The sequence below is a fragment of the Saccopteryx leptura genome, chromosome 8 (assembly GCF_036850995.1).
Source record: "Saccopteryx leptura isolate mSacLep1 chromosome 8, mSacLep1_pri_phased_curated, whole genome shotgun sequence".
Lineage (NCBI taxonomy): Eukaryota > Metazoa > Chordata > Mammalia > Chiroptera > Emballonuridae > Saccopteryx > Saccopteryx leptura.
The window spans coordinates 76944672-77016760 of NC_089510.1; positions in this window are offsets into that span (position 1 = coordinate 76944672).

Below are 72089 nucleotides of genomic sequence, written 5' to 3' on the forward strand. Positions count from 1 at the left end.
GAGGGATTGCTGGGTCATAAGGTAGTTCTATTTTCAGTTTTTTGAGGAACCACCATACTTTCTTCCATAATGGTTGTACTACTTTACATTCCCACCAACAGTGTATGAGGGTTCCTTTTTCTCCACAGCCTCTCCAACATTTGCTATTACCTGTCTTGTTGATAATAGCTAATCTAACAGGTGTGAGGTGGTATCTCATTGCAGTTTTGATTTGCATTGAGAAGAGAACCTCTTTGTGGAGACATCTGTTAGAGAGGGTTGGTTTAGAAAAAGAGAGTTGTAACTTTTGGAAACAGTATTATTATTTAGGAAAGATTCAGGTGACAATGCACCAAAATGCGACAATTAAAAGAGTGTGGGGCAGCTGTGTTAGGCTTGCTCCCAGGGTTACCAGCTGCAAGCACTTTGCCTGATTGGTGCATGGGAGCGTGGCAGCGCCACATGTGTATGGCCTACATAAGGCTATTACTGGTGCTTGCTCTCGAGTGAGATGAGAAATTGAAGATGCACGAATTGCCTGCCCGCCACTGTGAGGGACCATTTTGCTGTTTGTGTGCCAAAGACAAGGTTTTCCCCTGCCTGTATGCTTGTCCACCGTTGTGAGACTTTATTAAACAGAATGACCCAACCCTTTCTGGCTCCTCAGTTTTTCTCCCATCTGCCCAAATCCAATGTGAACCTGCCTGGCCTTGGCCACCAGCATTACATCTAGTGTAGTGGGCAGGGTTTGGGCCAGATTGCTATGGAGCCGCTGACACCCTTGAGGGGTGCAACAGAGGAGTGGCTATTCCCAGTGGCTCTCCTCTTGTGGACTGTCAGCTCAGTGATTTTTACAATTCTGTGAGAAGAAACCAAGAGCTCTGTGTGAGAAGCTGAGCGAGGTTGAAAGCTCTAGGATGAGCTGCATACTGAGCGCCAACAATGGCAGGAACTGGAGCGAGCACTGGAGAAGGAGGCCGACCAGATCCGAGAGTTGCAGTTTGCCCTGGAAGTTGAATCATTGTCAGCAATGGCTGTTGGAGAAACAACTGCAGATTCAATAGCTCAAGAGTCAGCTTCAAGCCAAGAGCCAGCAGCCGCAGGAGCCCAAGCAGGTGCGGAAGATGGAGCTGCATTCCTGCCCGCGGAGTGGCTCTTAGTGGGAACAGGAGTTTCTGACTCCTCCTCTTCTGAGAGGGAGACTTGGGCTACTACTGCCATCTGCAGACTCAGAGCCCAGCTGGTGGTTACCAAGAAGGAAAAGACCCAGTAGCCAAGAGTCCCTCAGGGGCAGCCACAGCCCCCTACCCAGGTAGTGGAGCACTCTGTGGTCTGACCCTACACCCAGGCAGAGCTGATGGAGTTAGGGGTGAAATTCAGGCAGAAACCCACTGAGCCCCTGGCAGCCTGCTTGGTGCAGCTGTGGGACCTAGGGGTGGATGGCATCATACTCTCTGAAACAGATGGACCATAAGGCTATGAGGGCTGCTGCCTGCCTCCCCCCCACACGTGCACTTACAAGGGAAACGGGCCTGTGAAAGTTACCTGAATACAGATGTTGGTAGATTTAATTGTGGCCGGGGAAGATAGGGAGAAATTAGATGGCATCTGCCAGGAAAATGGCTGGAATTCAGGTTACAGGATCCCCAAGACCCATTGTGCCAAAGAGCTTCTGCATTTTCTAAATCTGGCTGTTTTTTTAAATCTGGCATGATTTTTTTAAAAAGACAGTTGTCTTCATTGAGGATTTGCTTCTTTTTTTTATTTTTTTTTCAATATATTTTTCTTTTTTTTTTTTTTTTTTTAATAAATTTTTATTAATGGTAATGGGATGACATTAATAAATCAGGGTACATATATTCAAAGAAAACATGTCTAGGTTATTTTGTCATTAAATTATGTTGCAAACCCCTCGCCCAAAGTCAGACTGTCCTCCACCACCCTCTATCTAGTTCTCTGTGCCCCTCCCCCTCCCCCTAACTCTCTCCCTCCCTCCTTCCCATGTCCTCCCTCCCCCCACCCTTGGTAACCACCACACTCTTGTCCATGTCTCTTAGTCTCATTTTTATGTTCCACCAATGTATGGAACCATGCAGTTCCTGTTTTTTCTGATTTACTTATTTCACTCCTTATAATGTTATCAAGATCCCACCATTTTGCTGTAAATGATCTGATGTCATCATTTCTTATGGCTGAGTAGTATTCCATAGTGTATATGTGCCACATCTTCTTTATCCAGTCTTCTATTGAAGGGCTTTTTGGTTGTTTCCATGTCTTGGCCACTGTGAACAGTGCTGCAATGAACATGGGGCTACATGTGTCTTCACGTATCAATGTTTCTGAGGTTTTGGGGTATATACCCAGTAGAGGGATTGCTGGGTCATAAGGTAGTTCTATTTGCAGTTTTTTGAGGAACCACCATACTTTCCTCCATAATGGTTGTACTACTTTCCATTCCCACCAACAGTGAATGAGGGTTCCTTTTTCTCCACAGCCTCTCCAACATTTGCTATTACCCGTCTTGTTGATAATAGCTAATCTAACAGGAGTGAGGTGGTATCTCATTGTAGTTTTGATTTGCATTTCTCTAATAACTAATGAAGCTGAGAATCTTTTCATATATCTGTTGGCCATTTGTATCTCTTCCTGGGAGAAGTGTCTGTTCATGTCCTCTTCCCATTTTTTTATTGGATTGTTTGTTTGTTTGTTGTTGAGTTTTATGAGTTCTTTGTAAATTTTGGATATTAGGCCCTTATCTGAGCTGTTGTTTGAAAATATAATTTCCCATTTAGTTGGCTTTCTGTTTATTTTGATATCAGTTTCTCTTGCTGAGCAGAAACTTTTTATTCTGATGTAGTCCCATTCATTTATCTTTGCCTTCACTTCTCTTGCCATTGGAGTCAAGTTCATAAAATGTTCTTTAAAACCCAGGTCCATGATTTTAGTACCTATGTCTTCTTCTATGTATGTACTTTATTGTTTCAGGTCTTATATTTAGGTCTTTGATCCATTTTGAATTAATTTTAGTACACGGGGACAGGCTGTAGTCGAGTTTCATTCTTTTGCATGTGGCTTTCCAGTTTTCCCAACACCATTTGTTGAAGAGGCTTTCTTTTCTCCATTGTGTGTTGTTGGCCCCTTTATCAAAGATTATTTGACCATATATATGTGGTTTTATTTCTGGGCTTTCTATTCTGTTCCATTGGTCTGAGTGTCTATTTTTCTGCCAATACCATGCTGTTTTGATTATCGTGGCCCTATAATATAGTTTAAAGTCAGGTATTGTAATGCCCCCAGCTTCATTCTTTTTCCTTAGGATTATTTTGGCTATTCAGGGTTTTTTATAGTTCCATATAAATCTGATGATTTTTTGTTCCATTTCTTTAAAAAATCTCATAGGGATTTTGATGGGAATTGCATTAAATTTGTATATTGCTTTGGGTAATATGGCCATTTTGATTATATTTATTCTTCCTATCCAAGAACAAGGAATATTTTTCCATCTCATTGTATCTTTTTCGATTTCTCTTAACAATGCTTTGTAGTTTTTGTTATATAGGTCCTTTACATTCTTTGTTATGTTTATTCCTCGGTATTTTATTTTTTTTGTTGCAATCGTGAAGGGGATTATTTTTTTGAGTTCGTTTTCTAATATTTCATTGTTGGCATATAGAAAGGCTATGGACTTTTGTATGTTAATTTTGTATCCTGCGACCTTACTGTATTGGTTTATTGTTTCTAATAATCTTTTTGTGGAGTCCTTCGGGTTTTCGATGTATAGGATCATATCATCAGCAAAAAGTGATACCTTTACTTCTTCTTTTCCGATATGGATGCCTTTTATTTCTTTGTCTTGTCTGATTGCTCTGGCCAGAACTTCTAGCACTATGTTAAATAAGAGTGTAGAGAGTGGACAACCCTGTCTTGTTCCTGATTTAAGGTAGAAAGTCCTCAGTTTTATGCCGTTTAATAGGATGTTGGCTGATGGTTTATCATATATGGCCTTTATCATGTTGAGATATTTTCCTTCTATACCCATTTTGTTGAGAGTCTTAAACATAAAATTGTGTTGTATTTTATCAAAAGCCTTTTCTGCATCTATTGATAAGATCATGTGGTTTTTGTTCTTTGTTTTGTTGATATGGTGTATTACGTTAACCGTTTTGCGTATGTTGAACCATCCTTGAGATTCTGGGATGAATCCCACTTGATCATGATGTATTATTTTTTTAATATGTTGTTGTATTCGGTTTGCCAGTATTTTGTTTAGTATTTTAGCATCTGTATTCATTAGAGATATTGGTCTGTAGTTTTCTTTCTTTGTGCCATCCTTGCCAGGTTTTGGTATGAGGGTTATGTTGGCCTCATAAAATGTGTTTGGAAGTATTGCTTCTTCTTCAATTTTTTGGAAGACTTTGAGTAGAATAGGAACAAAGTCTTCTTTGAATGTTTGATAGAATTCACTAGTATAACCGTCTGGGCCTGGACTTTTATTTTTGGGGAGGTTTTTAATAGTTTTTTCTATTTCCTCCCTGCTGATTGGTCTGTTTAGGCTTTCTGCTTCTTCATGACTCAGTCTAGGAAGGTTGTATTGTTCTAGGAATTTATCCATTTCTTCTAGATTGTTGTATTTGGTGGCATATAATTTTTCATAGTATTCTACAATAGTTATTTGTATATCTATGATGTCTGTGGTGATCTCTCCTCTTTCATTTTGGATTTTATTTATTTGAGTCCTGTGCCTTTTTTCCTTGGTGAGTCTTGCCAAGGGTTTGTCAATTTTGTTGATCTTTTCAAAGAACCAGCTCCTTGTTTTATTGATTTTTTCTATAGTTTTTCTGTTCTCTATTTCATTTATTTCTGCTCTGATTTTTATTATCTCCTTTCTTCAGCTGGTTTTGGGTTGTCTTTGTTCTTCTTTTTCTAGTTCCTTAAGGTGGGAAGTTAAGTGGTTTACTTCGGCTCTCTCTTGTTTGTTCATATAGGCCTGAAGTGATATGAACTTTCCTCTTATTACTGCTTTTGCTGCATCCCAGAGATTCTGATATGTCGTATTTTCATTTTCATTTGTCTGTATATATCTTTTGATCTCTGCGCTTATTTCTTCTTTGACCCATTCATTTTTTAGAAGTATGTTGTTTAGTTTCCACATTTTTGTGGGTTTTTCCCCCTCTTTTTTGCAGTTGAATTCTAGTTTCAAGGCTTTATGATCAGAAAATATGCTTGGTACAATTTCAATTTTTCTAAATTTGCTGATATTGTCTTTGTGGCCCAACATATGGTCAATTCTTGAGAATGTTCCATGTACACTAGAGAAAAATGTATACTCTGTCGCTTTGGGATGAAGTGTCCTGTAGATGACTATCATATCCAGGTGTTCTAGTATTTCGTTTAAGGCCACTATGTCTTTGTTGATTCTCTGTTTGGATGACCGATCTAGAGCCATCAGCGGTGTATTGAGGTCTCCAAGTATGATTGTATTTTTGTTGGTTTTTGTTTTAAGGTCAATAAGTAGCTGTCTTATATATTTTGGTGCTCCTTGGTTTGGTGCATATATATTAAGGATTGTTATGTCTTCTTGATTCAGTGTCCCCTTAATCATTATGAAGTGACCATTTTTGTCTCTGAGTACTTTTTCTATCTTGTAGTCAGCATTATCAGATATGAGTATTGCTACACCTGCTTTTTTTGGGGTGTTGTTTGCTTGGAGTATTGTTTTCCAGCCTTTCACTTTGAATTTGTTTTTATCCTTGTTGCTTAGATGTGTTTCTTGTAGGCAGCATACAGTTGGATTTTCTTTTTTAATCCATTCTGCTACTCTGTGTCTTTTTATTGGTAAGTTTAATCCATTTACATTTAGTGTAATTATTGACACTTGTGGGTTCCCTACTGCCATTTTATAAATTGCTTTCTGTTAGTTTTATATCTAGTTTGATTCTTCTCTTTTGTTTTTCTATCATTTGTTTTTGTTTGTTTGTGTTCCATACTTCTTTCCTCTGTTGCTACCTTTTTTAAGTCAAGTGTTTTTGTGGTTTTTTCAAGGGTGGTTACCATTAAGTAATGAAAAGGGTACCTACCATATTCATTGTAGTACCCTATCTTATAAGTATTTCTGCACTTCATCGTCCTTTGCTACTGTTAATCTCCATCCTCTCCCCCCTTTTTTTCCTTTGTTGTCACAGTTTAAGTTTGGTTTTATTGTGTTCTTGGTGGAGCTGTTACTTGTGGTGTTGTTTTCTTTTGTTCTTTGAATCTGGTTGGAAAACCCCCTTTAGTATTTCCTGGAGTGAGGGCTTTCTGTTGATAAATTCTCTCATTTTTTCTGTATTTGTGAATGTTTTTCTATCTCCTTCATACTTGAAGGATAGCTTTGATGGGTATAGTATTCTTGGCTGAAAGTTCCTCTCTTTCAGGGCTTTAAATATTGGGGTCCACTCTCTTCTAGCTTGTAGAGTTTCTGCTGAGAAATCTGATGATAATCTAATAGGCCTTCCTTTATATGTTGTACTCTTCTTTTCCCTGGCTACCTTGAGAATTTTTTCTTTGTCATTGGTTTGTGTCATCTTTATTATGATGTGCCTTGGAGTGGGTTTGTTGGGGTTAAGAAAACTTGGTGTTCTGTTTGCTTCTTGAATTTGAGGCTTTAGTTCTTTCCACAGGCTTGGGAAATTCTCGTCTATTATTTGTTTGAGTATATTCTCCATTCCATTTTCTTTTTCTTCTCCCTCTGATATACCTATTATTCTTATGTTATTCTTTCTGATGGAGTCAGACAATTCCTGTAGGGCTTTCTCGTTTTTTATTATTTTTGAGTCTCTTTCTTCTTCTCTCAGTTGTGCCTCAAGTTGTTTGTCTTCTATTTCACTAATCCTATCTTCAATCTGGGCTGTTCTGTTAGCTAAGCTTGTTACCTCGTTTTTCAGCTCGTGAATTGAGTTTTTCATTTCTGTTTGATTTGTTTTTATAGTTTCAATTTCCTTGGTAATATATTCTTTGTGTTCATTGAGTTGTTTTCTGATCTCCCTATATTGCCTTTCTGTGTTTTCTTGTATATCTCTGAGTATTTTTAAGATTTCTATTTTAAATTCTCTGTCATTTAGCTCCAAGGCTTCCAATATGTTAAATCTTTTCTCCATAGATTTTTCCACATCTATTTGTGTTACTTCTCTTTCTTTTGTATCCATAATATTCGATTTCCTCTTTCTTATCGGCATCTGAGGGTGGTCTTGTTGATAGCACTAATTAGAATTAATAAAGAGTAAAAAGTAAAAATAAAAAAAATAAAAAAAAAAAAGGTAAAACACCCCACAAAAAAAAAAACAGTAATAATTTATTATTTCCCCCTTTTTTCTTTCTTCTCTTTCCCTCCTCTCCCCTCCTCAGGGAAATATCGTGCCTATAATGGAGGGCCTGATTTGGGGTGAAGAGTTCAAGGGGCAAAAAAAGGGAGTAGGGACCTACTAAATGCAAAAAAAAAAAAAAGAAAAGAAAAAAAAAAGAAAAAAAAAGGAAGAAAATCTTAGACAAGCATAAGATGATTTGCTTGTAAGTGATGGTCAACTAAGAGATATAATGAGAGGGATAAGAGGGAACCAGAAAAAAGAACCAAAAAAGAATAATAAAGAAGAAAAAAATAAAAATAATAAGTAAAAATCTGTTGTATTAAGTGGAGCGAAGACTAAATACAATGGAGACCTTGGGTTGGGAGGACCCAAAATGCCTCAAAAATAAACAAACAAGAAAAAAAATAAAAACAAAAGCAAAAAAGAAAAATAAAGCCAAAAAATGCCTTGAGTCCCAAATTAACTAATTTGTTTGTGATTGAGGATTAAATGGGAGGAAAGTAAAATGAGAAAAGAAAAAACGAATAGAAAGGAAAAAATAAGAAAAAGAGAAAAACGAAGGAAGAAGTAGAATAGGAAGAGAAAAAAAACAAAGCAAGACAAAAAAAAAACAAAAGAGGAGAGAGTGAGAGTTAAGTGTTTTGGAGTATAACCTTAAAGGAGGGTGAGGATGAAGAAGAGAAATAAAATGTAACACTCATGGGTAGTGTAGTTCAAGAAAAGGGAAGCATAAGATGGGCAGAGAATAGAAGGACCGAGGTGGAGGAAATAAAGGCAATAAGATAGAAGAAACAAACAACAACGACAAAAAAAGAATTAGTGGAACAAGTTGTAAAGTCTGTGGATTTTTCTTGATTTTGAGAGGTTAACTTCTTCCTTTATCTTTTCTCTCCCTCTTCCTGGTCGGTGACTCTGTACCCCAGGCTCTGCCCCTGTGTCACACTTAGGTAGGGATTTGCAGTTGATGGGATTCTATGGCAATGTCATATAATTGGCTTTAGTCTTGCTGGTAGTCAAGGCTTGTTGGCGTTTGCAGGGTCCAATGATGAGAGAGTTTGCTTTCCTGGATTCTCTCTCCTAGTCCCCCCTTTCTGAATTAGTAGCCTGGTGATCCAGCTATAAGGCTGCCACTGCTTCTGCCTGGGGAGTAAGAGGCTCAAAGAGCTGGGAAATCCCCACTCTATCCCCACTCAGTGCAAAGCTTTGGGAAAGGCTCTGGCAGTCAGGGCCTCCAGTGTAATCAGGCGGGGGTGGGAGTCAATTGTTGTCAAGGTGACTGTTCAGCGCCTATCATTCAGTTGGACCTCTCAACCCAGGCTTTCCACACTTTGTAGCCTGTTTTTGCTGGGAAGAAGAGGCACTAGTCTCTGCTTGCGACTAGTGTAGTATAGATCTTATTATCTGCCAAGTCCTTCTTGTTAGCGTTTATCCCTGAATATGGAGGCTCTATCAATCAGAAGTTGCCCCCGCCCCTTTAGTGAGAGGCACTAAAAAATATCACGCCTCTTGTCTTGGATCGCTGAACTGAGAGAGATCTTATCAATTAGAACCGAGGGTGCGCAGATTTCATGGGTTAAGCTAATTTCAGTGATTGGGTCGCAGCTGTGCTCCCGAAGGTATTTTAGGCTGCCTGCGCGCGCCCCTCCCCCAACGCTTGATTGTTAGCTTGAATGGCTGGGTGAGGTGCCCCGCCCATGGAGAGAATCTCCCAAGCCTCTCCCGCTCGCCCTGCCGCCGGCGGCTGGATCACACCAGGCGCAGGACAATGGGGCCCCCTGGGTGTGCGGGCCAGTAGGGCGCTCTGGACGCGTGGAATGCCCAGGGCACGCGCGCGAATGGGGCGCTCCGGGCACCGGTGGCTGGCGACTCTCACTCGTAGTGCGCGGGCCACTGGGAATGCAAGCGGTGCTCACTCTGCAACCGGACTGGGCGCGCGCCCCGCGGCTCGCGGCGGCTCGCGGCGGCTCGGCTCGCGGTGGCTCGGCTCGCGGCGGCTCGGCTCGCGGCAGCTCGCGGCTCCCGAGTGTGGGCCAACTCACCCCAGGCGCACCTCCTCGCGGCTTGAATGAACGTCCCTGCGGTAGCTTCCTCCACACCCTCATCTCTCAGATTGAAGTGATAACAGTCCTTTTGCTATCAGTTTGTGTGGAATTCCGGAATGCTCCGAGGATAGATTTTTCTGTTTCTAGTTGATAAATTTGTTGTGATTTAGGGGAGAGCTGTCGGACGCACTGCTCACGGCGCCATTTCCATGATGTCACTCCTACTTGATTTCTTTTATTAATGTTTTATAATTTTCCGATTATAAGTCTTTAGTCTCCTTGGTTAAATTTACTCCTAGGTACTTTATTTTTTTGGTTGTAAAAGTGAAGGGGATTGTTTGCTTAAGTTCTCTTTCTGACTGTTCATTGTTGGTATATAAAAATGCCTCTGGCCTGACCTGTGGTGGTGCAGGGGATAAAGCGTCGACCTGGAAATGCTGAGGTTGCCGGTTCGAAACCCTGGGCTTGCCTGGTCAAGGCACATATGGGAGTTGATGCTTCCAGCTCCTCCTCCCTTCTCACCCTCTCTCTTTCCTCTCTAAAAAAATGAATTAAAAAAAAAAGACACTGCCTTTCATCAGAAAGAGTGTCAAAAAAAAGTGCCTCTGATTTCTGAGTATTAATTTTATATCCTGCCACTTTGCTGAATTCATTTATCAGGTCCAGTAGTTTTTTTGACTGAGACTTTAGGGTTTTCTACATACAATATCATATCATCTGCAAATAATGATAGTTTTACTTCTTCTTTTCCAACTTGAATGCCTTTTATTTCTTCTTCTTGTCTGCTTGCTGTGGCTAAGACTTCCAGGACTATGTTGAATAAGAGTGGTTAAAGGGGGCACCCCTGCCTTGTTCCTGATTTTAAGGGGATTGCTTTTAATTTTTGCCCATTGAGTTTGATGTTGGCTGTAGTTTTGTCATAGATGGCTTTTATCATGTTGAGGTATGTTCCCTGCATTCCCACTTTGCTGAGAGTTTTGATCATAAATGTGTGCTGGATTTTATCAAATGCTTTTCCTGCATCTATTGAAATTATCATGTGGTTTTTCTCCTTTCTTCTGTTTATGTGATGAATCACATTGATTGATTTGTGAATATTGTACCAGCCTTGCTTCCCCAGAATGAATCCCACTTGATCATGGTGTATGATTTTTTTCATATATTGTTGGATCTGGTTTGCTAATATTTTGTTGAGGATTTTAGCATCTATATTCTTCAGGGATATTGGCCTATAATTTTCTGTCTTTGTGTTGTCTTTGCCTAGTTTTTGAATCAGAATTATGCTCACCTCATAAAAGAAGCTTGGAAGTCTTCCTTCCTCTTGAATTTTTTTGAAATAGCTTGAGAAGGATAGGAGTTAGTTTTTCTTTGAATATTTGGTAGAATTTGCCTGTGAAGCCATCAGGCCAAGGGCTTTTGTTTGTTGGGAGTTTTTTGAAAAGTGTTTCGATTTCATTTGTTGTAATCAGTTGTTTAGGTTTTCTGATTCTCCCAGTTTGATTTTTGAAAGATTATATCTTTCAAGGAATATGTCCATTTCACCTAGGTTGTCTAGCTTTTTGGCATACAATTCTTCATAGCAATTTCTTAAAATTCTTTGCATTTCTACTATGTCAGTTGTTACTTTTCCACTTTCATTTCTAATTTTATTTATTTGAGTCCACTCTCTTTTCTTCTTGGTGAGTCTGATTAAATGTTCATCAATCTTATTTAACTTTTCAAAGAACCAGCTCTTGTTTTCATTGATCCTCTGTATTGTTTTTTGAGCCTCTATGTCATCTATTTTTGCTTTGATATTTATTATTTCCTCCCTTCTACTTCCTCTAGACTTTACTTGTTGTTCCTTTTCTAACTCTTTTAGATTATGGGTTAAGTTGTTTATTTGAGCTTTTTCTAGCTTTTTAGGGTATGCCTGTAATGCTATGAAGTTCCCTCTCAGGACTGCTTTTGCTATGTCCCATAAATTTTTAGTTGTATGCTTATTTTCATTTGTTTCAAGAAATATTTTTTATTTCTTCCTTGATCTTATTGTTAACCCATTTGTTATTTAATAATATGCTATTTAGTTTCCAAGTGTTTGAGTATTTTTCAGTTTTTCTATTGTAGTTGATTTTTAGTTTCATGCCATTATGATTAGAGAAAGTGCTTGATATGATTTCAATCTTCTTAATTTTTTGAGACTCATTTTGTGTCTAACATGTGGTCTATCTTAGGGAATGTACCATGAGCACTTGAAAAGAATGTATATTCTGCTGCTTAGGGTGAAAGGTTCTGAAGATATCTATTAAATTCAGTTGATATAGTGTGTCCTTTAAGTTGGCTGTTTCTTTGTTAATTTTCTGTCTGGAGGATCAATCCAGTGATGTTAATGGGGTATTGAAATGCCCTACTACTATAGTGTTGCTATTGATCTCACCCTTTATGTCCATCAAAGTCTACTTTATATATTTAAGTGCTCCTATATTAGGTGCATAGATATTTGTAATGGTTATATCTTCCTGTGTAATTGCTCCTTTAATTATTTTGTAGTCACCTTCTTTATCCTTTAGTATAGCCTTTATTAAAGTCTATTTTGTCCGATATAAGTATTGCTACTCCAGCTTTTTTTTCTTTTCCATTTGCATGAAATATTTTTTTCAACCTTTTACTTTCAGTCTATGTGTATCTTTTGTTTGGAGGTGGTTGTCTTGTAGACAGTATATGTACAGGTCTTGTTTTCTTATCCACACAGCCACCCTATGTCTTTTGATTGGATTATTTAATCCATTTACATTTAGGTTATCATTGATGTGTAGTTTTTTCTTGCCATTTTATTCTTTAAATCTACATTCCTCTTTTACTAGATTTCTTTCCCCTTTTGTTCTGTTTACAGCAGGCCCCTCAACATTTCTTGCAGCATTGGTTTGGTTGTAATAAATTCCTTGTGTGTTTTTTTTCTGGGAAACTTTTTATTTCTCCTTTAATTTTAAATGATAGCCTTGCTGGATAAAGAAGTCTTGGTTGTAGGCTCTTGTTCTGCATTACTTTAATATTTTTTGCCATTCCCTTCTGGCCTCAAGTGTTTCTGTTGAGAAGTCAAATGCCATCCTTATGAGGGCTCCTTTGTCAGTGATTGATTGCTTTTCTCTAGCAGCTTTAGTATTCTTTATATATCTCTTAGCTTTGGTATTTTATAATTTTTTTAATTTTTTATTTATTCATTTTAGAGAGGAGAGGGAGAGAGAGAGAGAGAGAGAGAAGAGAGACAGAGAGAGAGAAAGGGGGAGGAGCTGGAAGCATCAACTCCCATATGTGCCTTGACCAGGCAGGCCCAGGGTTTCGAACTGGTGACCTCAGCATTTCCAGGTCGACGCTTTATCCACTGCACCACCACAGGTCAGGCTAGCTTTGGTATTTTAATTATGATGTGTCTTGGTGTAGGTCTCTTTGGATTGCTCTTTAGTGGGATTCTCTGTACTTCTTGAACTTGTGTGACTTTTTCCTGCATCAATTTAAGGAAGTTTGAAGCTATGATTTCTTCAATTAGGTTCTTTATCCCTTGTTCTTTCTCTTCTTTTTCAAGAACCCAAATGATGCAGATGTTATTTCTTTTCATGTTGTCACAGAGCTTTTTTAGAGTTTCCTGAGACTTTTTGAGCCTTCTTTTCTTTTTGCTGCTCAGCTTCCATGTTTTCCTTTATCTTATCTTCTTAATTGCTGATTCTATCCTCTGTTTCATTCAGCCTGCTTCTAATTCCTCCTAGTGTATTCTTCATTTCTGATATTGTATTTGTCATTTCTCACTGGTTCTTTTTTATGGTTTCAATGTCTTTTTTGATGCTTGTTATCTTTTTATTAGTTGTTCCTTATATCTATCCATTTTTGCTCTAAGATCTTTGAGCATCCTAACAATCATTATTTTAAACTCTAAATCTAGTAATTTGGTTATTTTCATCTCACTCAGTTCTTTATTTGGGAATTTCCCTTGTTGATTCATTTGGATTGCCTTTTTTTTGTCTTCCAATTTTGTCTGTGTATACACGCTTGCTTTGGGTGTGTTGTTTGTGTAGCTACCTGTGTCTAGGGTTGGTGTTGTCTTCCTTCAATTTTCAATTTTATTGTTTCTAGGTCTTCTTGGGTTGAAATCAGATGTTGTTTGTAATCTGCTGTGGGTTACTTATCTGCTATCACTGTTCTTTTTGCTATTCGTGTTGGCGTTTTCTATGTCTTAGCTGTGTCTGGTGTGAGGAGCCCTTCCTTAAGTTACCACTCTTACAAGGGTTGTTAGGTATTAATCTGATGATCTCCATATCTGGTCACTGGATATGCCTGCACTAGAACTCCCTGGATGGAGCCTGGCACAGATTAGTGGGGGTCATTGCTTATTACTGGCTGTTATCAACTGTTTTATAGCTATAGGCTATTCAAAGCTGTGACTTCCTCAGCTGGGCCCAGGTGCCATTGTAAATATCAGCTGCACTCTTAGGCTAGCTTTTATTTACTCTTGGCCTGGAGGAAGTTCCTTTGAAAGTTCAAGTTCCCCTGAGATTTGCTTTCTGCTGCTTTTTATTGCTGGCTACTTGGTGGACTCAGTACTGTAATTCAGTAGTTAGGAATGGTATTGGATGTGGCTTGCTTCTTAGGCTCAGATATCATTTTATCCAGACTTATTAGTTATTTTATTTTATTGTTTTCTTCTTTTTCAGCACACTGAAGGGTGTGGTCACAGGGGTCCAGTGGGTGTCGCCTCTGTGCTACCTGATGTGTGCTCTGTCTGCTGGGCTCCTTTGCCACTGTGGCCAGCTCTTGCATTTGGGCTTGGCACTGCCAGTGCCAGCCCACCCCTGTGGCTGCTGTGGCTTCTGTAATCCCTGGTGATCCCATGCACACCCATTCTAATTGCCTCTGCTGTCACCCAGGCCTCAGGCATTGTTGAGGGTGAGCTCACACCATGGACGGGATTACACAATAAGTCTGACCTTCACAGCAGCTGCAACTGCCTCCACCTCCACAGGAAGGTCTGCATGCAGCTGCTCTGACTCCTTTCACTCTTGTCTGGGCCCCCTCCACCTTCAAGGGTGGGCCCACACCACTGCAGGTATTGTGCATGAGTTCAAACTTCTGCAGCAGCTGCCACAGCCCCCTCTCCTGCATGCAGGTTCCCCATGCACCTGTTTGGACTACCTCCACAGTCATCCAGGCTTGTGCCTCAGGCAAGCTTGCATGTTCTTTCCGACCTCTGCAGCAGCTGCCATAGCTTCTGCCTTTACAAGTTGGCCTGCACATGCTCGCTCAGACCACCCTCGCTCCTGGGGCCGCACTCTGCCACCACCAGGTCATTCGCCCCCAGCAAGCACTCAGCCACATGGAGGGGTGGTGTAGCTCAGACCTTAGTACTCACTACCCATGTCCCTAACGTGCTGCCTGCCTCTAAGCACCTCTTTGTTCTGACTGGAGCAGGAAAGCCTCCAGTGGGTGAGGTAATTTCTTCCCTTTGCTGGTGTTGCTACTCCGAGGAAAATTGTTCACTTTAGATTGGGGAGTAATTCAGCCCAGGGATTATGATGTCCATCCCTCAAAGTGTCTCTCCCTGTTCCTCCTAGACCACTTTCTCCCCTGGCAACTCCAGTCCTGCCAGTGCTTCCTGTCCCCAGAACCCTGGGCAGGTGGCTGTGAGTAAGGTTCTCTGTGCGGTCCCTGTAATATGTAGCCAGGGTCCAAGAGTTCTGTCTCCTACTCTCAAACAGTATCTAGGCTCTTTTCCCAGCCAAATACAGTCAGTTCACTCCTTCCAGCTCCAAGGGCTTTAGGTTGGGACTTTGGCTCTGGAGCTGAGAACCAACAACTCACAAGGCAACCTTCCTTACCACAAGAGTCCGTCCAGGCCGCCACTCGCTCCTGGAAGTGGGGCAGCCCCTTCCACATCTCTGCCTTTCTTACCAGTCTTAATGGGGCTTCTTTGGAAATCCTTGGCTGTAGAATCCTCTTAGTTTAGTCCAAAGTTGGTCTTTAAAAATGACTGTTCTCAAAATTAAGTTGTAATCCACTTTGGTTCTGGTATGTGGGAGTTGGAACGTCCACCTACTACATGGCCATCTTGTCTCCCTTTGATATTACTACTAATTTAATTAACATATTTTAAAGTTCTTAACCAAAAATATGTTTGCTTTGCCTAGGTTTACAAAAGGTTCATGTTATCTCTGTTACATCTTTTGAAAATATGAGTTTGTTTGCCAATAAAATAATCTGTTTCTTGCCCTGGCTGGTTGGCTCAGTGGTAGAGCGTCAGCCTGGCATGCAGGAGTCCCGGGTTCGATTCCCGGTCAGGGCACACAGGAGAAGCGCCCATCTGCTTCTCCACCCCTCCCCCTCTCCTTCCTCTCTGTCTCTCTCTTCCCCTCCCGCAGCTGAGGCTCCATTGGAGCAAAGATGGCCCGGGCGCTGGGGATGGCTCTGTGGCCTCTGCCTCAGGTGCTAGAATGGCTCTGGATGCAACAGAGCGATGCCCCAGAGGGGCAGAACATCGCCCCCTGGTGGGCATGCCGGGTGGATCCCGGTTGGGTGCATGTGGGAGTCTGTCTGACTGCTTCCCCATTTCCAGCTTCGGAAAAATGAAAAAATATATATATAATAATCTGTTTCTTAAGGTCATGAAATATGTTCATAAAAATATCAGTCTAAAATTACTAATAACTGATTACCATATTTCCCTATGTATAAGATGTAGCTTAATTTTGGGCCTGAAATTTGAAGAAAAAAAAAAGTATTACATAAAGATTTTGAACTCAATTTATATTTATCATAGAATTCATACAACTGCACATCACTGTTGAAATTTTCATCCATTAGTTTGTCCTCATCTGTGTGTGATGATGAATCACTGTTTTCAACAATAAACACAAAAACAAGCACAAAAAGTGAGAAATGTAAGTACAAAAATCTACAACCACTGCATAAGACTCACCCCAATTTTAGATCCCCAATTTTTCCAAACAAGTGAGTCTTATACTTGGGGAAATATGGTAATTAGAAATTGTTTGGTTTTAATGATAAAAGGTATAAGGTATAGAGATACTTTTGAAATGAAAAGGAAGAAAGTAAATAAGTTCTGAAAGCTAGTTATCTCTGAATAGATAAAGTTTATGAAAGTTGCAGAGAGAGACGTAAAGATGACAGTGGAGTAGGCAGACACACGGACTCCCAGCTCACACCAACAAACTGGATTACAAATAAATTTAGGAACAATCAGCATGAAAAACCAACTCTGGACTACAAGAACAGCTCTCAAAAACCAAGGAGCAAAGAAGAAGCCACAACAAACCTGGTAGGGAGTGCCTGAATCTCCCCTGCTTACAGGAACATGGTGGGGGTGAGGCTGGGAGCCCAGAAGGGCTCTCACTTCAAGGAAAAGAGCAGAAAATACTGCTCAAAGCCACTTGCCTGGAACAAAGGGTGTTGAAAGGGCCAGCATATCTTCCAAAAAGAAAGAGGACAGAGAGAGAGACATATGGTGAGGGGCAGGGGACTACCTGAGAAGCTAACTCATCCAGTGCTAAAGGCAGCCATAGCTGGGGGAGGGGCTGATCCTTCTACAAAACAAAAAATTTAAGTGCTTTTGGGTCACAGATCTCCAGACATCTCTCCAGCTCCAACCAGCGCAGGAAGGCACAGCTAAAAACAAAAAGTGGAGAGGAGGAGTAGTAACTCAGGTCTCCATGGAAATCTGAGATACGACTCCCCCTACTGAAGCTGAGAAAACACCTTGCCCCCAGAGAGAGTAACTGGTAGAAGAGGCCTTCAGAGTCTCACGTTACACTCACTACATTCCTGGATACAGTTTCAAATGAGCCCATTGCTGAGATCAGTAAACAAGACCATCACATGTTAAGAAAACAAACAAATCAAGACTTCAAAGTGGCCCAAATCCAAAAGTTGATTACAAATAATAGCTGAAGTCAACCCAAAAAGACCTAGAAATAACACAATTGAAAACTGGAGGCAAACAACACCAAGCTTAGACTCAACCAGCTCTACAAACAAAACACACAGACATAATGAGAAGACAGAGAAGTGCAACCCAAATGAAACCACAAGAGAAACATGCAGGAAATGGCTGAGTGATATGGAAATAACCAAACTTCTGAATGGGGTGTTCAATATAATGATTGTAAGGATGCTTAGGGATCTTAGAACAACAATGGATGGTCATTACGAACACCTAAACAAAGAAATAGCAAGTATAAAAAAGGATATTGAAATATTAAAAAAGAATCAGTCGAAGATGACAAATACAATATCAGAAATAAAGACACAATAGAAGGAAGTAAAAACAGGATGGATGGAGCTGAGGATCAAATCAGTGAGTTGGAGTACAAGTTGAATGAAGGCATGAAAGCAGAGAAGAAAAAAAAAGAGACTCAAAAGTCTAAGGAAACTCTTAGAGAGCTCTTGACAACATGAAGAGAAATAAAATCCACATCATAGAGGTTCCTGAAGAAGAAAAGAAAGAACAAGAAATAGAGACTTCGTTCAATTATATCATAGCTGAAAACTGCCCTAAATTAATGCATGAGAAACTCTCACAAGTGTAAGAAGAACAGAGAACTCCAATAAAGAGAAACCCAAAGAAAGCTACACCAAGACACATCATAATTAAAATACTAAAGCTAAGTGATAAAGAGAAAATATTAAAAGCTGCTAGAGAAATAAAGGCTATCACCTACAAAGGAGCCCCCATAAGGATGACATCCGACTTCTCAACAGAAACACTTGAGGCCAGAAGGGAATGGCAAGAAATATTCAAGTAATGCAGAACAAGAGCCTACAACCAAGACTACTTTATCTAGCAAGTTATCATTTAAAATTGAAGAAAAAATAAAAAGCTTTCCAGACCAAAAAAAAAAAACCTCAAGAAATTTATTACAACCAAACCAATGCTGCAGGCAATGTTAAGGGGCCTGTTGTAAACAGATCAAAGTGGGAAAAGAATATAGCAAAAGAGGAATACAGCTTTAAAGAATAAAATGGTAATAAACAACTACATATCAATAATAACCTTAAATGTAAATAAATTAAGTGATCCAATCAAAAGACATAGGGTGGCTGCTTGAATAAGAAAACAGGACCCATACATATGCTTCTATAAGAGACACACCTTAAAACAAAAGATGCACATAGACTGAAGGTAAAAGAACGGAAAAAAACATTTCATGCAAATAGAAATGAAAAAAAGCTGGGTAGCAATACTTATATCAGACAAATTGGACTTTAAAACAAAGGATATAATAAGAGATAAAGAAGGCCACAACATAATGATAAAGGGTGCAATTCAACAGGAGGATATAACTATTATAAATATCTACACACCTAATATAGGAGCACCTAAATATATAAAGCAGATTTTGATGGACATAAAGGGCAAGATCAACAGCATTACCATAAGAGTAGGGGATTTCAATACCTGACTAACATCAATAGATCCTCAAGAAAGAAAATTAACAAAGAAACAGCCGACTTAAAGGACACATTAGATCAAGTGGATTTAACAGATATCTTCAGAATCTTTCAACCTAAAGCAGCAGAATATACATTCTTTTCAAGTGCTCATGTACATTCTCTAGGATAGACCACATGTTAGGGCACAAAAGTGGTCTCAAGAAATTTTAGAAGATTGAAATCATATCAAGCACTTTCTCCGATCACAATAGCATGCAACTAGAAATGAACGACAACAAAAAAGCTCAAAAATTCTCGAACACATGGAAACTAAATAGCAGGGTGTTAAATAACAAATGGATTAAGAATGAGATCAAAAAAGGAATAAAAAAATTCCTAGAAATGAATGATAATGAGTATACAACAATTCAAAATTTATGGGACACAGCAAAAGCAGTACTGAGAGGGAAGTTCATAGCACTACAGACACACTTTAAGAAACTAGAAAAAGCTCACATAAACAACTTAACCCAACATCTAAAAGAACTAGAAAAAAACAGCAAGTAAATCCCAACTGTAGTAGAAGAAAGGAAATAATAAAGATCAGAGCAGAAATAACTGACATAGAGGCTAAAGAAACAATACAGAGGATCAATGGAATTAAGAGCTGGTTCTTTGAAAAGGTAAACAAGATCGATGAACCTTTAACTAGACTCACCAAGAAGAAAAGAGAGAGGACTCAAATAAATAAAATTAGAAATGGGAGTGGAGAAATAACAACTGACACAACAGAAAAACAAAATATTGTAAGAATATACTATGAAGAACTGTATGCCAAAAAACTAGACAACCTAGATGAAATGGACAAATTCCTTGAAACATGTGGTTTTATTTCTGAGCTCTTGATTCTGTCCCATTAGTCTGTATGTCTGTCTTTCTGCCAGTACCATGCTGTTCTGATTATTGTGAATCTGTCGTATTATTTGAAGTTAGGTAGTGTGATACCTTCAGCATCATTTTCCCCCCCTCAGGATTGTTTTGGCTATTCAGGTTTTATTTATTTTTGTGGTTCCATATAATCTGATAATTTTTGTTCAATTTTTTTAAAGTATGACATTGGTGTGGCTCAGTGGATAAAGCAATGTCTTGGTGCACTGAAGTCACAGGTTTGACCCCAGGTAAGGGCACTTTTGAGAAGCAATCAATAAGTACACACAAAGTGAAACAAAAAGTTGAGGTTTCTCTCTCTCTCATCAATGGAAAACTTTAAAAAATAAAAATGACATTGGGAGGATAATAGAGATTGTATTAAATTTGTATATTGCTTTGGGTAATATGGCCATTTTAACTCTGTTGATTTTTCCAATCCATGGACACAAAATATCTTTCCATTTCACTGTGTCTTTTTCAATCTCTTTAATAATGCTTTGTAGTTTTCAGTATAAAGATCTTTTACATCTTTTGTTAACTCTGAAGGCAAGGGAAATAAAGGCAAAAATAAATTAATAAGACCACGTTAAAATAAAAAGAAATTGACAACATAACAAAAGGCAGCCAACTAAACAAGAGATGATATTTACAAACAAAAATCAATCTGGAAGAATCAGAAAACCTAGACAGACCAATTACATAGGCATATGAAAAAATGCTCAAAATCACTATTCATTAGAGAAATGCAAATTAAAATGACAATGAGATATCACCTCACACCAATCAGAATGACACTCATCAACAAAGCAACAAAGAATAAATGCTAGCAAGGATGTGGAGAAAAGGGAACCCTCCTGCACTGCTGTTGGGAATACAGACTGGTGCAGCCACTGTGGAAAACAGTATGGAGATTCCTCAAAAAATTAAAAATCAAACTGCCTTTTGACCCAGTTATTTCACTTTTAGGAATCTACCCTAAGAACTCCATAGAACTGTTTCAAAAGTAGAAATGCACCCCCATGTTTATGGCAGCATTGTTCACAATAGCGAAGATCAGGAACCAGGCCAAGTGTCCGTCAGAGGACGAGTGGATTAAAAAGCTATGGGCAAATAATTTTTGATAAAGGAGCCAAAATTATACAATGGAAAAAAGAAAGCTTCTTCAATAAATGGTGCTGAGAAAATTGGAAAGCCACACAAAAAAATAAAACTTGACTACAATCTGTTCCCATGTACAAAAATTAATTCAAAATGAATCATAAAGCTAAGTATAATGTGTGAAACAAAAAATTACATAGAGGAAGACATAGGTACTTGTAAGGCCAGTAGCCACAGAAACCATCACAGCTGCCTGGCCAACACAAGTTCAGACTTGATTCGGACAGATGGTAATGAAACAATGAAGCCAATAACTGGTGGGTCATTATGTTTAATCCTAGCTCGCACCTGGTGGGCAAGAAATATACATGGTGGGAAAACATTTCCCTTTTTATTCAGGGCTCCCAAAGGCACTAACTCATCCAAGTTTACTAGAATCAAAGGTTCCTATCTCACCAGCCTTATTCACCTCTGTTCCCCATTCCTTTTCTTAATCCGGCTACCTTCTCCATGTGGTTTCCCTGCCCAGCCTCCATGAGCTCTTTCTAGAACATAATCACTCTTCCCCGGAACAATGTGATCTCTCTCCCTTTTAAAACCTTTTGGTGCGAAAGCCCTCCCCCATCACACATTAGTATAATCATGCCCATCCCAAGCTAGAAGGGCAACTAATATTATCACCTTGGCAATTGGCATCACGTGGGCAGTGCCATCCTAAACAGAGCGAGCATAATATATTTTATCTGCCCAATAATCCACCCCTATGCTCACTTTACTACCCACAATCTACACCACCAGCATCCCTGTGGAAGAAAATTAGGCACATTACACAAACTACAACAACATGACAAATCATACAATTTCAACAATTACAAAGATACACTTCACCAGTCTCTGAGCACTTTGCCAAAAGCCCAAAATGTCCTCGGAGTTTCTCTCCAACAGAATGAAAAGCTTCCTGGGGCAGGGGGATGGCCTCCAGCAAAGCCGCCCTCCACCCCCATTAGGGTATTTCACATTGTCCAAAATCCGTAAGTTCATCCAACAAAGGAGCCAGTGCTCACTCTGGTTGTAGTCCAAGAAACGGTCTACACACATGGGGCCTCAGCCACCCGCCTCATCCCTACCATCCTGGCAGGTCTTACACTGTCCCAAAGAGGAGCACGTGGCAATGGCAGTCAGCATTTCCATCTCTGCTCCGGAGAGCATAATGGCATCCACCCCATGTCCCAAAATCGCAGACATACCAGGGGCATAGTAAGTACTCCTTGTTGCTGGGCTCTCACCTTCTGGAGACTGTGGATCACAGCTCCAGCCTGATTCTCCTCATCCTCCAAAGAGGAACTGAAAATTCCAGCTTCTGCTGCTGGACTCAAGCCCAGGGCTACCACAGTTAGCTGCCCACGGCTCTTGCAACCCCCACCCTGGCCTCATCCCTAGCCTTCTGCCACAGCTGGCTCTGGCCAATCTCTAGGGCAATCTGCAACTCACACAACTGTGATTCCCTCTCCATCACTTGCTCCATTTCCAGGTGAATCTTGCAAACCTGATGATAGGCCTTCTTCTTCAGTGCTTGCTCCAGCTCTAGGGTCAGCATCTCTTTCTCCCACATTTGCTCCAGCTCCTTCCACTGCTTGGTTTGCAGGTCCTGGGCAGCCTCTTCCCCAGAGCTCTCGGTTTCCTCACTCATGGCTGTAAAAATCAGCCAGTGTACAGTCCCCAAAAGGACAGCCATGGGGAACCGTAACCGCAGCCAGTCCTGTACTCCACCGCTCAAAGGTGGTGGTGGCTCCATACCGAACTGATCTGAATCCTGCCACAGACTACGCCAAATGTAAAGCCAGTAGTCGTGGCCACCATCACAGTCACCTGGCCCATGCAGGTTCGCATTTGATTTGGACAGACAGTAATCAAACAATGGAGTGAAGAACTTCTGGTCCATTACTTTTAATCCTAGCTCGCACCCAGCGGGCAAGAAAATACACACAGTGGGAAAACACTTCTCTTTCCATTCAAGGCTCCCAAAACCACTGACCCATCCAAGTTTCCTAGAATCAAAGGTTTGTACCTCACCAGCCTTATTCACCTCTGTTTCCCATCTCCTTCTCTCTGCACAAACTGGCTTCTCCTTCAGCACTCCACCATCTTGGCTGCCTCTGCAATGCTGATGACAAAATCTGAGTGCGGTCTGCCTCATTTTATAGTGTAGAAATAAAGTCTTTAAGTCAATATACAAATAAGGAAGTCTCTGATACAAAGCCACTCATCTGAGGCATAAATGGGATTCCTCATGAGTGTGCACCACCTCACATCATGCAACAGTCAAGGGTATGGGGAAAAGCTTAGTTTTGAAAAGATCTTAGTATAAAAAGGGCAGAAAAGGCTTAGTCTTAAAACTAAGCCTTAAGCTATAATGACTTTGCCAGTTTACAGCCTGTCTCCCACACCCAATGCAAACTATAACCGAGCAAACATATATGTCATATTTACAAACTTATTTGACCGACATTTTGCCTTTCATATAGATATATATACCAAGTCATTTACATACATTAATTCCTCTAAATCACAATTTTGCAATTAGAATATACATCTTTATCTTACTAGAGGCTTAGAGATGTTAATGCCCAATGTTACACAGCTTATACTTGGTGGATGTTAGGGTTAAATTAGCCCCTGTAAAACTCAAACTCTCCTTACCCTGGGGAAGTACTGTAAGGTTGTAGTTAATTGACTTGCTATTCTCTAGCTTAATGGCTTCCTGGCCTGCACTTTGAAATGTAGCAAAAAGTTTATCTTTGCAGGAATGTCAGGGAAAGCTTCTAAGGTAGATTTAAGGCCCTGCGCACCAGGCGTGAGCCCTGGGCCCTGACATCTGAAGAGCTCCGCAAAACCCCAACGTTTCACTTTTTTTTAATGTAAGGAGCCCAATATTTTCTTCTGCCTCAACTGACCTTAATCCACCTCTGGAAAGCTTGCATTGAAAAAAGAACTGACAATTAGGGAAATTTAAATCACAAAGTTGTTTGTAAAAGCCTAGCCACAGGCCCAGAGGTGCTATCTTCTGATGGCTGTCTTAGATCAGCCCCTACCCCATTCCAAGGGCAGTACAAACCAGTGGGAGGAGAGGGACTGGCTTGCTTGAAGCTTTGGCGAGCCTAGACAACCTGGGATCTTTTGAACTAGCACAGGCCTCTTTAAACAGTTGAGCCAGGAGATAAACAATTTGGAGAAACTGTGGCGCCACTCTAATCCACACACGAAAAAATGTAACTTTGTACCTATAGAGGTAGCATGTCCACCACTTTTTCCAAGACCTCTGAATAACCTATATAAACCCTGCTCCATCCCGCTTTGTGGCCCACAGGGCTTTTGGGTCCCTCTCAGTATGCTTACAACCAGGCGTTTTAAATATACAATTCTTTTGGAACATATCAGCCTTGTGTTTTCGGTTCAGCTCTCCTCGGTGCCCACCCATAGACTGGGAAGGGGTTTAGCCTGTCAGATCTCTCCTGGATGGGATTAGGCAGTCCGCTGGAGTTCTCTCCAGGTCTGACCAAGCAGGGAGTTTATACCAACCTGCCAGTTGCCTAGGGAGACTGACAATAGGCTTTCCCCTTCCCCAGTGGACCAGCCACCCCAGCTTCAACCTTTCAGTGGGAATCATATTTATCTGTCTCCAAATCTTTAGCTTTTCAGTGCTACTCTGCTTCTCTGCAGGATTTCATTCCATTCTTTCAGAGCACAGTGGAATAGACATAATCATTGTCATTTTAAAAAGAAAAAAAGAATTTCAGGAAGCCAACTTTATGAAGGTCACACAGGAAGACTCCCACATTTTGATTTGATTTCCATCCATAAAATAGAGCTATTTCACCTGTGAGAAATATATTGAAGAAACTAAATAAAATTGAATGTCATAAAAATAATGCAAGAAAGAGTAAAATCTTGATTAATAAGAAAGTGTCAGGCAGCTATGGTTAATGAAGGTTAACTAGAAGCTTCTTTTTGTTTTAACCTTTAATGTTAAATATCCTTTCAAAATAGATTGAGTCACATCCTGGTTTATGTAAGTTTAGTGTAATGAATGCAATGAAATCTTTCTTTGAGTTTCTTTTTCCAACTTTTTTTTTTTTGCAACTTCTGTATCTCCTTGCAGATGTAGACCATACAGGAAATTGACTTGAAAACTTATGGAGGACAGGAAAAAAATTGAGTGCCTTTTTTGACCAAGTCTTGTAATAGGAAATATATAGTTTCTTTCTTTAAGCTAAAGCACCAAAAACAGTTTTGTTTGTTTGATTCAAGGATGTTGATCTGTAGAAGACAATCACATAACTAAACAATGTTTGATGCCCTCCTCCTCCAAATGAAATATTAAGCTGGAAAATTATTAACATTTTTCTGCTTATATAGATTATTCCCCTATATCAAGAAAAAGGTCCATTCATGACACTGTAGATTGTTCAGAATTTCTTAACTTCCTCATTTATTAGGGAAAATATTAAAGGTGCAGCTTTCTCAGGGTACATCAGTCAAATCCCCACTACTTCATTCTCTCATTACAGATAGAAGGAATTTGTGGGGGGCATGCCAAATGATCTAGCAGGGAGATCCACAACCAGGCACATAATTCAAAATAATTTGGCAGACATAAGATTCTCATTTCCATCATCTTGTCTGGAAAAACCAAGTGCCCTTGGTGTCTAGTTAAAAAAAGCTAACAAATTCATGTAAAACACAAAACATATTTTCCAGCAGAAAATCTGGCTCCATGTTTGTCAGTGTAATTTAGATTATTAAGAGGACTACATGTCACTTATATTTATCACCACATTTGTAGAACAGGATATCAGATATCTTATTCTTCAAAACTGTTATATTTTGTGATAAGAGACACATTCTGCTAAACCACTTCTGTCTATAATGCTTGACAAGGTGATGACAGAGAAAAAGAGAATTGCCTAACCTGATGAAACTTCATTTCCAAAATTCATCTATCTCATCTGAGTGTGAGTCAGCATCTATCTTTCCAGCTTTTTTTCTGTCTGTTAGCTTTTCACACATGCCTAATTTATCATTTGCTTGATACTCTGGCTATCTACTATATTGTTCAAAAGAGAAATAAAATGTTATATCTTTATATTTATTATATTTAATAAAATAGATTTAAATAATTATATACTCAGTGTTTGTCCAAGCCCATATCCTGTGCAAGGGCACAGTGGCTTCCTCTACAATTACCACTGGCCATCTGCAGTTATTCTATAGAGTCTGGCAAGACATTAAAATATAAGGGGAGCACAGCTTGAGGAAGGGGATAGTAGAGTGAAAACACAGTTTTAAAAGTTCATCATGCCTGACCTGTGGTGGCGCAGTGAATAAAATGTCAACCTGAAATGCTGAGGTTGCCTGGTCAAGGCACATATGAGAGTTGATGCTTCTTGCTCCTTACCCCCTTTCCTCTCTCTCTCTCTCTCCATCTTCTCTAAAATGAATAAATAAAATATTTTTTTAAATTAAAAAAAAAAAAACTTAGTCAAGCACCTCCCATTATACTGGCATTAGCTCAAAGCTTACTTTTCCTTGAAGATGTTAAAAGCTTCAAAACAGCACTCTTTCTCTAACCTTGGGGAAAAAGTCAGATTCTCTACAAAATGATCATTTTTCTTGAGCCTATTACAGAGCTGAGGTCACAGGGCAATCAAGTAAATGTCCAAGCAAGAACAAACCTTATCCAAAAAGAGCCATATACCATGAGTTTATTCCCTTTTTACAAAACATAAGACATATGCTAAAAATAGGTAAAATTAAAATCAGCTATAATTTAACAAATTTTTAAATTCCCATTGTGAATCAGTGTTTCAGTTTAGAATAGCTGGTAAAGCCAGACACAAGAGGAGTTCATGTTCACATTCTTTAATCAATAAGACTCCTTCAGATACTTACAAAGAATTGGAGGCAGCAGAAGTGTCATGGTAGACAGTCCCTCCGTGGCACAACCATAAAGAGGTAATGGAATCTGCTGGTGACCAGGTTAAAGCTGTGCTACTTTTCTGAATTATATATCCTGCAAAACAAGAGCCTTAATGTACTAAGGGGGGGAAACAAACTCTCTCACTCCCAGGGCATGAGGGAAAATGCACAGAAGTAAGCGGGTCCCTGAGGGCACAACCAGAGATCCATTTTTGCTGAGCCAATGGTTGAAGCAAAACTCTTACTGGAACCTAGCATTCCTACATTCTTGACAAAAAAAAAAAAAAAAAAAAAACCCATCTTTTATTATTGGAGGAAAGGCAGGAAACCTCTGCCTAACACTACCCGGAGTTCGGCTGCCACCGGAGAAAGGAGCAGAAATGAACAGAAAACCCTGCCTCTGAAGACCAGGAATGCAAATTCTGCTTAAAGCTAATGAATCACAAAAACTAAAATCTACCATCTTATAAAGAATCTAGCACTGAATAATAAGCACAAGCAATATGCCACTGGACAAGAGCTGGGAGAAAAACTCCTTCTGTGGCAAAGCTCTGTAGGAACCAGCAGAATGTGAGAGTAGAACTCAAACCCTGGGCAAGAGCCTCTAGCTCCCAGGCACCACACTAAGTGCAGGCTAATGGAAAACAAATGCTGGATGACCGGAAGCATACGCTCTATCAAGAACAGCTCTATGGAGAAAATACTCAAGCCCAGCTCAACCAGTGACTGATGAAATCAATTCCCTACATGAAGAGCATCACTCAAGAGGAGGCAAATCCTTTCTCAGCATACATAATATTTACCTCAGACCTTATAGTTCTTTTTTTTTTTTCAAAATGTCAATCACTCAGTAAAAAACTGCAAAGCCCCAAATGAAGAAAGAATATTAAAAAAAATACCCATTGTCAATATTGAAAAAAGTCAACAAAATCAGAGAAATGACCACATGTTGGAACCGCCAGGTAGCTCTTTAAAATAGCCAGGATGAACATATTAAAGTATCTAGTGGAATAGATGAGGATTTCAGCAGAGAGAAAAACACAATTTTTTAAAAGTCAAGTACATGCTAGTAAAAAAAATGTATATAATAAAGGTGTTCTTCAATGAGTTCAACAGCAGACCTGATACTACTAAAAGTTTAAGCAGTAAATCTTTATTATATGTGGCTTAAGTGTCTGTTTGTCGCCGATAGCTTATTGGTTGCTTGCGTAACTGTACTAGCCAATGGGGTGAAGTTGCCACAGCATTCAAATAGTCCCGCCTTCTGGCATGCCACCTCACAAATTGAGGTTAAAGATTGGAGCAATTATTATGCTGTTAAGAAATCTTAACACCAGAAGGGGTCTTTGCAATGGTACAAGACTAGAGGTTCTCCAATTGAAAATTAATGTCATAATAGCTAAGTCTTTGACTGGCTCCTCTAAAGGTGAAATACATGTCATTCCAAGAATTGATTTGGCTCCATCTCAAACAGGGTTGCCGTTTCAATTGAGACATAGACAATTTCCTGTAAAACTTGCCTTTGCTATGACCATCAATAAGTCTCAGAGCCAAACGCTTAAGCATGTTGGCATTTTTTTTACCTGAGCCTGCATTTGGACACAGTCAACTTTATGTTGCCTGTTCAAGAGTTCGTGAAAGAACGGACGTAAAATTAAAAATAATTGATGGTCCTCTGCAAGGCGAGCTTAAAAATGATGGAAAGATCTACACAAGAAATGTTGTGTACAAAGAGATCTTTGACATGTGAATTAACATTTTATTATTTAAATTACCTTTATTTATTGAGCTAGCGGTGGCTCTTAAGAAATGTACCGCCAGTGGTTTCCTTCATTGCACTCTACTTTAAGCAATTAAGCAAGTAGAAGGGGAAAACCCCGTGGGGCAGTAAGCAAAGGGGCATCCTCGCCGCCTGCCCTGGGTAATTCAGTTTGAATTAGCAGACACCTTTGCACAAATCATTTTAATTACAATTTATAATATCTAGAACAGCGGTCATTTTGTATGACCACCGGGCTTTCTAGTATAAAAATAAGTAAATAAAAATTATCCAAAATAAAACATAAATGGAGAAAAGTGTAAAATAAAAATGAAAAAAAAGAAAGAAAGAGAGAGAGAGAAAGAAGAAAGAAAGAAAGAAAGAAAGAAAGAAAGAAAGAAAGAAAGAAAGAAAGAAAGAAAGAAAGAAAGAAAAAGAAGAAAGAAAGAGAGAGACCAGAGCATCCATGAGCTGTGGGACAAAATCAATTGGCTTCATATGCAACTAACTGGTGTCCCCAAAGGAGAAGAGAGACAGAATGGGGTATAAGACATATTTAAAGAGACAATGATTGTACATTTTCCAAAATTAGAAACAAATATAAGAAGCTCAGAGAACACACACACACACACACACACACACACACACACACACACACACACACCATAGTCAAACTGCTTAAAACCAAAGAAAAAGATATCTTGAAGCCATCAGAGTAAATAAAAACATTACATGCAAAGAAAAAGATAAGAATACAGCAATCCAGAAAGAAATGGAGTAACATTTTTAAAGAAACAGGAATTGTCAAGTCAGAATTACATGCCTAATAAAACTGACTTTCAAAAATAAAGGCAAACCAAGATTTTTATTTTCACACCAACAATTGCAGAGAATTCTCTGCCAGGGGACCTGTGCTAAAACAAGAGTTAAAGGAAATTCTTTAGGCAGAATGTTTGCTTCTAGATTAAAAAACTGGATTTATAAAAGTAAAAAAGAGTAATAAAAATGGTAAAAATGAGTATAAGAATAAAATATTTTTCAAATTTTATTCATTTTTTTAAAATTTTTATATATTTTAATGAGAGAGAGAGAAAGATCAGATTAGAAGGGAGAGTGTTGAGAAGCATCAGCTCATAATTGTGGCACCTCAGTTGTTCATTGATTGCTTCTCATCTGTGCCTGGACCAGAGGTTCAAGCTGAGCTCATGACCTCTTGCTCAAGCCAGTGACCCTAAACTCAAGCCAGTAAACTTGGGTGTCAAGCCAGCGACATTTGGGCTCAAGTCGGTGAGCCTGTGCTCAAGCCAGAGGATCCCAGACTCAAGCTGGCAACATTGAGGTTTCAAACTTGGGAACTCAGTGTCCCAGGTTGATAATCTATCCACTGTGCCATCACTTTTCAGGTTTATTTTGTTGATTTTAAAGATAACAGATTGTTTGAAGCAAAAATAAAAACTATACTATATTGTGGAAGTTTTTAGTATATGTAGAAGCAGAAGTATATCAACAATAGCACATACGATAAAAGAAGGAAATAGAATTGTATTATTGTAAGTTTTTATCCTTATACAAAATTGTATAATGTTATTTAAAGGTAGAGAATTATAAGACCAAAGTGTTATAAAAACTAAAGCAATCACAAAAATATCAATATTTAAGGTTTCTTATAAGTAAAAGTAAAATAGAATAAAAACATTTAAGACAAAAGAAGGGAAAAAAAGAAAAGAAAAGAACAAATAAGGCAACAGAATACAATTATCAAATGGTAGCTTTAAATCCAGCCACAACTGGCACTGCCTGGCCAGTTGGCTCAGTGGTAGAGCATTGGCCCGGCGTATGGATGTTCTGGGTTCGATTTCCAGTCAGCCACAACAGGAAAAGCAAACATCTGCTTCTCCATCCCTCCCCCACTTCCTTCTTTCTCTCTCTCTCTCTTTCTCTCTCTCTCACCTCCTCCCACAGCCATGGCTCAATTGATTTGAGTGCATCAGCTCCAGATGCTGATGATGGCTCTGTGGAGCCTCTACCTCAGGTGCTAAAAATAGCTTGGTTATGAGCATGGCCCAAGAGGGGCAAAGCATTAGCCCCAGATGGAAGTTGCTGGTAGGATCTCAGTCAAGTCACTTGCGGGAGTCTGTTTCTCTATCTCCTCTCCTATCACTTGAAAAAGAAGAAAAAAAATCCAACTGCAACAATCATTACACTAAATAAAATATTCTGAAAATAAAAATTTTAAAGCAGGTATTATCAGGTTAAATACAAAAGTAATTTTTAAGTATATGTTATCTATAATATATCCTCTTTAATAACAAATACACATATAAGTTAAAAGTAAAGGCATAAGAGTTATTTCATGAAAATATCAATAAAATAATGCTGAAATGATTTGGAAATATTACCATGGATAAAAAGGACATTATAAAATATTAAATAATTCATTAAAAATTCATCAAGGTATGAAAATTCTATGTGTAGATACACCCCAAAACAGAGCATATAAATTCATAAAAATAAACCAATAGAACTAAAATATAAAATTATAGTGGATTCTTTAATATTACTCTCTCAGAAATAAATAGAATAGGTAGATAGAAAATCATTAAAGATATGAAATAGCTACATAATATTAATAACCAATTTGATTTAAAGAATAGAATATTCACACGCAAGAGTAGAATTCACAGTCTTTTCAAGTTTACATGTAACATTCAGAAGATAGACCATATTTTACGTCATGAAACAAACTCCAAATTTAAAATAATGAATACACAGTGTGTTCTCTGACCACAACAGCTTTAACCTAATGATCAGTAACAGACATATATATGGAAGTGCTCAAATATTTAAGATTTAAACAACATAATATTACAAAGGTCAAAAAGGAAGCCACAGAGAAAATTAGAAATATTTTGAATTGAATAAAAAAGAAAATTTAACTTATGAAAATGTGTTAGATATAGCTAAAACCATGTTATTTAGAAGAAAACCTACTTTTAAATGCCAACATTAGAAAATTACAGTTTTTGAACCAAAGAAAGAGGAGCAAATTAAACTTAACACATACAGAAAGAGTGAAATAATAGAAAAAGGAGGAATAAATAGATTTGAAGATATAAAATAATCAAAATCAATGAAAGCTAAAGTCAGTTTTTTGAAAATAATCAACAAAATTTTAAAATATTTAGCCAGACTTACCAAGACAAAGAGAGCAAGGGTGAGAGTAGGGTGAAAATACTACTAACAGAAATAAAAGAGGGAACATAAACACATATCCTACAGGAATTAAGAGGATAGTCAGAGAATGTTATGAATAGCCTCGTACCAGTAAATTTGATAAGTAAGATGATTTTTAAAAATTCCACAAAAGACACTAAAATTTTCTCAAGAAGTTGATAACCTATATAGGTTTAGTCCCATATCTGTCAAAGAAATTTAATTCACAGTTAAACCCTTTCAACCAATAAAACTGCAGGCCCACATGGCTTCACTGGAAAATTCTACCAAACATTTAAAGTAGAAATATCATAAAGCTTTTTTAATTTGAAAATTTTATATTCTAAAGAATATAAAAAAGGCTCTGGCTAGTTAGCTGAGTCAGTTAAGAGCGTCCTCCCTAAACAACAATGTTGCAGGTTCAATCCCTGGTTCACTGCACACGTAGGAAGCAACTAAAACATGCACAACTGAGTGGAACAACAAATGAATACTTCCCTTCCCCCTCCCCTCTTTCTCCTTCTCATCAATCTCACTCTATCTCATCAATAAAAAATAAATAAAACTCTAATTTTCACCTGGCCTGTGGTGGTGCAGTGGATCAAGTGTCGACCTGGAATGCTGAGGTCGCTGGTTCAAAACCCTGGGCTTGCCCGGTCAAGGCACATATGGGAGTTGATACTTCCTGCTCCTCCTCCCTTCTCTCTCTCTCTGTCTCTCTTCTCTAAAATGAATAAGTAAAAATAAATAAATAAATAAATAAATAAATAAATAAATAATTCAGCCCTGGTTTGGTTGGTTGAAGCTTCGTCTTTGGAGCCTGGAGTTTGCGGTTTGAATTCCTCAGTTAGGGCACATACAGAAAGAAGCAGCTTGATGTTCCTATCTCTCTCTTCCTGTGTATCTCAAAATAAATTATATATATATATATTTTTCATATATATATGGAAATAGTTTCAAATTCACTTTAAAGGCCAATATTATTCTAATTCCAAAATTTGACAATGTCATACAAACCACAAATTTAAAAAATGGTTTGATTAAAGAGAGTTTAAAAAATAAATCTAACTACAGTATAAAGCAATATTATGTCCATCTATTTTGAAGACAGGCAGATTTAAAACACGCAAAGGTATCTATGAAAATTACAATGTCTTTTTATACTTTATATCCTATGAATTAAATGCCTTTTTTTTGGCTTTAATTGAAGAGAAATTTGAATACAGTAAAGGAAGTTTGTGAAAATATTAATAATGAGAAATAATAAACAGTAGAAGAGAAAATGTGATGGGGCTAGTTTTTGTGGGAAGAATTGTGATTCAGGCACATAGTGGGAGAATTACTCTAATACCAACGGACAGACAATTGTTCTGTGGAAACAGACCAAAAGCAGTAAGTGCAGGTACTCAACCAGATGATTGCAGGTGAGTGTTGTAAGTTGTTACAGGTCTAAACCTTTAGATAGTATCCTGCTACTCCTTAAAGAGTTTATTTCAAGTGTTTCATAGCTTTTATATACTAAGTTCTGAAAAGCTGAAAGCAAAATGAAAATGTTTTCCAATAAGAATACATCATCATAATAATAAAAATAATAACAGACATTCCATTCTCAAAGGCAAAAATCTAAAGGAAATGAGTACTCATTATGTTATCTGACACACATCAGGGTCAGGAACATAATGTTTCACTTGAAAAATACATTTTTAATTAAATATAATATATATCTACATACAAATATATATATACACATACAAATTATAATACTGACCGAATATTGCTTTGTGTGTCAATATTATAATTTAAATATGTGTGTTTGTGTGTGTGTGTGTCTGTATATTTTATTCTAGGTTTTAAAGCCTGTCTGCCCAATTAAATAAGAGACTATGGCTAACTGTATTAAAAATTTCCGAAGACTCTACCATACAATATGTTATTCTTTTTTCTCGATAACCTGATTTCTTTCTCAGATTTTCCAAGTGAAAAATGACACATCATTGTTATGACAAACTGAGGTAAGATTTCAAAGTGTGAGTAGGTGCTAGGCAGAAGAATACTGCTAACATGCGTTTTTTCTTTCTTTTTTCTTTTTTTTTTAATGCAGGTTGGAGTCCCACATACCATTTTTTAAAAAGTCGTATCTTTTGCTTTCAATCATTTAATGCTAAAAATGAAAGTCACAGGATATAAAGTGTCAGAGAGGCAGTCAAGAGACTTCCTTCAAGTTTTTCATTGCATAAAATTAATTGGTTCAATTGAAGTTGGAGGATTGTCTAGGGATTCCTGATAAACGCTTTAAAAATCTAGTAGCAGTAGGGTTTGAAGTGAGAGGGAAATTTATTTATTAGTACAGCTGTTGCACTGGAGGCATTCATAATTTGGTCAAACTAATTCTAGAAATAAATGTCCCCATCAGAACTTACATGCATTGCCAATAAAAATAAATGTGAAACAGAACTAGTGTGCAGAGGAGAATGCTGCTCTTAGTGGAAATGTTTAGATTATATATTATATTACAGTATCTAAAATGTAAACAGGCCTATATGTTTTAGCATCACTACACAGCATGAGCTGCTTGGCTTCTGGAGTGAAGCAGTGGAAAGTTCCCTGGTGCTGGGGTCCATCAGACCTGAGTAAATGAAAAATATACAAAATTCATGGATGGCAGAGCTGTATCACAATGATATCAATTCCCCCACATACTTATTGATTCAATTGTAGTCTAACAAAAATTGTTATAGAACATTTTTATGGAACATAATAAAATAATTTTAAATTCAAAGAGAAAATTAAGGATTTAGAAAAATTAAAAAGGTTTTGAAATAAAAAACTATGAGGTAAAGGACTTGTTCTATAATAACAAGATATTATAAAGCTATGATAATTGAAACAGTGTTTTACTAGTATAATGATAGACAAATAGGCCGATGAAATTGAGAGAAGTGTCTAAAAACAGAGACATATACATATTTGAACTTGGTATAGAGGAGGAAAATACATTTGGGAAAAAATTGCATAATTCAAATGTAGCATTAATCAACAAATGGTGATGTTCCAAGTGAACATCGGTATGTCAGAAAGAAAAAAATATTATCCTCATTTTACCACTTATATAAAAGTTAACTAAAAATGGCTCATAGACCTAAATGTAAAAGGTTAAAAAAACACACCCAGTATAAAATGCCAATAGGAAAACAGTAGCATATCTTTGTAGCCTTTAGATTAGGCAAAGAATTCTTGAATACACCATCAAAAAATCAAAAACATGATTCCTAAAAGAAATATATGTATTAATGGCCATATTAAAATTAAAAACCACAAAAGACTATGTCAAGAGAATGAGAAGACAAGTCCCAGGCTAACAGAAAAAGATGACCATTTCTGCCCAATTAGGAACTCCTTTAACGGGGATTGTTTGTTTGGAGCTCCCTTACTGAGTTGGCCAAGACTTCGTCAGATCTGCATTAACAGTCTGAGGCTCTTCCTTCCTAATTATGTTTCCTTCCCTCTATTCTTTCACATGTTTCAGATCTATATTATGGTCTGACTACTTTCCCTGCCCATTCTGCTTCCTTCTCTTTATCTTCAGAGGCTCATCCACCAATAAACTCCTTGTTCTTTCACTCTGACTCGTTATCTGCTTTCCAGAGGATATATACTAAATGCTGAAAAATAATAGATTATCACCATGAGGACTAAGTGAATAGGTTTGAAACCCAAGTGTAAAAGTAATAAAAATATATTTCATAATAGCCAAGATATAGAAAAATATAACCCCAAGGTGGATTTTGAACTAGAGCTCTATTGTTTCATCTGCTTAACCTTCCCCTATGCATACCTGCAGTAATTAGAGAAATTTAATTAATTTTTAGGAAACATCATGAGCACTCCATACCACCCACCACTACATCTTTCTGTTTAACCATATTGCTGATGAAAGAAGTGAATGAATCAATAAAGTCAAAGAATAATGAAATATATTCAAAATATTATGTGGGGGCAGGGGATTTCATGTGGGGAAACATCCTTTGCCTTGAAATGATCTAATCATTGAAAAAAGTGTTGCAAATAAAAAAATTAAAATTTAGATTAAAAATATCACAAAAAAATACTGACAAATCCAGTAGCATCAGAATCACATAAAAATACTAAAAGAATTCTCATACAGAGAAATCATGGAGATTCTGGAAGAAAACAAGAATAGACAGAGTAAATATGTCTGTGAGTATAAGTAAATGTTGATTTTTAAAAGTAACAATAATAATGTTTTATGGGGATACATAACATGTTACATATTACATACACTATATATAATATTGGAGATATATGCAACATAATATCAAAGAATAAAGCATAAAATTAAAGAGGAGGATATAAAAGCAGTTAAGACCTTTGAAAGTTGTAACTGTACTAATTTTGTGTAAGCTTCAATAAGTAAAAAATATATGTGGAAATTTCCAGGAATTAAAGTAATAGAATGCCAAAAACAAATAATTAATGAGCTACTGTGTTCAAAGAGATATCAGCAAATATTTAGTAAGTATATTACAATGTAAATTTTTTTAAAAAACAAGAGAAAAACAGCAGAAAAAGGAAAACAGAAGAAAAAAATAGTTTATAATTAGAAACCAATGGTAAAATGGTATATTTAATTCCAATCATAGCAATGATTATGTTAAATGTTAATGGAATAAATGCTCTAACTAAAAGACAGAGATTATGAGTCAATAAAATAGCAAGAACCAACTATATGTTAAAAGAAACATATTTTGAATATAATGACACAGAGAAGTTGAAAGTAAATGGTTGGAAAAAGCAGTAAACATTAGAAGATTAGAATAATTATATTAGTCATATAAAATTTGTCAACATATACTGTATTACCAAAGACAAACGGGACATTTCATAATATAAAACAGTTCATCAAAATGATATAAACATTATGAATATGTATACACTGTATTCTCTAATGGGGACTTAAAATACGTAAGGCAAAAATTTGACAGAATTATGGGAAGAAATACATACTGTTCAAGATCAGTAGAAACTTTTAATGGGCAATCAACACGTGTAAAAATGTTAAACATCATTAATGATCAAGAAAATTTAAATTAAAAACAATGAGTTACTAGTACAAATCATTATAATGGTTAGCATTAAAATATCTATGATTACTGAGTGTTGACAAGGATGTGGACCAAGTGGAGCATTCTTGATTATTTTTTGCCAGGTCTGCTTCAAAGCTCTCATTTTAGCATCATGATTGTTTTATTCCAAGGCTAGTTTCTTTATTTCACAACATCTCTTTCTTGATTTTATACACTGTTTTCTTTTTCAAAAACTTTTCTCAGAAAGGGTGAATGAAATGTAAACTTTATAAATTCTTATATATCTAAAAATTACTTCTTTTTCATTTTTTAATTTAATTTTTTATTTTAGTGAGAGGAAAAGAGGTAGAGAAACAGATTCCTCCATGTGTCCTGCCCAGGATCCACCTGGCAAGCCCACTAGGGGGCAATGCTCTTATCATCTTGGGCAGTTGCTCACCAACCGAGCCATATTTTAGCATCTGAGGTAGAGACCAGCAAGCCATCCTCAGCGTCCATGGTCAACTTGCTTGAATCAATCAAGGCATGGATGCGTGAGGGAAAGAGAACGAGACAGAAGGGGGGAAGAGAGGTGTAGAGAAGCAGATGATCACCTCTCCTGTGTGCCCTGACTGGGAATCAGACCTGTGACATCCACATACTGTCTGAAGCTTTACCACTGAGCCAACCAGTCAGGGCTAAAAATACCTTTTACTCTGATCAATATACTTCAATTAAGTACCAAACAGTGTGTTTAAAATGTTTTCCAAATGAATGGTTTTACTTATCAACATCCAAAGTTGCTAATAGTAAATTAGATATGTTTGTTTTCATGTTCTTTTCCATTTATAGATGAACTAAGGATATATGGAAGTGGTCCACCTGGTATAGCCATCCAAAAAGATATAATCAGTTAGTCCCATGTTTTCAAGCCCTTAGTCTCTTTTGCCTTTACCTAGGAAGTTAGAATCCTGACTCAAAGTTTAGTTGTATGCATATTAAAAATATGTCTCTCTTTGCTTTACTTTACTATTTAACACATCAACCTATTTCAAGCATCTTTAAGTCTTCCAAAAAATGTATTTGTCTCTTTTGCAATCACTCCTTAACTGTCTCATAGTTCTCATCATTGTTTAAGGTTTATACTTAAAAAAATAAGTTTAATTTCTATACAGTATCAGAAGAATGAAAAGTGAATAATTATTCTACATTAATTCTTTAAGTCAGAATTCCATGTCACTTTTTAAATGAATACATGAACAAGTAAATAAAGAGATCTTTTATTACCCACTTATTTTAAGAATCAATTGCAACATATTCTAACTTTGTGCTCAGAATTTCTCATTCTACACTCCATTATAACACTTTGTTTTTCATTTTTGGATATATATGAATACAGGTGAAATAAAAGAGTTGGGACCTGACATGTAATTTGCCTACTTTTTTTTTATTATTATTATAATTCAAACCAGGAGATTGTGTTTCCTAAAGAAGTTGGGATTATGGCATTGACCAGAAATTCAATAGCATAATTTTAATTTATTAAATCTCTGTAAAGTCAATAGAAACAAATTTCAATAACTTTAATGATTGGCACCACAGAATTGAAAGAACTTCAAAAAACTACTGTCATCAATCATTCATGGCAGTTTTTTACCCAGATACATGTTAAAGGATTTAACGAGTTCTTATGATATGTGCACCTTGAAATTTCTGAGTTGGATTTAAGAGTTCACTAGGATGTAATTAACTCAGAACTTAGAGAATAATTGAGAGGCATTTACAATTCAAGGAATTAATAACCTAACTTTTCAAATTCAAACAGAAAAACAATCTAAAAAAATAAAATTAATCACTGGAAATTACTGAGTTAAAATTTCTAATTTATTACCTGAAATATTCCCACACAATCATGCATTCAACTTTAAGTGGGCCAATAATTGTAATCATAATTAAGGATATGTAGGCATTAAAAACTCAAAAGATCATAAAAGACATGAAGGTGCCACTATATAAAAAACTAAAAGGGGGCAGCTGGATGAAAAATATAAAGAGATTTAAAAAATAATAAAACTCATAGACACAGACACGAGTATGGTGATGACCAAAGGGAAAGAGGGGTGGGGGGAGTAGAAGAGGGTTTAGGGAGGATCAATATTGATAGAGGAGACCTGACTTGGTGTGATGAATACATTATACAGATGATTTATTATAGAATTTTACAACTGAAATCTATAAATTTTATTAATGTCACCCCAATAAAAAAGAAAAAACAGAAAAGAAAAATAAATTAAAAATAAAAAACGCCCTGGTCGGTTGCCTCAGTGGTAGAGTGTTGGCCTGGCGTGTGGAAGTCCCAGGTTCGAATCCTGGCCAGAGCACACAGGAGAAGCGCCCATCACCTTCTCCACCCTTCTCCCTCTCCTTTCTCTCTGTCTCTCTCTTCCCCTCCTACAGCCAAAGGCTCCATTGGAGCAAGGTTGGCCTGGGCGCTGAGGATGGCTCCATGGCCTCTGCCTCAGGTACTAGAAGGGCTCCGGTTACAGTGCAGCAACGCCCCAGAGGGTCTGAGCATCGGCCCCTGGTGGGCATGCTGGGTGGATCCCAGTTGGGTGCACCTCTGTCAGGGGCTTGTGGGAGTCTGTCTGCACCCTCCCCCCCGGCTTCTTTGGAAGAATACAATAATAATAATAACAACAATAACAACTGCATAAACATTCACCTATAAAACTTGTAATGTAGTTTAAAATCATCAGTTGTGGTTCTGGCTGGTTGGCTGAGTGGTAGAGTGTCGGCCCAGCTTGTGGTTGTCTTGGGTTCTATTCTCCATCAGAGCACACAGGAGAAGTGACCATTTGCTTCTCCACCCTTTCCCCTCTCCCGTATCTTTATCTCTCTCTTTCCCTCCCACAGACAAGTCTCTAGTGGAGCAAGTTGTCCTCGGGTGTTAAGGATGGCACCATGGCTTCGCCTCAGGCACTAAAATGACTCCCGTTGCAACAAAGCAACGACCCCAGATGGGCAGAGCATCGCCCCTCGTGGGCTTGCCGGGAGGATCCTGGTCGGGGGCATGTGAGAGTCTGTCTCTCTGCCTCCCTATTTAAGAAAAATACAAAAAAAAAAAAAAAATCCTCAGTTGTGCCTTATAAATCTGAAATGTGTTTATTTGAAATGGTTTAAAACAAAATATAATTTTGTACAATTTTGTAAAATTGGTTTAAAAAATCAATAGTAGAAATTCTGTTTGTTCCCTTAAGTATTTTTAACTTTTTTTCTGAGATCTTGTTTGGATATTAATTGTATTTTAAAGCAACCAGTATAGTAACTACAAATCTTTTGCAATATCTCATTAATAGAGCCTGGAGTTAGCCTGCTTTATTTATTGCTACATTTGAGAATAATAAAAATCATTTTAGACTTTTCATTAAATTCAAACTAGATTCTCCTCCCTGATTAGTCTAAATAAATGTAAACTTTACTGTTTCTAACAGTAGTTTTAAAACTTTCACTCATACATATACTCATTAAGGCTATAAAATGGCATTTCTTCCTATAAGCCAATGATAAAAAAAAATTAAAGTATTTAAAGATAACTTGTAAAGCTTTATTTATCAAAATTAAATGTTTATTTTATTTTAAATGGAAGTCAGTTCTCTGCCCGTAAATTGAAGAAAGCAGCATCCTTGCTTGTCTCTCCGTTTCAGTGCAAGTCAGTTTCCAGTTTAGGCGGGGCCAAAATGCTGTGTCCAAAATACTGCCACCAAGCCTCCACATTGTTGTTTCTTTTATGAGTTATTCTACAAAATTCCTTAAATTGAATTTTGGAAGCTTACTTTTTGAATATATAATAAGTAAACATTAAAAAAACAACTATAACAACAACTAAATTATCTTTCCTACATCAAAACTAGTCCAAATTTAAAATAAAAAGACAATTTGGAAATACCAGTTACTTAATATTGTGGTATATGATAGACATCAGTAGGCTCTAGAATGAGAGCAGTTAAATCTCAACAAAAAGAATGAGATTAACTCTTCGTTAAAAGGAAAAAATAATTATAATTAATTAAACATAACAAAATATACTAAAATAAATCTATAAAACTATGACTGAAAAGATCTAGGAAATGCCTAAGTCTAATAAAGATCAATAGTTCCCTTAATACTTTAATATATCTATAGCAATTTCAATCTAAGCAATGATCTGAAAGAGAAGAAAAATACAAACACAGTCAAGTGGCCTATATATTGTCCAGCAAGTCTACTACTGGTCATTGTATCCCTAGAGGAAAGATGGCTGGATCACAGTTTCATAGTGACACTAATTACAAATATCACCCAACTACTTCTTTTGGTCTGATTCCATGCCTAACAAATGCATTTTATATAATAATTTTTCTTTCATATAGAGTTTCCTAGAAAGAAAAGGATGTGCTAATCAAAATACAAATTTTCTTGTACATTGTATGATTAGCTCTAGTTATGTGATCTAGCTCTGTGAGTATAGTTATGGTAAATCAATATCATCAAATGAGTTTGATCAGAATACTCACGAAATTGCTTCTTAGACTATAAGGCTAAAATTTACAAGTAGGTCAGCATCTTTTAAGACCCAAATACAGAATCAGCTTGTCAATATATCAGACATTTACATTATTACTTTAATTTCATAAGTATGAAATGATATTCCATGGCATAATTGAGTGTTTACATTTGTATTTATATTATTTTTATTAATTTATTCAATATATATTTATTGAGGAATTATTCAATTGTTTCAGGCTTCATGCAAAGCACTTGCTGTGATGAAATTCTAATTTTCTAACTAGCAGTTCTCATCTATTGAAGATATACTATGTACCAGGCACCGTTCTAAAAACTTTTATAAATATTGTTCCATTTAATGAGATATTCTTATTTATTTTTAATTATATATATATTTTTATTTATTTTATTTTATTATTTTACAGATGAAGAAACCAAAATACACAAAGGCTCACTAACTTTTCAGAATCACAAATTGGAATACAAAGTGAGAGGCAGAATCTGTATAGAATGTGAATTTCCCTGAAAAAAAAAAGGAAAGAAGGCTAAATATATGAGACAAAATATGATTGACTTTGGGTGGTGGCACAAAATGCAATCTATAGTTCATGTACCATAGAAATATATACTTGAAATCTATATGATCCTATTAACCAATGTCACCCAAATACATCTAATAAAAATACAGAAAAAGAAATTAAACATAAAAATATACAAATATAAATAAAAGGTAGTTCTATGAAAGTAAATTTACAGTGATACATGAGAATGGTGTAAAATAAACCAAATATGTAGGCAAGGGACAAATCATGAAGGATTTTTTTAGCATGTTGAAGCTAAACCACTTAAAAGTTTTAACAAAGAAGAGATGAGTTCTTATAAAAGATCACTTTGCAACTGTGGAGAACAGAACTGAAAAAAGCATGGGTAGATGTGGAGAAACCATTTACAAGGAATTTTCAGAAGCCAAGGTAAAAAAAAGACTTTGTAGAAAGTGTCAGAGATGGAGATGGTTCCATATAAACCTGATGATTTTTTGTTCCATTTCTTTAAAAAATAACATTGGAATTTTGATTGAAATGGCATTAAATTTGTATATTGCTTTGGATAATATGGCCATTTTAACTATATTTATTCTTCCTATCCAAGAACAAAGAATAATTTTCCATTTCAATTTGTCTTTTTCAATTTCCTTTAATAATGCTTTATAGTTTTCATTATATAGGTCCTTCACATTCTGTGTTATATTTATTTCTAGGTATTTTATTTTTTTTGTTGCAACTGTAAAAGGAATTATTTTTTTGAGTTCATTTTCTGAAGTTTCATTGTTGGCATATAAGAAAGACTATATATTAAGACTGTATATTAATTTTGTGTCTTGTGGCCTTACTGTATTAGTTTATTGTTTCTAATAGTCTTTCTGTGGATTATTTGGAGTTTTCTATATACACGATTATATCATCTGAAAAAAGTGAAACTTTACTTCTTCTTTCTCAATATGAATGCCTTTTATTTCTTTCTCTTGTCTGATTGCTATGGCTAGAACTTCCAGCACTATGTTGAATAGGAGTGGAGAGAGTGGGCAACCTTGTCTTGTTCCTGATTTTAGAGGAAAAGTTTTCAGGGTTTTTTTTTTGCCATTTAATATGATGTTAAGTGATAGTTTGTCATAAATGGCCTTTATTATGTTGAGATATTTTTCTTCTATACCCATTTTGTTGAGTGTTTTAAACATAAAATGATGTTGTATTTTATTGAATGCCTTTTCTGCATCTATTGATAGGATCATATGGTTTTTGTTCTTTGTTTTGTTGATATGGTGTATTACGTTAATTGTTTTACATATGTTGAACCATCTGCATTGGAGAGTTTGTGGAGAAAAAGGAACCCTCATTCACTGTTGTTGGGAATGTAAAGTAGTACAACCATTATGGAAGAGAGTATGGTGGTTCCTTAAAAAATTAAGAATAGAACCACCATATGACCCAGCTATCCCTCTGCTAGGTATATACTCCCAAAACTCAAAATCATTGGTACATAAAGACTCATGCAGCTCCATGTTCATGGTGGCCAAGACATGGAAACAACCAAAAAGCTCTTCAATAGAAGATTGGTTAAAGAAAATGTGGTACATCTCTACTATGGAATACTACTCAGTCATAAGAAATGATGACATCGGATCATTTACGACAATGTGGATGGACCTTGATAACATTATAGTGAGTGAAATAAGTAAATCAGAAAAAACTAAGAACTGTATGATTCCATACATAGGTGGGACACAAAATTGAGACTAATGGACATAGATAAAGGTGCAGTAGTTACCAAGGGGAGGGAAGGGGAGGAGTGGGAGGGAGTGGATGGAGGGGAAGGGCGTAAAGAAAACCAAATGAAAGGTGAAGAAGAATGATGACTTTGGGTGATGGGGATACAACATAATCGAATGTCAAAATGATGTGGAGATGTTTTCTCTAAATCTATGTGCTCTAGTTGACCAATGTCTCCCCATTAAAATTAATTGTCTAAATAAAATTATTTTTTAAAAAAGAGAGATGGAGATGGGGCAAAGCAAACTGTTTAGCAGTGTTAGATTGTAATGTCAACAGAACCCATGGAGGGTTAGGAGAGACAGAATGTCAAACACAATTTCTAGGAATCTGGCTTTTACAGCTGAATGGATGCTAAGGCCAACCTCTGAGATAGAGAAAGAAAAATCACATCTTCTAAATTATTTTTTCCAATTCTCTCTAATATCACACTTCTTCAATGTATCAAATCATAGCCAACTGTTTAGTCACTTTCTGACAACCAAAAAGTTGTATTTCAATTAAGCCCTTTACAGTACCACTATAGATCAATGTTCTTACTAAAAGGATGCAGAAAATAATCTTTCTGTCTGTAATACTGTTCTCATTTGTCTTTTCCTGAACCTTGTTCCCCCTTTTTTTTTTCTTACCCACTAGACATTTCTTATTTAAAACAAAACAAAACAAAAAAAATTTTTAAAGCAGTTTTAGTTTCACAGAGTAATTGAAAGGCAGGTACATTTCCCATGTAAGCCCTTACCCAACACCTGCATAGCCTCCTCCATTACCAATATTCCCCCATCAGAGTGCTGTACTTATTACATGTGATAAACCTGCATTGACAAATCATCATAGTTTGCATTAAGGTTCACTCCTGGTGTTGTACATTCTATGGGTTTGCACTGATGTATAATGTATCCATTATTATAGTATCATAAAGTATTTTCATTGCCTTAAAAACTCTCTGTGCTCCACCTACTCACTACCCCCTCACCTTTGGTAACCACTTATCTTTTTACTGTCTCCCTAGTTTTGCCTTTTCCTCAGTTTCATATAGTTTGAATCATAAGTAGCTTTTTCAGATTCATTTCTTTTTTCTAGAAAGTGCATTTAAGGTTCTTCTGTATCTATTCATGTTTTGAAGGCTGATTTCTGCCCTGGCTGGTTTGGCTGGTTGGTTCAGTGGTAGAGTGTCAGCCCATCTTGTGGATGTCCCTGGTTTGATTTCTGGTCAAGGCACACAGAAGAAGTGACCATTTGTTTCTCTCCCCCTCCCATTCCCCTTCTCTCTCTCTCTCTCTCTCTCTCTCTCTTTCTCTTTCTCTTCCCCTCCTGCAGGAATGGCTCTATTGGTGCCAGTGAGTTGGCCTTGGGCTCTGAGGATGAGTTGTGACCTCTGCTAAAAAATGGCTCTATTGTTAGACAATGGAGCAATGGCCCCAGATGGGCAGAGCATCACCCCCTAGTTGGCTTGTCAGGTGGATCCTCATTGGGGTGCATGCAGGAGTCTGTCTCTCTGCCTTCCTTCCTCTCACTAAAATAAAAACACAACAAAAAAAGGCTGATTTCTTTTTAGTGCTGAATAAGTTTCCTTTTTTTCTGGATGTGTTATTTTTTATTTATCCATTCACCTACTACAGGACGTATTGGTTTTTTCCAAATTTTGGCAATTATGAATAAAATTTTTATAAGCATCTATAAAATGCAGGATTTTGTGTGGACATATCTTTATCAACTCCTTTGGATAAATAACAAGAAGTATAACTATTGTCTTGTTGAGCAAGAGTATATTTAAATTTGTAAAAAAAACATTAAACTGTGCTACAAAGTGACAGTACCACTCTACTAGATTTTAACCTTGTTTATATAGGCAATATTTCCTGAGCCTAATCAGAGGTGGCACAGTGGATAGAGCATTGACCTGGGATGCTGAGCACCCAAGTTCAAAACCCTGAGGTCACAAGCTTGAGCAGGCTCAGGCTCATCCTGCTTGAATGCAGTCTCACCAGCTTGAACACAGGTTCACCAGCTTGAGTGCAGGGTTGCTGGCTTGAGCAAGGGTCACTGGCTTGGCTTGAGTCCCCAGTCTAGGCACATATGAGAATCAATCAATGAACAACTAAAATACCACAACTGTGAGTTGATGCATCTCATCTCTTTCCCTTCCTGTCTCTGTTTCTCTCTCTCTCTCTCTCAATAATATATATATTTCTTGAGGCTTAATATTTGCCTAATATTAAGGAACTTGAAATTCAGATCAAGATTCTACTCCTTCAGGAAGTCTGGGAAATTCTTTCTTTCTAACCCTTGCTTCTTTGTAGCCCCTCAGAACTTTCCTTTGACCAATTTTATAAGAATTACTTCATTTGTTTTTAATTCTAACTATTGGTCTACCTGCCCCTGACCCTATCTTTAAGATATATTGTATTTGTGTCTCCATTTTCTTCCTTCTAAGCATAATTTGATTTGTGTATAATAGAGGCTGTATTTGTTGGCAGAATTATATTTAGAGATCCATAGTAAACACTATACTACCTGGGTAAATATACAGATTCTTAATAAGAAATATTCAGTCGACCATGAGTGTAAAGACATCAAAAATCATTGCAAATAAACTAATTATAAAAATTATAACTATGGAAATTAAAGATATACATTTTTCTAAGTGCTGATGCTTCTTGTAATATGTCTCCTTTTGAGTATTCTAAGTAGTCCCATATTAGTGATTAAGTGGTTCAGATATGCAGTGACTCAGGAAAGCATTCAACCAATGCAGAAAATCATGCTTCAATAAGGGATAGAGGAGCTTAATCTTCATTTCAGAGCTGTGCCCTACATTTTCCAGGAGCAGTAATGACTGTCATCATGGCAGCTATTTTCTATGGTTTCATCAGTTGATCTGGAGTAGTGCAGTTCCTGGGAACTATAAAAACTAAAATACATTCCTTGAAAACTTTGAAAAATAGGGTGAAACATTAATCAAAACTAAAACAATCATTTTTAAGAGTTGGATCATGTGTCTGGCATTGGAACTATTACTGGTTACTTGACAGGATGGATCAATTACATCAGTAATTTGTCAGTAGCCCTGAAGAATTTTACCAGAGTGGTCTCAACAGCTGATTTAAGTGGAGTGGAGGCAATTCAGAGGGAGAGCTATAAAGGATACAGTTTCTGAAGTTTTATACTGTTTGACTATATCCAGATTCTGTTGTGAATGAAGCTGGAGCACCTCGAAAAATTAGCCCATTTTTGGACATCAATCCTAAAGCTAAAATGAGGGAGAAAAACTGCAGTGGGTAAAAAGAGAAAGGGGCACCTGACATTTAACATCAACACCGATTTCTCATTTAATGACCTTGGGCAAGTTCCCTCATCTCCTTGTGCCCCCATTAACTCCTCTGTTTTGGGAGAACAAAATAGCTCCTCCCTCAGAGTGTTATGAGGATTCAGGTATTAATACAGGAAAATTGCTTTGGATGCATAGGTAACTATCAGTAAGTGCTGTTTTTTTTGGGCTGGTTATTTCGCTGAACTGCCTTCAATTTCATTTAGTTAATTGTCTTCTTCAACCACCAATCCATGGGGCCTACAGTGGGGTGAAGACCAAAACAGTTCCTCTACTCTTTCAGTCTTCTCCTCTATGGCTCCTCAGTGGTTTTGAGTCCTGATGTCTCTATGTCTGTTCTGGGGAGCATGTGTTTCCCATTCATTACAAAACAAACCCACTTCTATGAATAGAATAAACTTCCCTTTAACTGCTGTCCTTCCAAACTCATCTCCCATCTTTTCTCATTTCCTGATATGGGGTGATCCTCATTTGGTTTCACTGGGTTTCCATCCATCTAGCTAGGCCTATAGGATGGGAATGGGGAGGGAGAACATCAATTTGAAGACCTTCTCCTTTGTCAATCAAGTTGGGTTTTTTTTTTGCTGTTCTAAAAGTATCTCTGTCTCTTCTTCACCTTGATTTTGTTGTCCTCACTTTAGAGTCCACCAGGCCTCAAAAAAATGGCCCTAGAAAAAGGGTGATGTTAAAGAATAAAGAACGCTTTTTCAACAAATTAAAAATTATCTTGAAAAACCCAAATCAAGTCATGTCTCTTCCTGCTTACAGCAGACTCATAGCTTCTCACTGTGTTTAGAATAAAATATCAACCTTACACTATGGCAGACCAGACACTTTATGATCCGGCCCCTGCCTACTGTTCTATCTTCATCTCTCACCTGTCACCTCTTCTGCACATCACTGTCCTGGAAAGTTTCATCTCTTTGCCACTTCAATGTATTTGCCTGAAAACAAATCTGCCTTCACCTCTTTCCCTAAACAAGTCCTTTGTCTCCATCAGGCTTCAGCTTGTCACTTGTTGCAAGGCCTTTCCTTTCCTGGCTTCACCTAAATAGTCTTATGCATTTTCATAACAACTTGCACTTCTCTCTGGAGCATTGGTCAGAATTTATAATTATAGGTTTATTAGTTTGAGAGATTTTCAAATGTCGACCTCCTTCAGTAGGCTCTGTCTATAACTTGTCTGCCTTGCTCACTGCTGAATCCTGACAGATTCCAGGGCATATTTATTAAATAATGTATCCATGAATTCATTATTTAATAAATATGCCCCTAAATTCATTATTTAATAAATATGCCCTGGAATCTGTCAGGAAAACACCTAAACTCTTGGTGTTCAGAGTTCTGAAGACATTAACAATTGTGGGACCTGAGGTTGATACTTCTCTGAGCCTCAAGTTCCTCATCAGTAAAATGAAATCATGTTTCTCAAAGTCTTATGGTACAATCTTATGTGAAGTTCATAGCATTGGGTTAGGCATTTAGCAAACACTCTCATCTGGCCTTCCTAATATCAACACACTTTCCACCGTTTATTTTCACAGCCAGACTGTTACAAAGGAAAGTTAGATCACATTATCCCTCTGCTTGAAACTCCCCAATGTCTCCCCCATTCATTCCAAATTCCTTAAAAACACACAGCACCATGGTCTGCCTTTTTTCCTCTTCTACCCTTTTTCCTTTCCCCAATTGCCTCTTCTCCTACCCTCTCTTTCTCCTCCAGCCACTGATTCCTTGAATCATCTTCAAACACAAAAGGAATAACTTCTGCCTCAGACCCTTTGCATTGGCTATCCCTTTCATTGGGAATCAGAATGGCTGGTTTCCTTATTTTCAGGAATCAGAATGGCTGGTTTCCTTATTTTCTCCAGTGACTATTCTAGATTAAAGATATTCTCTGTCCTCAGCATTCCCATCCTCCTTAGCCTGTTGTTTTTTGTTTTTATTTTGTTTGTTTTATTTTTGTCATCTCACTATTCAGTCTTCAAAAGACTCTAAAAATTACTTATTTATTATGTTTATGGTCTGCCTGGCCCTACAAGAATATAAAACTATGAGAATAGATATATCAGATTAATTACTGTATTTCTAACAGTTAAAACAGGATCTGGCTGATAGTAGGTACTTAATCAATATTTTAAATCAATAAATGCAGCTATTATATTATAATCAGTCCTATAATTATATAAAGATAAAATTTATTTTCTTAAGGCACCCTGTTATGGATTTTATGCCTATCTCTATAATAAAAAGTCTGATTACTTGTGTTCATGACACTTCCAAAACAATCTGTCCTTTCAGAGAATTAATTACAAATAATTAAGCCCAAAATTGTCTTGCATTGAGAGGTTACCTTTTTTTTTGTCATTTGGCCATTCTTATTTGCAATATCCAATTTTGCAAAATACTTTTCAGAGGGACCTCTCTTCTTCTAATTTCACACTCTAGATTTCCTCATCAATTTTTATATTATATCAAACTTAAATATTAGCATTAAGCCACAGAAAGAAAAGGCATCAGGGCCTTTTCATCTTCTCCTGTCCACAGGAGGTATACTTATGTGTCTGGTCTACTATGCCTCACTAGATTTTGACTTTGTGATTTTCCCTTATGTAATTGATGCTTCTCAGTCACTTACCTCAATTTAGCTACTTGGCCTAATTATAACTTTTATTGGCATTAATATTGTCTTTTAGAACTCTATTTGATCTACCTTTTCCAATGTGGTTCTATTATACCTTGTTATAATTTCTAATTCCCTTATAGGGGTGTCTTGGACTTCAAACTGTGGGCAGGACCCAAGAAGGAGCCATTATTGTAATAATGTAGGTAGTGGGACAATAGCATATATATGAAGAGATTATTTTGGGAGTTAAAACACCCCAAACCCTTCCCTGGCAGGATTTTCACATGAGAGATACAAGAGTAAAAGACCCCTCTGGGATACAAAATTATGGAAGAGAATAAAAGCTGATAGGAAATAAAGATTGTTTGCTTAGTTCCTTCAAAGCAGAGAGACCATGTATTACTTTACTTGTGTGTCCTAAGCACTTGGCATGATATTCAGTACATCACAGGCATTGAACAAATGTTTCTTGTTGAATATGTTGGTAAAGATACATGCAGTTATTTATTATGAATGTTAGTTAATAATTTATTACTTGTAGAACTTTTTAAGAATATATATTCCGTATTCTGATACACATCAATAACTCATTCATTAAGTCCAGGCTCAGACAGCCACAGTTTTAAAATCTCCTCTGATGATTTAAAGCCAGTCCTTGATGTACTCTTTCTATTTCCCAGGGAGCCTTGCATGCTGACCAAGTGAGGAAAACATGGCTGAGGAACTCTCTGAGTCTGGTCCCACTCTGTCATCTCTTATACCAGTCCTGGAGCAAGAGGGAGACAAGAACCACATTCCTTTTCATCTTCTGTGTCAATAGTCTTAAGACTCTCAGTGGTTCCTGCCCTTAATATATTTCAGAGATGGACAATCATAATGTTTAAAGATACTGTCATTCAACTCATTTCAGATACCAGGTTTAGACTGTGGAAAAAATATTGTAACATTTTTATTATTCTAGGTAGTATAAGCCCAAAAGACAGTACACTTTAGGAAAGACCTCCAAACACTAACTGCCCCTAGGCTTCATGGGAATTTCCAACCCATTGTGTCGAAAATGAATTTTATTTTCTCTTTTCCTTATCTTGCTCTTCTTACAGTATACCTTTTCTTGGTTAAATTGCCTACAGTCCAACTAGTCTCCCAATTTACAAACCTAAGGTTTATCCCCATCTATTCTATGCTATTCACCCCCAAACAGAGGATTATTCAGATAGATAGATGGTAGATAGATAGATAGATAGATAGATAGATAGATAGATAGATATCAGGGAACAGTCTTCTGCCTAAGTCCCTTAACCTGCCACTGTCCTCTAAACCTTGACCCTCCCCTACTTGAAGCCTTCCACTGACTTTTCTACATCTATAGAATAATGTGAAAATAGCTTGGCACTGACCACAAGGATCTCCATAGTATACTAGGAAGCAATATGCTAAGCAGTTCAGGAAATCAGCTTTGATGGGCTGAATTACGACTTCAGTACTTACTAGCTATGTGATTTGGGGATATAATTTTTCTATGGCTCAGTTTTCTTATTCATGAAACTGAAATATTAATAATGTGTTCATGGAACTCTTGAAAATGTTAAACTATATGTGGTGTTTATCATACCTAACAGAGTAGTTGCTAAATAAATAGTGATAGTTGTCATTGACGCTGTTATGATTAGTTGAGATAACATAATCTATCTTCAATTTATCATTTTAACTCTACCTTTCACCTCCTTTCCTTTCCTATGTCTTTCCACTTCCCTTTCTGCCCTCTGTATTTCAGTCACGTCGGACTTCCCACCGTTTTCTGAACACATTCTTTTCTATGACAGCTTGTGACTCTGAACATGTCATCATTTATGCCCACTTTTCACATTCTTTGGCTAGTAAATTTCAATTCATCTTAAAGAGCTGCCTCAAATAGCACTTCTTCACTGAAGCTTTCTTAGCTTGTCCCTCTCTATATAACAGTACTCAGTTTATATTTCCATTATAGGTATAAGGACAAAGTATGGTGTTGTCAGAAATGCTCTATTTAACCAAAGACTAAGTAAGTTCTGCAAGTGGTAAGAAACATAATCATTTCAAAAATAAAATGCTCTGTAGCATTGCAATACTTTCTATTGAAATTCATGAAAGAAATCAGAAAATAATGACTAGTTATGACATAATTTTATTATTTTTATTGAAGATCTAAAATAAATTTTTCCCACTGCCATTTCTTTTGAGGGTCTAGGCAGTGTCTTGGAACCTGATGCAGCAATAAATACTCTACAAATATCTGCAAGATGCTGTTCCAAGTTCTATTTAAAACATTAAAAGTGCAATGCCAAATAAAACCGCATCCTGTCATATCACATTCACAGATGGTTTTCCCATAGGAAATGAGGATCGCCAATGGCATTCTTCATAGACAGAGATTTTGGATAATGGTAATGTGTCAGCACATCTATTAATGATTTTTATTTAACTTTGGTGGCATGATGTCATATTTCGACACTACTGACACACTGTGGACTCAATAAGCTGTTCTATAAAATCCTTGCTCACAAGTAACTGACAACAATTATGAACAAACATCTTGTTTGGTTACTTGCCATTTGTAGCAGTGGGTGGATCAAACTTGGCAATATATGCTGCTGTTGCTGCCTCCACCAGTGGATAGGTGGTTGCCTCCAGGCATTTGCCTTCAGGAAACCAGCAAAGGCTGGAACTAATCAAAACTCTTTTTCCATAACAGAAACGACCTTCTGAGCCACCCGCAGGCAGAAGCATGTTTTAGAACAGTTCCACTGTGGACACTTTTTCCCTCAACTATCACCCTAATATAATTATTTTCCCCTTCCTTCTTTCCTTCTCTTCTTCCTTCTCTTAACAGAAAAGAAATACCTGAAAAACAAGTTATATTTAAGATTAGTAAAGATCATCTTTTCATTTCTTGTTAATCTGTGGGATGGGATAAATATTCCAAGGGTTTTCCATGGAGTGTGTTTTTTTGATGACCAGAGGTTTAGAAATGGTTCTAATGTTTTAGGAATATCCACCAGCAGCTGATTGTGGTTTCAAAAGCAAGCTTGGGTGTTCTGGATTATTGAATTTACACAATGTCATAAAGTGATTCTGAAAACTCCTGTTCCACAATCCACTCAATGGCAGATTTTATGACCAGTGGCACAGCTGCTTCAGAATGGCCCACAGCACGTAATGCTATCAATGTCTGTTCCTTCTACTATATTTCCTTAAAATAATAATAGCCTTGTTTTAAAATTAAACACTTTCTTTGTGTTGAAGGACTATATCAGACACTTAATATGTATGTCTTTCTTAAAAAAAATTGTGATACATTGAAGAGAAACTGAGAATTAACTGGCCTAGAACCTGGCCAAGGTCACGCAGCTGGTAAAGGATGGAACTGGGTTGAGAACCCAGGAGTATGGAATCTAAATTCCCAGCTCTTCTCTTCTTGGCTCTCTGCCTCCTATGGTGAAGAAAATTTATCTTATTCTAAAAGGGATTACTTCATTTCAATTTAAGAAGATCTATTATTTGGTGGTTTGTTATAGCTGATATCCATTTTTTTTCCCCCATGGACATTTTTCTGACATCTATTTCAAGGAAATAGAGATTAAGGATAGCATATAAATCAACTAGCTCTACTTCAATGAATAGAATTTTCCTAAGATTATATACTTCCCTTTTCATGGCTTTTGCTTATGAGAAAGCAATGGCTCATTTATTCAGTTTAGCTTTTGTGTTTTTCACTGTGCAATGAGATAGAATTTTAGGAGTTATCCTAAATATGTTCCAAGGAAAGAGCCTTTTGTCATCCAGAATTAACTAATATTTGTGGATTATTATAATAATGATGTTTTAATGAGATAATACCAAAATGCATTTACTGAATACATTGTCTTAAAATATCTTGACACAAACTATTTTAATAATGTAATAATTTTAACAACAAGGTATTACTATCTGTTTTTCATATTTAAAAAAACTAATCAGTAAAATAACTTGTCCAATATCACATGCTAATAAGAGGCAGACTTGAAATTTGAATCCAGGTATGTTTAACTCCAAAGATTATCTTTCTATTAAATGGCCTATTCAAAGAAAAATGAAAAGTAGTCAATTGGTTAGCAGTTCCATCAGTTCAAGGTAACAGAAACTAATCTACTATGATTAAACCAAATAGTGATTTGTTGTTTACCTAGGTCAAGAAATCCAGAGTCAAGCAGTGAAGTGCTAGCTTAGTTGCTCAAGGAAGTAATTAAAGAATGAGGCTTCAGCCTGACCAGTTGCTGGTACAGTGAATAGAGCATCAGATTGGGATGCAGTAGACCCAGGTTTGAAACCCTGAGGTTGCTGGTTTAAGTGCGGGTTCATCTGGCCTGAGCATGGGCTCATCTGGCTTGAGAGTGGGGTCGCTGGCTTGAGCCCAGAAAAGGTTACTGGCTTGAAGCCCAAGGCCGCTGGCTTGAACCCAAGGCTGCTAACTTGAGCAAGGGGTCACTCACTCTGCTGGAGTCCCCCGGTCAAGGTACATATGAGAAAGCAATCAATGAACAACTAAGGTGCCACAACAAATAATCGATTCTTCTCATCTCTCTCCCTTCCTGTCTGTCCCTATCAGTCCCTCTCTCTGTCTCTCTCTCTCTGTCAAAAAAAGAAAAATAGAATGAGGCTTCAAATAACATTAATCTACTCTCCTTAGAATGTGGCCTTAATTTCTGTGATTGCTGTTCCGACTCCTCTCTATTGGCCGTTAGTCCTTCATTTCAGACAAAAATGAGTGACAAAAGGTAAAGAAAAAATAAAAAGCTTATGTGTGCTGAATCTATCCTGTTTTTCTCAAGAAAATAATAGCTGTATCAATAGGTCACTTGATGATTTCCACTTACCAGGACAGGATTATATGAGCACCTTTTATTCCAAGGGAACCTGAGGAACTGATGTGGATTTTGGCTTAAGAGACTGATACCATGAATAAAAAACAGGATAAAGTTGGAGCTGCCAGGCAGCAGGACCTGGACGAAAAACTGAGAGCTGGTAAAAAAAAGAACCAGAGCTCAGTGAAAAATTAAGGAATAAATCTATGAAGCCTAGAAAGAAATGATTCATTATTTCTCATAGAAGAAATACAGTACAACTAGATAAAAAGGCTCAGAAGGCAGTTGTTTATTCAATCACTCAAGTATCGATACATTTTTTATTAACCTTCCTGTGGGTCTAGTTATTTGGGTACAATGGAGCAGTATCCTACTGATAGCTACAATCCCACTTAGACTGTAAAGAAAGGCTCACTTAGTACACTCAAATACATCAAGATTGAATTGTAGGAAAGCTCTCTTGCCCTTTCAGGTGATTTCAGAAATAGTCTATGGCCCTAGTCATATCCAACTCATCGGCAAACAAATCAAGGCAGTAGACCCTCAGACTTTCTAAGACAAAAATCATTGTCAGAGTGGTTTGAGAATCAAATATTTCCACCTCTGAGTTTGACAAAAAAAAAAAGAAGAAGAAGAAGAAGAAAAAAAAAATGAAAGAAAAAAAACCTTTCATATGACAGAGTTTATATACTCAACTCTTGTTAAACAGAGTCTAGTTACACTGACAATGTGTGGAGCCTCAAACTTGAGACTTTGACTATTGATAAAAATGCATCGCTTTCTCTTCCCCTTCATCATAGACCTAGAAATTCATTAAAATTATTCTTTTTTATGTAAAATACATGAGTATGTGTGCATCTATACACCTAAGGAATGTGAAAAAGGGGAGCTAATGAGAGGAAATTAAAATCTCTTTCCACATTAGGATCAACCTTAACAACATAAAAGCAGTTGTTACAGCACATGTGCTAATGTTGGAAGATTTACCCAACCCTGTGCACGAGGCACTTGCAAGTTCACAAAGCTCTGCACGTTTTCCAAGATTCCCTTGTGAACCTTTGTCTGACCCTGTTCTCTGGTAGCAGTTGGTACATCCCTGTATTAACATATGCCCCGCTGTATTTAATTATTAGTGTACATATTTCTTCTCTATAAGGCTGTGAGTTTTTTGAAAACAGAAGTACTATATAGGAATTGAACTTGAAAACAATATACAAGGTACATTCTGAATTCTTCATTTCTAGAATCTTTAAAAATACTTGTTTGGGAATAGATGTGGAGAGATGAGAAGCTAAACCAGAGGACCCTTTCAAGACTTCCAGATCTAAACGTTTGTTCTACAAGGAATTTCTTTAAAAATAAAATCAAAAAGTAGTAAAATCATCTACTCTATTTGGTTATCCAAAATAAAAAGTAATTTTATTTTCTCTCTACTACTTAATTACTAGCTCTTTTGCCCAAAGCACATTTAAATTCTGAGTCTCAATTAAAGTATAATGGTAATCATAAAAGATTTAGAGTATTCATATCTCATTTCAAGACTATAAAACTACTGCCTGAATCCTACCTATTTCTATAGGCTGAAAACAGCTACTACAGGAGCAATATCTACTCTACCAATCATTGCTAATAGCTCTTAACGGGATTGAGAGTACCGAATACCATCATTGCTATGAAACTGGATACACAGAGTAATATTAGAAGGAATTGTGTTAAATGTACATTTCAGGAACATTTTCTCAAAGGGATTAGCAACAAGGCCAGCTCTCATGAAGCAATCAAGAAAGAGCTCAAACTCCTTCAGAGGCTTGTGAATACAGGGATCTTGGGAATACAGGGAGCTATACAATGATGCCCCTAAGAACTTAGAAGTGAAGGAATAAGACCAGCCCTGTGAGTTACACATCTTTTCTAAGTACTATTTTAGTCACATCCTAAAAATGTTGATATGATATGGTTTCATTTTCATTTAAATCAAAGCACTTTCTAATTTTTTAGGAGTGTTTTTTGTTTGTTTTTACTCAAGGTTATATAGAAGTGCATTAGTTTCCAAATATTTGTGGATTTTCTGGTTATCTATCTTCTATTTATTATAATTTGTATAGTCAGAGAAAACACTTTATATGATAATAGTTTTAAAAATTATGGAAACTGGCCCTGGCCGGTTGGCTCAGCAGTAGAGCGTCAGCCTGGTGTGCGGGGGACCCAGGTTCGATTCCCGGCCAGGGCACATAGGAGAAGCGCCCATTTGTTTCTCCACCCCCCACCTCCTTCCTCTCTGTCTCTCTCTTCCCCTCCCGCAGCCAAGGCTCCATTGGAGCAAAGATGGCTCGGGCGCTGGGGATGGCTTCTTGGCCGCTGCCCCAGGCGCTAAAGTGGCTCTGGTCGCGGCAGAGCGACACCCCGGAGGGGGCAGAGCATCGCCCCCTGGTGGGCAGAGCATCGCCCCTGGTGGGCATGCTGGGTGGATCCCGGTCGGGGGCATGCGGGAGTCTGTCTGACTGTCTCTCCCCGTTTCCAGCTTCAGAAAAATACAAAAAAAAAAAAAAAAATTATTGAAACATGTTCTGACCCCGGATATAGTTTACCTTGGCCAATATTCAAGTACACTTGAAAAGAATATGTTTTTTGTTGCTGTTGAATGGAGTGTCCTATACTATAAATTAGGTCAAGCTGGCTGGTAGTGCTGTACAAATATTCATTTATATTAAATTGTTTGATAGTGTTATGATTTTCTGTCCATGAGTTCAATCAATTTTTTTCTTTTTTTTATAAATAAATTTTTATTAATGTTAATGGGGTGACATCAATAAATCAGAGTACATATATTCAAAGAAAATATGTCCAGGTTATCTTGTCATTCAATTATGTTGCATACCCATCATCCAAAGTCAGATTGTCCTCCGTCACCTTCTATCTAGTTTTCTTTGTGCCCCTCCCCCTCCCCCTCTCCCTCCTTCTGCCCACCTCCCTCCAACCAGTAACCACCACACTCTTGTCCATGTCTCTTAGTCTCATTTTTATGTCCCACCAATGTATGGAATCATGTAGTTCTTGGTTTTTTCTGATTTACTTATTTCACTCTGTATAATGTCTGGCTATAATTATGAATTTGTATATTTTTCTTACAGTTCTTTCAGATTTTGCTTTATGTATTTTGATGCTTGGTTATTAAATTCATAAGTCTTGAGAATTGTTATGTACTCTTGGTAGCTTGACTTTTTTAACATTATAAAATGACTCTCTTTTACTTTAGTAATATGTTTTTTGAAATCCACTTTGTCCTATATTAATGTAGACATTCCAGCTTTCTTTTAATTATTGTTGTTATTGTCTATCTTTTCCCATTCTTTTATTTTAAACCTATTTGGGTTTTTACATTTAAAGTGGGTTTTTGTAGGCAAAATGTAGTTGGGTCATTTTTTGAAATCAAACATGGTAATCTGTATCTTTTATTTATTTATTTTTTTTATTTTTTTTTTTTAAATAAATTTTTATTAATGGTAATGGGATGACATTAATAAATCAGGGTACATATATTCAAAGAAAACATGTCTAGGTTACCTTGTCATTAAATTATGTTGCATACCCCTCGCCCAAAGTCAGATTGTCCTTCGCCACCCTCTATCTAGTTCTCTGTGCCCCTCCCCCTCCCCCTAACTCTCCCCCTGTCCTCCCTCCCCCCACCCCTGGTAACCACCACACACTTGTCCATGTTTCTTAGTCTCATTTTTATGTTCCACCAATGTATGGAATCATGTAGTTCTTGTTTTTTTCTGATTTACTTATTTCACTCCTTATAATGTTATCAAGATCCCACCATTTTGCTGTAAATGATCTGATGTCATCATTTCTTATGGCTGAGTAGTATTCCATAGTGTATATGTGCCACATCTTCTTTATCCAGTCTTCTATTGAAGGGCTTTTTGGTTGTTTCCATGTCTTGGCCACTGTGAACAGTGCTGCAATGAACATGGGGCTACATGTGTCTTCACGTATCAATGTTTCTGAGGTTTTGGGGTATATACCCAGTAGAGGGATTGCTGGGTCATAAGGTAGTTCTATTTGCAGTTTTTTGAGGAACCACCATACTTTCCTCCATAATGGTTGTACTACTTTACAGTCCCACCAACAGTGAATGAGGGTTCCTTTTACTCCACAGCCTCTCCAACATTTGCTATTACCCGTCTTGTTGATAATAGCTAATCTAACAGGTGTGAGGTGGTATCTCATTGTAGTTTTGATTTGCATTTCCCTAATAACTAATGAAGCTGAGCATCTTTTCATATATCTGTTGGCCATTTGTATCTCTTCCTGGGAGAAGTGTCTATTCATGTCTTCTTCCCATTTTTTTATTGGATTGTTTGTTTGTTTGTTGTTGAGTTTTATGAGTTCTTTGTAAATTTTGGAAATTAGGCCCTTATCTGAGCTGTTGTTTGAAAATATCATTTCCCATTTAGTTGGCTGTCTGTTTATTTTTATATCAGTTTCTCTTGCTGAGCAAAAACTTTTTATTCTGATGTAGTCCCATTCATTTATCTTTGCCTTCACTTCTCTTGCCATTGGAGTCAAGTTCATAAAATGTTCTTTAAAACCCAGGTCCATGAGTTTAGTACCTATGTCTTCTTCTATGTACTTTATTGTTTCAGGTCTTATATTTAGGTCTTTGATCCATTTTGAATTAATTTTAGTACACGGGGACAGGCTGTAGTCGAGTTTCATTCTTTTGCATGTGGCTTTCCAGTTTTCCCAACACCATTTGTTGAAGAGGCTTTCTTTTCTCCATTGTGTGTTGTTGGCCCCTTTATCAAAGATTATTTGACCATATATATGTGGTTTTATTTCTGGGCTTTCTATTCTGTTCCATTGGTCTGAGTGTCTATTTTTCTGCCAATACCATGCTGTTTTGATTATCATGGCCCTATAATATAGTTTAAAGTCAGGTATTGTAATGCCCCCAGCTTCATTCTTTTTCCTTAGGATTGTTTTGGCTATTCGGGGTTTTTTATAGTTCCATATAAATCTAATGATTTTTTGTTCCATTTCTTTAAAAAATCTCATAGGGATTTTGATGGGAATTGCATTAAATTTGTATATTGCTTTGGGTAATATGGCCATTTTGATTATATTTATTCTTCCTATCCAAGAACAAGGAATATTTTTCCATCTCATTGTATCTTTTTCGATTTCCCTTAACAATGCTTTGTAATTTTCATTATATAGGTCCTTTAAATTCTTTGTTATGTTTATTCCTAGGTATTTTATTTTTTTTGTTGCAATCGTGAAGGGGATTATTTTTTTTAGTTCGTTTTCTAATATTTCATTGTTGGCATAGAGAAAGGCTATGGACTTCTGTATGTTAATTTTGTATCCTGCGACCTTACTGTATTGGTTTATTGTTTCTAATAATCTTTTTGTGGAGTCCTTCGGGTTTTCGATGTATAGGATCATATCATCAGCAAAAAGTGATACCTTTACTTCTTCTTTTCCGATATGGATGCCTTTTATTTCTTTGTCTTGTCTGATTGCTCTGGCCAGAACTTCTAGCACCATGTTAAATAAGAGTGGAGAGAGTGGACAACCCTGTCTTGTTCCTGATTTAAGGTAGAAAGTCCTCAGTTTTATGCCGTTTAAAATGATGTTGGCTGATGGTTTATCATATATGGCCTTTATCATGTTGAGATATTTTCCTTCTATACCCATTTTGTTGAGAGTCTTAAACATAAAATTGTGTTGTATTTTATCAAAAGCCTTTTCTGCATCTATTGATAAGATCATGTGGTTTTTGTTCTTTGTTTTGTTGATATGGTGTATTACGTTAACCGTTTTGCGTATGTTGAACCATCCTTGAGATTCTGGGATGAATCCCACTTGATCATGATGTATTATTTTTTTAATATGTTGTTGTATTCGGTTTGCCAGTATTTTGTTTAGAATTTTAGCATCTGTATTCATTAGAGATATTGGTCTGTAGTTTTCTTTCTTTGTGCCATCCTTGCCAGGTTTTGGTATGAGGGTTATGTTGGCCTCATAAAATGTGTTTGGAAGTATTGCTTCTTCTTCAATTTTTTGGAAGACTTTGAGTAGAATAGGAACCAAGTCTTCTTTGAATGTTTGATAGAATTCACTAGTATAACCGTCTGGGCCTGGACTTTTATTTTTGGGGAGGTTTTTAATAGTTTTTTCTATTTCCTCCCTGCTGATTGGTCTGTTTAGGCTTTCTGCTTCTTCATGACTCAGTCTAGGAAGGTTGTATTGTTCTAGGAATTTATCCATTTCTTCTAGATTGTTGTATTTGGTGGCATATAGTTTTTCATAGTATTCTACAATAATTCTTTGTATATCTATGATGTCTGTGGTGATCTCTCCTCTTTCATTTTGGATTTTATTTATTTGAGTCCTGTGCCTTTTTTCCTTGGTGAGTCTTGCCAAGGGTTTGTCAATTTTGTTGATCTTTTCAAAGAACCAGCTCCTTGTTTTATTGATTTTTTCTATAGTTTTTCTGTTCTCTATTTCATTTATTTCTGCTCTGATTTTTATTATCTCCTTTCTTCGGTTGGTTTTGGGTTGTCTTTGTTCTTCTTTTTCTAGTTCCTTAAGGTGTGAAGTTAAGTGGTTTACTTCGGCTCTCTCTTGTTTGTTCATATAGGCCTGAAGTGATATGAACTTTCCTCTTATTACTGCTTTTGCTGCATCCCAGAGATTCTGATATGTCGTATTTTCATTTTCATTTGTCTGTATGTATCTTTTGATCTCTGTGCTTATTTCTTCTTTGACCCATTCATTTTTTAGAAGTATGTTGTTTAGTTTCCACATTTTTGTGGGTTTTTCCCCCTCTTTTTTGCAGTTGAATTCTAGTTTCAAGGCTTTATGATCAGAAAATATGCTTGGTACAATTTCAATTTTTCTAAATTTGCTGATATTGTCTTTGTGGCCCAACATATGGTCAATTCTTGAGAATGTTCCATGTACACTAGAGAAAAATGTATACTCTGTCGCTTTGGGATGAAGTGTCCTGTAGATGTCTATCATATCCAGGTGTTCTAGTATTTCGTTTAAGGCCACTATATCTTTATTGATTCTCTGTTTGGATGACCGATCTAGAGCCGTCAGCGGAGTATTGAGGTCTCCAAGTATGATTGTATTTTTGTTAGTTTTTGTTTTAAGGTCAATAAGTAGCTGTCTTATATATTTTGGTGCTCCTTGGTTTGGTGCATATATATTAAGGATTGTTATGTCTTCTTGATTCAGTGTCCCCTTAATCATTATGAAGTGACCATTTTTGTCTCTGAGTACTTTTTCTGTCTTGTAGTCAGCATTATCAGATATGAGTATTGCTACACCTGCTTTTTTTTGGGTGTTGTTTGCTTGGAGTATTGTTTTCCAGCCTTTCACTTTGAATTTGTTTTTATCCTTGTTGCTTAGATGTGTTTCTTGTAGGCAGCATATAGTTGGATTTTCTTTTTTAATCCATTCTGCTACTCTGTGTCTTTTTATTGGTAAGTTTAATCCATTTACATTTAGTGTAATTATTGACACTTGTGGGTTCCCTACTGCCATTTTATAAATTGCTTTCTGTTAGTTTTGTATCTAGTTTGATTCTTCTCTTTTGTTTTTCTATCATTTGTTTCTGTTTGTTTGTGTTCCATACTTCTTTCCTCTGTTGCTACCTTTTTTAAGTCATGTGTTTTTGTGGTGGTTTTTTCTAGGGTGGTTACCATTAAGTAATGAAAAGGGTACCTACCATATTCATTGTAGTACCCTATCTTATAAGTATTTCTGCACTTCATCGACCTTTGCTACTGTTAATCTCCATTCTCTCCCCCCCCCTTTTTTTTCTTTGTTGTCACAGTTTAAGTTTGGTTTTATTGTGTTCTTGGTGGAGCTGTTACTTGTGGTGTTGTTTTCTTTTGTTCTTTGAATCTGGTTGGAAAACCCCCTTTAGTATTTCCTGGAGTGGGGGCTTTCTCGTGATAAATTCTCTCATCTTTTCTGTATTTGTGAATGTTTTTATATCTCCTTCATACTTGAAGGATAGCTTTGATGGGTATAGTATTCTTGGCTGAAAGTTCCTCTCTTTCAGGGCTTTAAATATTGGGGTCCACTCTCTTCTAGCTTGTAGAGTTTCTGCTGAGAAATCTGATGATAATCTAATAGGCCTTCCTTTATATGTTGTACTCTTCTTTTCCCTGGCTGCCTTGAGAATTTTTTCTTTGTCATTGGTTTGTGTCATCTTTATTATGATGTGCCTTGGAGTGGGTTTGTTGGGGTTAAGAAAACTCGGTGTTCTGTTTGCTTCTTGAATTTGAGGCTTTGGTTCTTTCCACAGGCTTGGGAAGTTCTCATCTATTATTTGTTTGAGTATATTCTCCATTCCATTTTCTTTCTCTTCTCCCTCTGATATACCTATTATTCTTATGTTACTCTTTCTGATGGAGTCAGATAATTCCTGTAGGGCTTTCTCGTTTTTTATTATTTTTGAGTCTCTTTCTTCTTCTCTCTGTTGTGCCTCAAGTTGTTTGTCTTCTATTTCACTAATCCTATCTTCAATCTGGGTTGTTCTGCTAGCTAAGCTTGTTACCTCGTTTTTCAGCTCGTGAATTGAGTTTTTCATTTCTGTTTGATTTGTTTTTATAGTTTCAATTTCCTTGGTAATATATTCTTTGTGTTCATTGAGTTGTTTTCTGATCTCCCTATATTGCCTTTCTGTGTTTTCTTGTATATCTCTGAGTATTTTTAAGATTTCTATTTTAAATTCTCTGTCATTTAGCTCCAAGGCTTCCAATATGTTAAGTCTTTTCTCCATAGATTTTTCCACATCTATTTGTGTTACCTCTCTTTCTTTTGTATCCATAATATTCGATTTCCTCTTTCTTATCGGCATCTGAGGGTGGTCTTGTTGATAGCACTAATTAGAATTAATAAAGAGTAAAAAGTAAAAAAAAAAAAAAAAAAAAAAAAACAAAGGGTAAAACACCCCACAAAAAAAAGCAGTAATAATTTATTATTTCCCCCTTTTTTTTCTTTCTTCTCCTTCCCTCCTCTCCCCTCCTCAGGGAAATATCGTGCCTATAATGGAGGGCCTGGTTTGCGGTGAAGAGTTCAAGGGGCAAAAAAAAAAAAAGGGGAGTAGGGACCTACTAAATGCAAAAAAAAAAAAAAAAGGAAGAAAATCTTAGACAAGCATAAGTTGATCTGCCTGCGGGTGATGGTCAACTAAGAGATATAATGAGAGGGATAAGAGGGAACCAGAAAAAAGGACAAAAAAAGGAATAATAAAGAAGAAAAAAATAAAAATAATAAGTAAAAATATGTTGTATTAAGTGGAGCAAAGACCAAATACAATGGAGACCTTGGGTTGGGAGGACCCAAAATGCCACAAAAATAAACTAACAAGAAAAAAACAAAAACAAAAGCGAAAAAGAAAAATAAAGCCAAAAAAAACCTTGAGTCCCAAATTAACTAATTTGTTCGTGATTGAGGATTAAATGGGAGGAAAGTAAAACGAGAAAAGAAAAAACGAATAGAAAGGAAAAAATAAGAAAAAGAGAAAAACGAAGGAAGAAATAAAAAAGGAAGAGAAAAAAACAAAATAAAGCAAAAAAACAAAACAAAACAAAAAAAAAAACAAAAGAGGAGAGAGTGAGAGTTAAGTGTCCTGGAGTATAACCCCAAAGGAGGGTGAGGATGAAGAAGAGAAATAAAATGTAACACTTATGGGTAGTGTAGTTCAAGAAAAGGGAAGCATAAGATGGGCAGAGAATAGAAGGACCGAGGTGGAGGAAATAAAGGCAATAAGATAGAAGAACCAAACAACAACAACAACAAAAAAAAAAAAATTAGTGGAACAAGTTGTAAAGTCTGTGGATTTTTCTTGATTTTGAGATGTTAACTTCTTCCTTTTTCTTTTCTCTCCCTCTTCCTGGTCGGTGACTCTGTACCCCAGGCTCTGCCCCTGTGTCACATTTAGGTAGGGATTTGCAGTTGATGGGATTCTATGGCAATGTCATATAATTGGCTTTAGTCTTGCTGGTAGTCAAGGCTTGTTGGCGTTTGCAGGGTCCAACGATGAGAGAGTTTGCTTTCGTGGATTCTCTCTCCTAGTCCCCCCTTCCTGAATTAGCAGCCTGGTGATCCAGCTATAAGGCTGCCACTGCTTCTGCCTGGGGAGTAAGAGGCTCAAAGAGCTGGGAAATCCCCACTCTATCCCCACTCAGTGCAAGGCTTTGGGAAGGGTTCTGATAGTCAGGGCCTCCAGTGTAATCAGGCGGGGGTGGGAGTCAATTGTTGTCAAGGTGACTGTTCAGCGCCTATCATTCAGTTGGACCTCTCAACCCAGGCTTTCCACACTTTGTAGCCTGTTTTTGCTGGTAAGAAGAGGCACTAGTCTCTGCTTGCGACTAGTGTGGTATAGATCTTATTATCTGCCAAGTCCTTCTTGTTAGCGTTTATCCCTGAATATGGAGGCTCTATCAATCAGAAGTTGCCCCCGCCCCTTTAGCGAGAGGCACTAAAAAATATCACGCCTCTTGTCTTGGGTCGGTGAACTGAGAGAGATCTTATCAATTAGAACCGAGGGTGCGCAGATTTCACGGGTTAAGTTAATTTTAGTAATTGGGTCGCAGCTGTGCTCCCGAAGGTATTTCAGGCTGCCTGCGTGCGCCCCTCCCCCAACGCTTGATTGTTAGCTTGAATGGCTGGGTGAGGTGCCCCGCCCGCGGAGAGAATCTCCCAAGTAGGGAATACCGCCCTGGGGCCTCTCCCGCTCCCCGTGCGCGGGCCGCTGGGAACGTTAGCGGTGCTCGGTCTGCAATGCTCGGTCTGCAACCAGACCGGCGCGCGCCAGCGGCTGCTCGCCGCTCCGGAGTGTGGGCGGTGCTCGCTCTGCAACCGACCCGGGCGCTGCTCGCGGCGGTGGCTGACGGCGGCTGGCGGCGGCTGGCGGCAGCTGCTCGCGGCTGCTGCTCGCGGCTCCCGAGTGCGGGATGACTTACCACAGGCGCACTTCCTCGCGGCTTGAATGAACGTCCCTGCGGTAGCTTCCTCCACACCCTCGTCTCTCAGATTCAAGTGATAACAGTCCTTTTGCTTTCAGTTTGTGTGGAACTCCGTAATGCTCCGAAGATAAATTTTCCTGTTTCTAGTTGATAAATTTGTTGTGATTTTGGGGAGATCTGTCGGACGCGCTGCTCACGGCGCCATTTCCGTGACGTCCCTAATCTGTATCTTTTAATTGGATATATAGAGCATTTATATTTAATATGTGGTAAGGGTTTAAGTCTACTGTTCTACTGTTTATTTTCTATTTATCCATTTTCTTCTTCATTTTTCATTTTTTACTCTTTTTTAGGATTAAGTATTCTTTAAACTTTCATTTTATTTCTTTGCTTATTTATTACAATTACTTCTGTTGTTTTATTCATTGCTTTAGAAGTTAAAGACTTTAACTTCTAGCAATCTATCTTCAAGTGATATTATACTGCTTCACATATAGTTGTGAAGCACCTTACAACAAGTTTCTCCCTTCCTAGCATTTGTATTATTTTTTTCATACACATAACTTCTACATATGTTATACACTCCACAGCACAATGTTATTAGCTTTATTTAAAAGTCAATTACCTTTTGAATTTTCATGTTCTTCATTCTTTGTGAGTATACAAATCCTTATCTGGTATAATTTTTCTTCTGCTTGATGAATTTTCTCTTGTAGTGAGAATATGCTATTAATGAATTCTGTTAGTGTTTGTATGACTAAAAATATATAATGCCTCTACTTATAAAAAATAATTTTTCTTGGTTAGGAGTCCTACATTGTTGGTTTTTTCTTCATTTACTCTAAAGGTGTTACTTCACTATCTTCTAGCTTGTACTTTTTTTTATAGAGTTATTTGCTTTTTTGTTTTTTTATTTTTTATTCATTTTAGAAAGGAGAGAGAGAGAGAGAGAAGGGGGGAGGAGCAGGAAGCATCAACATCCATATGTGCCTTGACCAGGCAAGCCCAGGGTTTCGAACCGGCGACCTCAGCATTTCCAGGTGGGCGCTTTATCCACTGCACCACCACAGGTCAGGCCTGTACTTTTTTTTAATGAGAAATTTGCTATTCTCCATTATATTTGTTTTCCTCTGGCTATTGTTATTATTTTTTTTTTAGCCACTGCTTCTAACCAATTCATTGGTTATTATATGTTTTAGTGTAATTTTCTCTAGGTTTCTTGCTTTGGGGTTGGTTGAGCTTCTAGGATCTGTGAGGTTATATTTTTATAATTTTGTAAAAATTTAAGTCATCATTTTTTCTCATCTTGAATAATGTTTTCATGCTTGTCTACATGTCTGCTAACTTTATCATTATTATTCTTTTATTTCAGACATTGTAAGCATTGCTTGTTGTGTTTTCAAAATGTTAGTATTTTTATAAATATTCTTATGCTTTATTCTGAAATATGTTTAATTACTTGGAAACAGTATGATCACTTTCTATCTTGATTTTAAGTTCATTAGGTTGGGCCAGACTAGATTTAAGTCTGGGTTTAATTTTTCCCCATGACTATAGCAACATCTTTCTGAGTACTCAATCCTGTGCCCTATGAATTATGAGGGACTCCATTCTGACTTGCACTAATCCCAGTACTGTGTGAGAACATCTCCTCTAATCTCAGGAGGTTTTATGCCAAGTATTGGGTAGTTTCCTCAGACATGCTTGTTAATCAGTTCTCAATATTCAAGGAAACCTCTCTGCAGATCACAGAGTTTTTTCTTTGTACCATTATCTGCTTTCTGATACCCTGCCCTGAGAACTCAAACCACTTTTACCTCCTCAAACCTGCAACTCAGGCCTCTCAATAAAGAGTGAAAGTCACACTCTCAGGGTTCCTCACCCTGTGCAAAGTCCTGAAAACTCTTTCAAGACAGAAAACTATGACAATTATAGGGCTCCTCTAATTTGTTTACTATCTCTTATGGATCAATATGCTTCATTGTCTAATGTCTTTAGAATCATTGTTTTATATAATTTCCTATTTTTATTTTGTTTTTGCTTTAGTAATTTTAGGTATAAGAGTAAATCCTCTCCTTTTTATTCCATATTGGCAGAAAGCAAAAATCTGATATGGTATTCATTTTCTGTCTTTTAACTTATATACACAGACATACACATATACCTATATATGTGTATATATAATGTCATGTAATTAGTGAAACAATTATTTGTCAGACACTGATTTAGGTACCAGAGATACAGCAGTGGATAATAAGCCATATATCTCTGCTTTTTATGATGAAATGTCTTTCTCTCTTAGAGAAATGGATAATTCCTGAAGCATCATTAAAGTTCTGCATCAAATTCTAAGATTTTGTGTGCGGAGGGGGCAGGGGAGAGCATTTCTCCAACAACGCTGGGTTTCTTACAATCCAACTCAATTCTAACACTATCTAGCTGGAGATAGTATCAGATTCAACAGGTTAAGGGCTCAGTCCCATACGACTTCTCCCTAACCCAACTTCAGATGCCAGTCAAAAGTCCAGGTTGCCACCTATGCTTCTGACCAACCAGGTATAAATTGAATATTTCAATAATCCTCTCCTTGGGGTTGATTAATTTGCTAGAGTGGCTCACAGAACTCAGAGAAAAATTTTATTAATAGATTACTGGTTTATTATAAAAGGATATACCTCAGGACCATAAAAGAGACACAGAGAACAAAGTATGGAGAAAGAATATGGAGCTGTCATGTTCTCTCCACATGGTCTAGTTTCCTGGCACCTCCACCTGTGCACAAACCCAAAAGCTCTAAACTTCCTCCTTTTAGGCTTTGGGAGGCATCATTACATATACATGATTGATTAAATCATTGGCCAAAGATGTTTGAACTCAATTTTCAGTCCCTCTCCCTTTCTGGAAGGTAGAAAGTTAGGATTGAGAGTGAGACTCCCAACCCGCTAACCACAAGGTTAGTTTCTCTGGTGACCAGCCATAACCTTAGGCGACATGGGGTATAATACAAATAATCTCATTAACATAAACACCTTTATAGCTCTTATCACTAACTAAATCACAAGATATCACTGTAATCATGTGAAAAATATTCAGGAGCCAATTGAAAAAGCTTTCACCCATTGTGAGAGGACATTGCAGCATTAGTGAAATATGCACTGATGTTTATCCAATATGCTTTAGTCTATGAATTCATAATGATACTTAGAAAATAATTCATTGGTGTGAAAAACACTGTGGGATTAAGTCACTATATTGATAACCTGGAAATAAAAATTAAATATTTTTTCTGCCTTCCTGATAACTAAATAGTAGATAAAGGAAGTATTTCTTTAGACAGCTATTTCAACCAATAAGTAAAGACAGAATAATGGAATTATAATATGAATATTTGATAAATCCTAGTGAAATACTGGCTCTAGTTAATAAATATCAAAATGGCTACTAACATTACATACAAAAAAATGAGAACCATGTATTATGTGCCCCTGCTGGAAGTATACAATATCACCTACTAAGTATTCTTGCAAAAAATCTCAAATGTAAACTTACTAAGCTTCTAGAGCTAACTGCTCAATGCACCGGCATTACAGAACACAAAAACACATCCAACAATAACAATGGAGACACAGTCAGGAAAATCCAGATTGTGGCAAACTTGACAAGACAACGTTCTGGTTTCCGACAAAGAGCATGGAGGGAAAAAAAACAAGGTAGGATGAACCAATACATTTAACAGTCATATCAGGAGATAAGAGGTGTCAGAAGATGAAAACTACCGATCTACTCTATCTAAAGGCACAAGTAATGCTTTCATATGTCTGCTAGCATGGACAAGTTTAAGCCAAAGAATGTAAGAGTTGTCTAGATATTGTCTAAGAACTAGCTTGGGGGAGAGGGAGAAAAGGTGCTGTGGTTCTTTCTCTGAAGCAGCTGTGTTAACGCGGGCAGGTAGCTAGATATTGATGGGAAGAGAGAACAATGGGAGCTAGACATTATATTTGATAAAACTTGGAAAACCTGCTTCAGTAAGGAACTGCAACATCCTATTTAGCTTAATTTGCTAGAAGGCTAAAGTAATCATAAGCTCAACTGCACACTTCGGGAGTCCATTGTGCCTCAGCCCTCCAGACTCAGGTTTGAGAGAAATCCCTCCAAGGCACTGGCAGTCTGATACTGAGGGGAGAGGTTTCTGGCCCTCCACTTTAAGACATGTGTGGCAGAAGCCAGAATGGTAACCATAGAGGCTTGTCAGTCTAGCCTAGAAGAAGAATCTGATTGGTTAGTGGGAGGAACCAATACAAGCTTGCCTGCAAAATTTTAAAGAAACTGGTTAGTTTAAGGAATGCTGGTCCCTCTCAGCCCAAATATACAAACACAAGCTTAACAGAAGTCCAGCCCTTTCTCTCTTCCTGCTTGGAAATAAGCTTGCTCTGCTCTGTTTGTGAGGTCTCCAAGTAGCAGCCATGCTGTCAGGGCTGGAAGCCAAATGAGTTCCCAAGCACAGGCTTTGAGCAGTGCCTGGACTGGACTAAGCTTTGACATGAGCTTTGCTAGACCATATCAAAATATCCAAAATATCCAAAAATATCTGGACTTTAGTTTTTATACAGGACATAAGACAGACTGGACGTTTTCCTCAATGGAACAGATGGAGATGAGACACTGGGAGGTGGTAAACAATCTTCTTTTTCAACTCCAAATAAATCTTACTGCAACAGCTTAAGTGTCTCCAAGTATGGGTTTAGCAAAATATTTTTTATATGACATTGTACACGAACTATATCAGAACCGGCATCAGAACCAATATCAGTCAGAGGCAGAGAATCCCTGCTCAGGTAGGTAATCCAATCCCATCTTGGTTCCAGGAAGCACCTACTACAAGCCAATCCTATGGTAAAGAATTTAATACCAAGATAAATGTAATACCAAGTCCCTGCCCTGAGGGCAGTTCTTCAGACAATGGAGAAGATAGACACATTGTGGGAGTGCTAAAAGAAGGGGAGCTGAAGTGCTGTTCATAAATGGGGGTGGGAAAGGAGAGAAAGGGGGAAAGTGAAAGGATTTCCAAAAAGTGAATTCAGGAAGGCATCAACTGCAGTGGGGAACAGGTCTGAAGTCTCCTTGCTCATGACCAGAACCTCTGAGGACTTTAACATTTGATCAAAGGCCAGGAGAGACAAGGATACATTCAGAAGAATGACTCATTTTCTATGATTTTATCATAAACCATGAAGTCTTTTCTCTATGTCATGTGTATTTTATTATGAAAAAGCAATTATAATTTTTATTTTCATGGTAATATAATCATAACTTAGATTATTGACGGTCCAATTTCTTTTCAGATATCACAGATTATTGAGTCATCATTTGGTCCTTTAACATTTAGTATTCAGTCATACAGAAAAAACAGCTTATACCATTAAATGTTGCCTTTCGAAGTACTCAATATGGAGTGGAGGCAGAAATCCTATGGTGCTATGAAGAATGAACAGCTAAGTTCTAATTTTAATTTTTGAAATAACATTTGTTATTTAAATATATATTGTATTTTTTATTTATATTTTTCTTAGGTATTATAAAAATTCTTTAGAAGTACTATACCTCACTTAATTGCTAGTATATTCTAAGTGGCCCTTCTGGGAATTCTTAACAGAAACAGCATGAAGTGGGTGCTAAGAACACTGCAGCTGGCTTTATAATTTACACTGTAGGTGTAGATCCTTTCTCTTAAAAAACAGCACAAAATTGCCATTTAATTCACTTCAGGAACATTTAAATTAGGTACATTTATGTTTTAAAATAATATTTTGTATTTTATAAGTTATGCTTAAGTGAATTGCTCACCCAGAGAACTGCACATATATAACACATAATCAGTGTCACGCCACATGATGACAATTGTATATTAAATAAGAACAATACTGTTAAGATCTTGATTGAACCCAGAATTATATCTACTGAAATACCTCATATTGTCTCCAGGCCATTTGGTTCAAACTGACAATACTAACTAACCTCCTACGCTTTCTTTCAGAAGATCGGTCCATGCTGACAAAGGCTAGGAAGCCAGAGACAGAAAAATGCTTCTGGTGATGTGCCCTCCTCTTCACACCTGAGAGAGATGCTAAAAGAATGCATGTTTCTACAAGCGTACAATAGTCGTGAAGGATGGTGAGGAGAAAGAGTAAAATGTGGGGGAAGTAGGACAGTGTGAGTGTAGCAATGGCGACAAGTGGATGGCGAACACCTGGGAGTCCAGCACGCCAGGTGATAACAGAGGCAGAGTTTACAGTAAAATCCAGAAGCAGAATCATGTTGAGAGGTGAGAGAAGTTGTTTTAGGAACATTTCCTCAGTTATATTTTTTTTCTGTGAAGAAATAATATTGAAGCTAATCAAATTTTTAATACTTAGAAAATGAGTTGTGACTTTATCATTTTATGTAGTAATCAAGATTTGCAAATAGCCTGACTAGGCGGTTGCGCAGTGGATAGAGCGTCAAACTGGGATGCAGAGGACTCAGGTTCAAAACTCCAAGGTCGCCGGGTT